This window comes from Rattus rattus, chromosome X (genome assembly GCF_011064425.1).
Source record: "Rattus rattus isolate New Zealand chromosome X, Rrattus_CSIRO_v1, whole genome shotgun sequence".
Taxonomy (NCBI): Eukaryota; Metazoa; Chordata; class Mammalia; order Rodentia; family Muridae; genus Rattus; species Rattus rattus.
The window spans coordinates 101813459-101885547 of NC_046172.1; the positions used below are offsets into that span (position 1 = coordinate 101813459).

A 72089-nucleotide genomic window follows, 5' to 3' on the forward strand; every position below is an offset into this window, starting at 1 on the left:
CCCTAGGTTTTCCTCTTATTTAGGATTCCTCCCGTGGCCTCATTAGTCCTTCATCTCTTTAAAGTTTCCTTCCACTTGCTTTTCTTTACCCCTCTTCTTTTCCCAGATAGCCCCCCACTAGTCCACTACCTACTCTGCCTCACCGGGCTTCCCTTCTCCCGCCCCCCAGCCTATCTGCCACCTCCTGGGTTCAAACCTCAATCAGGCTCGAAGGTGTCTCAAGGCCCTTCCCGTCCTCCCTATCCACCTCTTTTACCCCCCGTGTTCCCTCCCCCAACCCCCCCACCTCAAGTCCGGCGAACCCGGGGGCTTCAGGATCTGGGAGCTATGAAAAGTGTCTGCCCAGGCACTTCCGGTAAGAGCGATGTGGCGCGAAGCTCACCGCGGGACCCTTAAGGAACGGGTGGCTGATGGTGAGGGAGCCCGGTGGGGAGGGTGCCGGCAGGGAAGGGGTGCGGGAACGGGAGCCCTAGCAAGCAGCCCTGAGCGAGCGTTCGAGCGTTCCGAGTACTTCAAGACGCCCCACGGTGAGTCGGCGCCCCCGCCTCCCAGGCCGCTCGGGTCCTCCTCTCCACCCCCCACTCCGCGAGGGTGACGCCGCCTCTCCACCGGCGCCGCGTGACCGGAAGTGGCGCCATCTTTAGCCTCTTGTGCTATTGACAATAACAAGCTTTGGCTCGCTCCCCCTCCCCCTCCAGCCCTGCAGCTCCCCTCCCTGAGAGAGAGGGAGAAAAGGAGGAGGAGCTGCAAGCTTCACTGGCTCCTCTCCCTGTGGGCTCCAGCAGAAAGTGGGGAAGAGAGGACGGAAAGCAGGGGAGGGGGGACGGCAGGGCTGTTTACCTGTCTGCCTCCTTCGCCCCCTCGCCCGGTTCTGTTCACTGCCGGTGTCAGCCTATCCGCCTTCTCAAGCCCTCCCATTTCCCCGGTGTGCTCACTTTCCTTCTCGTCCTCTGTGTTTCTCCTTTTTCTTCCCTTCCCCCTCCAGCATTGCCACCTCTCCTACAAGCACGCAGGTACATAAACGTAGGCTTTTGATGCTCCTCTGCCTGTTGACCCCGCTATTTTCATGTTTCCAACAGGTTTTTCTTCCCCCAATCCCTCTGCTGCTTCTGCTGCTGCTCAGGAGGTCAGATCTGCCACTGATGGTAATACCAGCACCACTCCGCCCACCTCTGCCAAGAAGAGAAAGTTAAACAGCAGCAGCAGCAGCAGTAGCAGCAGTAACAGTAGTAACGAGAGAGAAGACTTTGATTCCACCTCTTCCTCCTCCACCCCTCCACAACCCAGAGATTCGGCGTCCCCTTCAACCTCATCCTTCTGCCTCGGGGTTCCAGTGGCCACTTCCAGCCACGTACCTATACAGAAGAAGCTGCGTTTTGAAGACACCCTGGAGTTTGTAGGGTTTGAGACGAAAATGGCTGAGGAATCTTCCTCCTCATCTTCCTCATCTTCACCAACTGCTGCAACCTCACAGCAGCAACAGCAGCAACTTAAAAATAAGAGTATATTAATTTCTTCGGTGGCTTCAGTGCACCATGCAAACGGCCTGGCTAAATCTTCTACCACGGTCTCTAGCTTTGCTAACAGCAAGCCTGGCTCAGCTAAGAAGTTAGTGATCAAGAACTTTAAAGGTAACCAAGGCCAAATCCATAATCACCTACTAAGATTTTGACACTTGAGCAGTCACGTGTATGCTATTTATGTTAATATATTGAACAGTATAGAGGTCGCCTAATATTTTATGTGTAATCAATGAGTGGAAGGGAGGTCCTATTTTTGGTGGAAGGTTCTTTTATTTCCTGAGGTGTTTGTGTCCTTGCTGTGAAGCATACTCTTTGAGTGTTTCCATGCAATGTTTTTGATGTCTGTCTCGACCCATCATTCTATCTGATCTGTTCCTTACCACATTGACAGCGTGGTTGATAGAGATTTTACTGGTGAGAAACTTGTCTTCTAAGGAGGTCCGTTTCAGGTGCATAGTGAGACTTGGCACTACTGAGATTTTTATAGGCCACATACTCCAGTCGCTAAAATTCCAGGTAGCAAGGGTGACATTTCCTTCTATGTTTAAATGAGATTTATGGTTAAGTTCTTAGTGTAGAGTACTGTATTTGTGAAACTAGCTGTTTGGTGAAACGTCTTTTGGGTTTCTTCAATTCCCAAAGGTAAGGTCTGAAAATGAAAACTGTGTATATACACAGGAGTAGTGACTATCACCAGTCTAAAGATAGAAGCAGGTAACTCCATCTCTCCTCACTAAAATGGGCTCTTAAGTATTGACCTACAGATACTAGAAAATTTGTGCATACTGTTGTGTTTGAGATTTCTGATTGTGAGTTTGATCTATGCATCAGTGAAAATAGAAACCTAACATTTAAAATGTATTTTAAGTTCTTATCTGTTGAATGTGTTTGTTTTTTCTGATTAATTTTTTCCACCCGCAGCTTGTGCAGGTAATTAGATGCTAGAATTTTATTTAAGATGGGGAAGTAAATGAATGAACTTAAGGCAGGCTTACCATATAAGTGCCTTGTTAGCTAAGTATTAGCATGAGGAGAATTGGTTACTCTGTGCTTGCAATTGAAATGCTGGCGTGAAAAAGAGCTATGTGTTACTAGGCTCAAGCAGGGGTTTATAGTATTGTTTATTTTTAACCGTTTTTTTTATATGACCCTCTTTCCATCCTCATGCTCTCAAGAGTGTTGTATTCTTTCTGATTTATTAGTAGAGCTTTCTAATTGAAGATGAACTGTATTTACAGATTCGTTCATTCAATGTTTCATTTAAAGATAACCAATGTAATAGGGAAGGGTTTTTCAAGGAATGAGCTGTGATCCTAATTTCATTTGCAAATTGATTTCAGAGACTTTATTTTTCTTTCTCCTGAAGGCATTAAGGCCTTTAAAATCTTTAATTTGTTTAACTTATCGCTAATCAATGAAGTTTGAAGTCTAGATTAAGATTTTTTTTCCATTCTGAAAATACTGCATAGGGTCTGGAGTCATTTAGGTGTTCATTTTTGTTTTGTCTTGTTTTAAATTTTATTCTGTTCCTTTAAAACTAAGAAGGTTCTCTGTTTCTGTGATTACTCCATACATTAGGGAGTCAAACAGACCTGAATTTGACTCCCAGCTTTGCCATTGACTAGTTACGGTGACCTTGGGCAAGCTTACCAAATGAGTTCCAGGCTCAGTTTCTTCAATTGTAAAGTAGGGGTGCTAATATTTCCTGTGGGTATTTTATCGTTGAGACAATTTCTATGAAATTTTTAAAATACTTTTCACATAGTGCATACTCAGTATTTTAAATCTTCCTCACAGTATTTTATTACTTAATGTTTTTCTAATATTTTTACATATTGTTTAGATAAGCCCAAATTACCAGAAAACTATACAGATGAGACATGGCAAAAGCTAAAAGAAGCAGTGGAAGCCATTCAGAATAGTACTTCAATTAAGTACAATTTAGAAGAACTCTACCAGGTATGTATTAATTGTAAAACCCATTTACTAACACAAATCGAGGATGGAGTGCATTTCTATTTCCCTTCTTTACGTTTATTTGTATGTGTCTGTCTGTGTGCCTGCATGCATGCACACACTTGTACATGTCTGTGAGTGCAAGTGCCCTTGGAGGCCATAGGTTCCCTCAAGAGCTGAAGTTCTGGGCAATTGTGAGCTGTCTGACATGGGTACTGGGAATCAAATTTGGGTCATGAAAGACTTCTCTTAACTGCTGATCCATTTCTCCACCCCCTGTATTTTAACTTTCAGAAAATATTCTTTTTTTAAAAGATTTGTTTATTCATTTAATGTATGAGCACACTGTCGCTGTCTTCAGACACACCAGAAGAGGGCATCACATCCCATTACAGATGGTTGTGACCACCACGTGGTTGCTGGGAGTTGAACTGAGGACCTTTGGAAGAAATCCGTGCTCTTAACTGCTAAGCGATCTATCTCTGCAACCCCTGAAATACATTCTTTAGCAGACTTTTTGGTCACTTACTAGTTAAATAGTGCCTTCTATTTATGAGCATAGCACATAATGGTATTACTTGAACTGGGGATACATAACTGGACATTTCTGTTAAGGCCTTATTAATATTTTGGTATAGTAGAGGTAGACCTAGACCAGAATGCTATATCATAAATCCTAGAACTTTTTTCTGTGGGATGTCATTTCTGTTGTGTCAATTCTTGTTACCCACCTATATGAAAGGCTTCAAGACATGCAGCTCATTACATTCTTACATCCCTTTTTTCTGCCTTATTTTTGTAAAAATTACATTTATTTGTTCTGTGTGTATATGTGTGGGCAAGCCATGTGTGGAGGTCAGAGGACAACTCATGGGAGCAGTTCTTTTCCTTCCACCTTATAGGTCCCAGGTTGAACATGTTATTAGGCTGATGGTAAGTGCCTTTACATGTGATCCATCTCACCATCTCCTTCCTTAAATAACTTGGTGTTAAAAATTGCACGTGTGGTTTATAGAGAGAGAGAGAGAGAGAGAGAGAGAGAGAGAGAGCGAGAGCGAGAGCGCGTGTGAGAGAACGTGTGAGAGAGCTGCGTGTGAGATAAAGAGCATCGCGTGGAGATAGAGAGTGTAGGCGAAGGGAGATAGAGAGCGGCGGCGCGAGCTCGAAAGCACATGTGAGCAAGCTTAATGCATGTGAGAGAGAACGTCAGCGCGCTGGCGAAGTTACTATGGCAGGGAGCACATGTAATGGCTTAAGCATTTTTTTCCTGATGAGTCATCTTGTTGGCCCTTGCCTCATTCCTTTTTGTTTCCTTTTTCCTCTCGAGATATGGTTTCATGGCTGTCCTGGAACTTACTATGTAGACCAGGCTGGCTTCGAAGTAACAGTGTAACTGTGTAACTGTGTGTGCCACCAAAGTGCTGATATTAAAGATGTGCTCCACTGCCCTGCACCTGACACATTTTTTTTTTAAATTTAAAGTTTCAGTACAAAGGAAGCTTTTTTTAAAAAAGATTTATTTTACGTGTGTAGGTACGCAGTTGCTCTCTTCAGATGCAACAGAAGATCCAATTATAGATGATATAAGCCACCATGTAGTTGCTGGGGATTGAACTCAGGACCTTTGAAAGAGCAGTCAGTGCTCTTAATCGCTGAGTCATCTCTCCAGCCTACTCATTTTTAATAGTAGGTTTTTCACTTTTTTTCTTGAGCTTCTGTCTCCTGGTCTACAAGATACACCTTACTCCAGAAGTAAGCAGTAGCTCTGGGCCAACTCCTTAGTCTGAGGTTCATGTTTGTTTTTCCTGATTGAAAAAAGTGTTCTGTTGAAATGTTAAGGATAATGCCAAGAGCAGTTACTTGTTTAGACTTATTGTTAACAAGAGTTTCCTCACTGTGGTTTAACAGAGCTGATTCAAGAAGTTGTTTTCGTTACAGAATTAGCCATTTGGCATTTAAAAATCCTTCTCATTAGAAATCATGTTGGTTCGATATATCAGCATTTGTAGTTTTTGTGTTTTTAGTTGTATAGTGAATACGGTATGTTTATGACCAAACTCTGGAATCGGAGTTAGAGGACACATTTGGGATTTACTTTTGTCTACTGCTGCTATTCTAATTTTTGGCAAACAATAAACACTCTCAGCTTTAGTTTCCTGTAAAACAGGCAAACTAGTATCTGTATTTCTTCCTTGCTAGGTTGCTAATAAAGAATGGAATAAGATGTTTGTAAAAACAAAACAAACACCTCAGCGAAGCACTACAATACATAAATTAAGCTGATTTTAGCATTAGTCACATTTTTTTTACAAACCATAGTATAGCTCTTTTTATCTGTAATACATGAAATGAGATCACTTGTTTCTGTTGCTGTGAAAATGACATGAGTCAGAGTAGGCAGCTCACAACAGTATTCAGGTGGTGATGCATTATAAATGTCAGCTGGGAGTAGTACTGAGCTGTTAGTTCTGGCTCAGCCCACCTCATTTTGCTCTTTGGGCACAGTATAGGCGTGCTTCTTGAATTGTAAAATAAATAACAAAAGTAGAAAGAAGAAATTGGAGTAAAAAGAGGCTTAAAAGAGTCCACGAGGTCTGCATGCTGTGTATGATAGATAACCTATAAAGCAAATCCATTTTCTAGTACGTTTAACCACTGTTGAAACTCTTTTTTTTTTTTTTTTTTTTTTTTTTTTTTTGGAGCGGGGGACCCAACCCCGGGCCTTTCGCTTCCTAGGCAGGCGCCCTCCCCCGGGCTTAAACCCCCAACCCCGAAACCTTTTAAAAAATTTTTTTTTTTATCTCCCCTCCTAAATAGGAGGGTGATTCTCAGAATTTAAATAACCCACCCAAAATTATTGGTTGAACAGGGAAGGTCAAACTAAGATGTTTGATTCTTACTTAAGTAGATTTTCCATTGCTATTCTGCTTCACTAATAACACCACAGCACCTTAAATACCCATTGTACAGCAGTGTTCAAAGCAGCTAAATTGTCTTTAGGAAAAAAAATCTATGGGAACAGCTGCTCCATGTTTCCATTTGCATGTTTAGTCTTTATTTGGGTGTGCTGGTGCACAGCCTGTGTAATTGCAGTATTTGTGTATTTCAAATTCATAGCATACTGATTGTAAATTATTAAGGAGCCCTATTTACCTTAAGAGTTTTTGATTAGAAGATATCTTCCTTGATCTGTTGATTGTGTTACTGCCTTTCATGTTTAAAGAACATATATCTATCAAAAAGATAAAGCCAAAAGTGCCTATGTTTTTTATAGTACCTTAGAGCTTTTGTTACATTAAATTTGTAAGCACATTTTAAAGTTGTTTTATGTTTTTTAATTTGTTTTTTAAATATTTCTTGATCTAAAAAAGATTATTTTGAGATAAGTTTAATTTCTAAAAAAGAACACACTGTTGCCATTGTGTTTTCAGTAAGCACATATTGTTTTTATTTATTAATTTGATTTTTTTTGAGACAGGGTTCCTGTATATAGCCCTGGCTGTCTTGGAATTCACTATTATAATTAATTAGAGTAGGTTGTCCTCAAATTCACAGACATTTGTCTGTTTTTGCCTTCCCAGTGCTGGTATTAAAGGTATGTATGTACCACCACACTCAGCTGTCTTTTCATTTTTTAAGTTTAGTTTTATTTTATTTCTGAGATAGGGTCTCATTTTATATATCTAGTTGTCCTCGAACTCATGTTGACCGGAATGGCGTCACTAAGCTCTACCTGCCTCTGCCTTCCAAGTACTGGGATTAACATGTGCCTATCCTATTATCTTTTTAAAACAGTACTTTAAATGACAATTATTCCTGAGTTTTAAATTTTCCCTTCTTAAGAACCTTGAAATCTTTTAGAATGAGGCTGTGCATCTCTCAGTACATAGATGATCAATTGTAAAATGCAATTACTTAAGCAGTCTGGTTTATATCAGAACAGTTAAAATTCTTAGCAGTTTTGATACCCAGCTATTAGTGTCTCAAAATTTAACTGTTGTCACCTGTTTGTGTTTTTGTTGTTTTAAGCTTTGTTTTAATTATAATTTATATAAATTATATTAAATTTATATTTATATAATATATAATTATATTTATAAAATAATTTATTTGGGTATTTGTCTGCATATAAATCTGTATACTACATGTGTACAACGTTCTTAGACTCCAGAAGCAGGCATTAGATTCCCTTGGAACTGCAATTACAGATAGTAGTTAACTGTTTCGAGTGCTTCAAATGGAACCTGGGTCCTCTGCAAGAACAAGAAGTACATCTCTCCAGCCCTGTTTTGATTTTTGAAATTTGATTTTTTTTTTAGATATTCAGGCTGACATAGAACTTTATTTAAGTCTTATTTCAATGTAGGACTACAGGCATGACCCCCACACCTGACTTACCCAACTTATTCTGTTGCATATTTCCTTTTCGTTGAATGAATCATTAGTCACTTTGAATGTAAAGCTCAGCTTCGTTTTTGGTTTTTTATTATTCTCATTAGTATTCTATATATTTCTCTCTGGGTCTTTGGTAGACTTGGATACTTTTCCTAACTTCCTTCTCCTAAAGGCTGTAGTAGGGAGCTTTATCTTTGACTATAAACATACTTAGCTTACACTATAGTTTTCTGATCATGGTTTCCATTCTTGTATGCAGGGTATAATTCATTATTGACATACATACACTGTAAAAGTCAAAGTGTTAAAAAATAGCTTAGGACTGTGTGATCACTGCCATTAAGCAAAATCAAGGAGACAGGATATACATATAAAAAGCAAGAGTATTGATTTACTGAGGTGTGGTGTGTGGTGGGAGCATTAGGCAAATCTGTGACAGTGAAAGGAGTTACCTTATTTGGAAGAAGCGGTACCCAGTTTAATAGTAATAGAAAATGTGTATCTTGTGGGAAAAGATAATAGATGTGTCAAGAACTGTTTTATGAGATAAAGGAGAACTCAGAAGAAAGTAGGATAAATAGGATGTATTGAAGAATAAGAAATAGGGAAAGTAAAAAATGAAGTGTGTATTATGTCATTGACAACGTAAGCAGGAAATGAGAAATGCTTGAGAAAATGAGTCAGCCATTCAAAAAACAAGATACAGTAAAAAGGGCCATAAAGGGAGGAGGACACCCCATCTAGGATCAGTATGAATAGAGGAGCACATGAAATAAACAAGTTCACTCTTAGACATTTGTTACCTAACCCCAGGTTACATGGATTGTAACTGAATCTGTCTTTTTCCTATTTGTTCATAGCTGTTAAAGCTGATGCGTTTATTCTCTCCTGTTGAGGATTGATGGTTTTCCTCCAGTGGAATAAGGAAGTTCCTTTTTAAGCTTTATTTAAAAAAAAATGTGATCACTGAACTTGCATTCTAGCATTGTGACTTCTAGCTACATGTTTACAAAATTCCACTCAGACCAACAGAGTTTGGACTTCCCCAGTCCTTTTTAATGGAATGGGGTTTTTGTCTTCCATTGTGTCATGAGAGGAATCTTGGTGTTACACTTAAGCCATTACCAATTGTGGTTAACATTAGAGTGACCACACCTGTTGTTTTAAACTTGACTTTTTTGTTAAAAGGTTTATTTATTTCTTATATATAAGTACACTGTAGCTGTCTTCAGACACACCAGAAGAGGGCATCTGATCTCATTCCAGATGGTTTTGAGTCACCATATGGTGGCTGGGGATTGAACTCAGGACCTCTGGAAGAGCACTGAGTACTCTTAACCACTGAGCCATCTCTCCAGCCCCTTGAAAGACTTTTGATACACATAATAAACACAAAATCTGGGCTGGAGAGATGGCTCAGCAGTTAAGAGCACTGACTGCTCTTCCAGAGGTCCTGAGTTCAAATCCCAGCAACCACATGGTGGCTCACAACCATCTATAATGAGATCTGGGGTCATCTTCTGGCTTGCAGGCACACATGCAGACAGAAAGCTGTATGATGTATACATAATAAATAAATAAATATAAACACAAAATCTGAACTTGTTAAGATTTGAGGATAAATTCAAGTATTCTTTTTTTTTTTTTTTTTTTTTTCCGGAGCTGGGGACCGAACCCAGGGCCTTGCGGTTGCTAGGCAAGCACTCTACCTCTGAGCCAAATCCCCAACCCCAAATTCAAGTATTCTAATGAAGTAAAAATATATTCATTCTGTTGTTAAGAGTATGAATTCTGGGGATTCAAGCTGGTTAGGCAAATATTCTACCACTAAGCCCAATTTGCAGTCCCTATTTTCAATTATTTATAAACTGAAAATTGGAGAAAATGTCATAGTGTTTGATTATATCACACTGGTTTAAACACTGCTAGCAATAATTTCCACTTTATTGTATTCAGGAATATCCAAGGAACTATTAGTTTTACTTGAGTTATAGTAGTCATTTCTGGTCCATCTCATACATACAAAACAGGCAAAATTATTTTTAAATTTAATGCATTCTGCTTATGAAAATTATTTGTAACAAGAATGCTTTTGTATGTAGTACAAAACTTCACATGATTCTCTTCAGCCTTTACTTTTAGTATAGCCCTCATAAACATACAAATGTGGACTTATCTTGGTTTTCACCCACATTGGTCAATTTTCTTCATTTAATCCTCGTGTGTGTCTGTGATAAAGTTTTCTAGGCTAGCACAAAACTCCTAATACTCCCGCTTCGGCATTCTGGGTTGATTCCATTCTTTTGCTTTTTAAAATTGACAAATACTTTATTTTCAATGAGCTGATACAATGTATAAAAATCATGACTTCATGTGATAATTGAGACCCCTACCCCAACTCTCTCCTGTCCTACAAAATTACCTGTTTTATCTTACAGGCTGTAGAAAATCTTTGTTCTTACAAGATTTCTGCCAATTTGTATAAGCAGCTGAGGCAGATCTGTGAAGATCACATCAAAGCACAGATTCATCAGTTCAGAGAATATCCTTTTTAAAACAAAATGTCACATTTATTTATGTATGTATTTTATGTATGTTCTACTTAACATGTATACCTGTATGACAGAAGAGGGCATCAGAGAGAAGAGGGTAGTAGACTCTATTGTACATGGAAGCAGCCATGTGGTTGTTAGAAATGTAAGGACCTCTGGAAGAACAGCCAGTACTCTTAACTGCTGAGCCATCTTTCGAGCCCCTCAAAACACAGTATCTTAAGTTTTTTCATTACTCATTACCTCTCACTGCTTGGCTCAGTTTGAAATGGAATGCCTGTGCTGAAAGATTTATTTTGTCCTGTTATCTCTGAAGGAAAGAGCAAAGTTTTAAAAACATTTCAGTGTCAATTATAGTTAAGATCTATACTTACAGTTTTTATTTAAGTAAAAATTTCCTGTCATTAGCCTCTGTCCTGGCAGATTTCTATTTGAGGGAAATCATAAATAAAAAACATACTCAGTTAGGTTTAAGACTGGTTTTAAAGATATGTTAAGGGGGATCAAATTTGTTTCTGCAGTTTAAAAATTAGAATTGTGTTTTATAATTTGTATTAGTTTATGGGGTAGTCTATATTTTAAGACAAATACGTTTTATATTACACATATTACTTATATGATACATTTTAAAATATCCTTAACATCTGTCTCATGGATTCATTGGATAGTGTTCTTTTTCTAAAAAAGATTGATAGATGCTGGCAAAATCATTGTAGGCAAATGGTAAGTTGGAAACAGCACTGCTTATTTCATTGCAAAAACATTCAGGTGCTAGAATGTTTGGATATCTTTGTTGGAGGTATTGGGATACAGCTGGTGGGAAAGTCTGGTGTTTATTCTTTATATTAATGCAAATAGAAATCTTGAAACCCACTTCCCACCTCCTAAACACCATGGGTACAAGTTTAAGAGAGTTTTACCCCCTAGCACTGCTGCTAAGAAAGACTAAAGTGTACCTTAGATTCCCTCTCTTTTTTTTTCTGAGACAAGATCTCATTGTGTAGTACAGACTGGCCCGAAATTCAAGATCTTTCTGTCTTAGGCTCTTGAGTTGCTGGGATTATAGGCATACGTCCCATGCCTACCTCCAGTTTTTCTTTTTAGTTATTTAAGTAGCAAAGATGTCAGAGGACCATCTTTTTTTTTTTTGGTTCTTTTTTTTTCGGAGCTGGGGACCGAACCCAGGGCCTTGCGTTTCCTAGGCAAGCGCTCTACCACTGAGCTAAATCCCCAACCCCAGTCAGAGGACCATCTTAATTCTGTGTCCTCTAGAAACCACAAGAAGGATTAATAGATTAGTTTAAAAATAAATATATGGGACATATTCTCAGCTAGATATATTTGTTTGCAAGTTGGATCCTATTAGCCTATTTAATATAAAATTTTCCAAATTCTCATTAAGAGCTAATATTGTAGTTTCAAATTTACAAAAATTGCTTGATTTTTTTTTTCTTTTTATTTGACAGATAATGATCAGGAGCATTTTTTTGTTTCTGGATAGAACTTATGTTCTTCAGAATTCAATGCTGCCCTCTATTTGGTAAGGATGCCAGAAGATTATTATGAAAAATTTTGTTATATATCATAGTCTTAATTATTCTAAGAGAAAAAGCTGTACTCAGAATATTCTCCTAAAAATTCACGTTTGGATTCTAGCATTTTGAGGGTTTTTGTTTTGTCTATGCTAATACAGCAGACAGCTAACTTTCTCTCGTAGTATTTCTTAATGTTAGGTATGAAGATTAAAGTTTAATCTAGAATTTCTGTGCCTGAATATTATTGCTGCTGATCATTAATGTTTTGCTCTTTTATTTTTCTTGTGACTGTATACTCAAAAGTGTTGTTTATGAAAATAAGATAGCATAATGTATTGATCCTTCAGGAGATGCTTAGCATATACCTACAGTAATGATTGAAATGTACTGATTTTACGATTTTGAAGCCATTTATGAATGACCAAATAAGCTAGTCAATACCGGTATAGTGGAAAGTATTTTTGTCTTTGAACTAATTTTATTTCTGATTTCACTAAGATCATCACCAGAGAAAATAGGACACTAAAACCTAGTTATGGAGGAAGCCAGGAATTCAGCTTCAGTTCTCATTTAAGACAAAATGGGTTTCCTATATGCTTTAATCTAAAAATGTTATTCAAAATTAAATGTGGATTTTATCCTCTTTATAATTACTGCTTTAAATTCTGAGACCCCAGTAAGCATATGATAAGTAAACTCAGCCTGTTCATATGGTATTGCCAGTTCTGGTGATTTTTTGTTTTGTTTTAATTTTAGGACATGGGATTAGAGTTATTTAGGCGATATTATAAGTGATCAAAAGTCCAGACAAAAAAACTGATGCATCCTTCTCTTGATTGAGAGAGAGCGGAATGGTGAAGCAATTGATAGAAGTTTACTTCGAAGCCTTTTAAATATGCTGTCTGATTTGCAAGTAAGTTGCACTTAACACTCACTGTGCTACCTACAAATCAGATTACTGTTCGAAGTTTGATGTCTGGAATTCAGAGTGTTGTTCAAATAGAGTTCTGATGGAAGTCATTCAGTAAATTGTTAGTGAATAAGCAAATACTTTTGGTTTTTCTTCCCTCTTCCTAGATTTACCAAGACTCTTTTGAACAACGATTTTTGCAAGAAACTAATCGGCTTTATGCGGCCGAAGGTCAGAAGTTAATGCAAGAAAGAGAGGTATTTTAAAATGATCGATGAACCCAACGGCTCTTACAATTGACATTACATTGTAGAACACAAAACTTCCCTTTGTATTTATATTCCCAACATTGGAATGCTCTTTTCTCACTTAGGTGCTCCTTTTTCTTCTCTCTCCTTAAAGGCCAGAATTCTGGATCATAAACTCTACCTCTAATTTTACATATGATTCTACCCTGTCACATTTGATGGGGCTCTTCCCTGGATCTTTTGGACATGACATTTTCTGAATGATTTAAGGGGCGGAAAACAATAATATAAAAAACTATTTTTGTAGGTTCCTGAGTATCTTCATCATGTTAATAAACGCCTAGAAGAAGAAGCAGACAGACTTATTACTTACTTAGATCAGACCACCCAGTAAGTATGCTCAGCCTGATAGTCTTAAAACTGTTGATAAGTACTTTAGGCATCTTAAACTTGTAGCAATTTTCAGGTATGATTTAGTCTTTAACAGTTGTTTTCATAATGTGAAATTCAAGTTGTTCTCTTTCCTGGCTAATTAGATTTAATCAAGGATTTGATTATTGGTTTGGTGTGTGTTTAGTGTGTAATTTTAAAATGGTATTAGAGGTTGATGGGATCTTTAAAACTTGGTGTTTTTGAGTCAGAGTTTCACTAAAACCCAACTTGCCTTGGCACTCGTCGTCCTCCATGCCAGCCTCCCAAGTTCTGGGATTATAGGCATGCATCACCATGCCCGGCTTTTAAAATCCTTAGACTGATTAAAATTCTGGGAGTGGATGTTCAGAGAGAAACTGCTTCTGTATTTCTAAATCTCAGCAACCAAATGGTTCAGTTAAGCAGCATAGACTACTGTTGTTTTACCTTCTTAGTAAAAAGCAAAGAAAGTTGGAAAAAAATGCTAGGCTCAGCAAGACCATGGAGATATTACTTTGAGCAAATTCTGAAATACATTATTTTTCTTCCTTTAAGCATAACGTAAAATATTTTGACACAGGGCGTAGAAAAGGCAAAATTAATGTAAAATGACATTTTTGCTTGGTTTTTTCTAGAAGCTTTAAATTTTCAAGGTCAAATCTCAGTAAGTCTGTTTTCCTCCTTTTAGGAAGTCACTGATTGCTTCTGTTGAAAAACAACTTCTAGGTGAACACTTAACAGCAATTCTTCAGAAAGGTAACTTGTAATTTTAAATAGGAGGTTAGTGGGGCTGGAGAAGTTAAGGGTACTTGTTGCTTTTGCAGAGGACTTATTTAATTCCCAGCACCCACATGGCAACTCACAACCATTAGGAATTGCAGTTTCAGGGGATGTAATTCTCTTCTTCCTTCCTCTGTGTACCAAGCATGCACACAATGTCCATACATGCAGGAAATACACTCAACATTGTTGTTGTTTTATTCTTAGCATGTAGAGCCAAGAACTTCTAAACATTAATGATGTTACAGGATACTCTGAATTTTATTCACATAAATTCTAGTAGTAGTTCAGACCAATAGTAATTTCAAATTAACATTTTATTGACATGCACGGCAATTTTACTTACTTTTTGATTCTCATATTTTAATACCAAAATATTTCTAACCAGGTTTAAATAGCCTCCTTGATGAAAACCGAATTCAAGATCTGTCTCTCCTGTATCAGCTCTTCAGTAGAGTTCGGGGCGGAGTTCAGGTTCTCCTACAGCACTGGATTGAGTATATCAAGGTATTAATAGTTTGCTTGTTGACTTTTCCCTTGAGTGTTCTGTAATCTACGTACCAAGAATATCAGAAATCATTTCTTGTTAGATGGGAATTTTTTTTTAAATAAAAAAATTGAAACAGTGGGGGTTGGGGATTTAGCTCAGTGGTAGAGCGCTTGTAAGGCCCTGGGTTCGGTCCCCAGCTCCGAAAAAAAAAGAAAAAAAAATCGAAACAATGGCCTGAGAATAGCAACTGGGTGACAAATCAGGAAATATGGGAAACTAAAGGATTGTTTGAGTTCTGAAGGCATTTGTAAGTAAATATTATCTGTTTAGATTTTCCATTTCCTTCAGAGACAGCTGTACCTTTTGTGACTGTTAAGCACATGTGCCAACCTTAAATATGACTTGGTGAATATTTTCACTGTAGAAAAAAATCAGTTACCATAAAATTACACCATCTCCATTTTCAGGCTTTTGGAAGTACCATTGTTATTAATCCTGAAAAAGATAAAACTATGGTTCAAGAGTTATTGGACTTTAAAGATAAAGTTGACCATATAATTGATACCTGCTTTCTGAAAAATGAAAAATTTATCAATGCCATGAAAGAAGCATTTGAAACCTTCATTAATAAAAGACCAAATAAGCCAGCTGAACTCATAGGTATGTTTCACATTCCTTTGTGGTTGTGTAATATTCTTTTATTGAAAAACTCATATTGATAATCATATTGTACCCATTCCTGGTTTGTTTGATGTCGCTTAGCCTGTCAAGCTGAACAGCATCTCATAGTCTTCATGTCAAACAGGATATAAACTCTATGTGAGGTAGAACGTAGAACCCTGTTTACTTTTACTGAGTAAGCATGATTCTGTGCTTTGCAAGCCTATAGTGATTGAGACATGGGACAGAGTACTATTGTCTAAAGGTCTCCAGTTACAGCTACAGGAAAAGGGTAGCATGAAATTCCAATGCAAATGAATAAAGTCTAGGATGAAAACAAATCTAATGATACAGGCTTACTGAGTATACAGGTGTGTTGCAGTGTTCTCAAGCAAGGTTCCTACACATGCACTCCTTGATGTTAGGAGTATATGTGCCCTACAAAACGAGGTCCTCTGAAAGGATGGAGTTTGGTTTGTTTTCTAATTTTATTTAAATTTAAACATTTTATAAATTGTGCCTTCTGCTCTGTTGTTTCTGGTTTATTCAAATAACAAAAGTAATGTTTAAGAATACTGACCCTCGGGGTTGGGGATTTAGCTCAGTGGTTAGAGCGCTTGCCTAGGAAGCGCAAGGCCCTGGGTTCGGTCCCCAGCTCCGAAAAAAAAAAAAAAAAAAAAAAAAAAGAATACTGACCCTCTGTGTAAAATAGAAACTTTAGAGAGTACCTGTGTTTTCTGGTGACTTTGTTTGACTCCACAAAGGGCGACTTGGAGCCTCCACCACGAGCTGGCTCTCACTCATTTTAAATTTTGCTTTTCTTTTCCTTTTTTTAAACTGTGAAAGTGAGGGCTTGAACCCAGGAACTCTACCACAGTGCTCTATATGTAGCCCTTCCGTATTATACTAGAAAGTATATTCAGTCTGGAGTCCGATTTAATGTATTTAGGTTGTGGTATTTATTAGCCCTGTGACATTGACAAGTTAACTTGATCTTCCTTTTGTTGTAGGCCATAAAATGCATGTACATATAGCAGAAATACTGAAAGAGAGTATTTTATAGTCTGTTTGGGTTTATGTAGTGGTCAGCACCTTTCAGACACCCATGGTTTGCTAAACTACAATTTTCTTATTTTAGCTAAGTATGTGGATTCAAAACTTCGTGCAGGCAACAAAGAAGCTACAGATGAAGAGCTTGAGAAAATGTTGGATAAAATAATGATTATATTTAGATTTATCTATGGTAAGTGTTGATTACTGCTTTCATGTTTTTCTTTTAAAACAAAGCACTCTGAGCCAGGCATAGTGATAGATACCTGCAATCCACAATTCAGGAGGCTGAAGCACTATTGCTGTGTAGGCCACATAGAATCAGACCAGCTAGGGCAACATAGCAAGGCACTCCTATAGGAACTAAAAAACTCTTATATAACCCGGAGAGACTTTGAGACCTATAGGTTATATTTTACTTATTGCATATTTTGGATCCTTAAGAAGAGTTGAGGAATGTAACTAAATTGCCTGTGTTTTGATCTTTGCACTATTAAGAACCTGGGATTTTACTGCTTGTTTTAATCTCTGAGTTTTGGTGCTAACAGTACCAATGTACTAAAGTTGTTTTTTTTTTCCAGAAAAATAGTTAATACAGTCTTAATTTTTTATAATAAAAAACTTTTGAAATACCTGGCACAGACATGGACCTCCAGTGTTCCTGAGTTTAATAAACTTGGATAAAATGTATAAAATTAAATAACTTGGCATGTTACAATAAGCTTTTTAAAGCCATTTTCTTACAGCTTTACTTGGCATATCATGAATGTTATCTTTGCTATTTAATACAGGCAAAGATGTTTTTGAGGCCTTCTATAAGAAAGATTTAGCCAAACGCCTATTAGTTGGCAAGAGTGCATCAGTGGATGCTGAAAAATCAATGCTGTCCAAACTGAAACACGGTATGTTTCTCAGTCTTCTTTTTTTAATATCAGCTTTTTCTTTTTTTAATATTTGAGGTAAATAATGGCTTAATTATATTTCCTTTCTTTGGTTGATCATTTTATACACATGATGAAAATATAAATTGACAGGATGGGGAGGATGGTTCAGAGGGTAAGAGGTCTTTGTGCACAAACATGAGGACATGAGTTTGAATCCATAACACCCTTGTAAAAAATCATATGTATAAGTCCACTGGCTAGGGGTAGGGTAGAAGTAGAGAACAGGAGGATCTTTGGGGATTCCTGGACACCAGACTAGCTCTGGGTTCAAGATAGACCCTATTTCAAAGGAATAAGGTATACTGTGGCAGAAGAGTACAGCCAATGACCTCTGACTTGCACATGCATATTGTCCATACCTGCACACACTTACCCCAACACACACACACACACACACACACACACACACACACACACGCACACACACACACACACACACAAAAGTGAGGTATGAGAGTCCTAGCCTCTTGCTGATAGCTACAATTATTGGATTGTTTTAAAGATAAAGAATTATTCCTTTGTTTATTTGTATAAAATTTCCCAACTATCCTATACCTGGATTAAAGAGTTTACCTCTGAATTGCTAGGGCACGCTGAGAGTAAGACTTTTCATTCTTACAAGTGGATATAGATCATATTTTATGCCCAAGTTAAGTTTTGTATTTTTATTTTCTGATTTTAATTTTGTTTGTTGTACTACCTTGGAATGTAAATCTGTAAACCTCTTTAACAGAATGTGGAGCCGCTTTTACCAGCAAGCTTGAAGGAATGTTTAAAGACATGGAGCTTTCTAAAGATATCATGATTCAGTTCAAACAGGTAAAAGTGAGTTAAACTCTTAATTCCCTAAACTTAAGGATACTGATGTCCTTGCGGCAGTTTGTATTGAAGAAGATAAATAGAAACCCATATTTGTTTTTACAAACACTTCATGGCAACTTAAATTAACAGTTCAGTATAGAGAAAAGGTCATCAATGAATTTTAAGTATATTTGGCCTACTTCAGGATTAAGTCATAATTAACATCCAGAATAAGACAGAAGCATAAGTAAAATGTATTAGATTAAAGTTAGTATTAGAAGACTTATACTTACATGGTAAGAGCAGGGATTTTCTAATCAGTTGGAGGATTTTTATTTCAGAGCCTGTCATGGGGATAGAGATAAGGCGATCAAGGATGGGTGGTATATGCTGTCTCTGTTGACATTTGGGATGAGAATTGGATCTATAGTTTTGAAGACATAAATAGAAGGTTTTAAAATATTGTAAAAACATAAACAACCAGATGTAGTTTGTGTAACTGCAGTCTCAACTGCTTGGGATGCTGAAATAATATTTGGGCAATATAGTGAGATCCTGTCTCAAACAGCAGCAGCAATACCAACTAGGCAATAGTGATGGCAAATTAGATTTTACTCAAGGGCTCAGTAATGACTTCTTGACTACTATATTGAAGGTGGTAAATAGAACCAAAAGACTCGATGTTCAGAATTAGTAGGATCATAGATCTTACAGTAGGCACAGAATAGGATTTATTTGCCTTGCCCTTTCCCCTTCTTTTCCTTTCCTACTTCAGGTCACCACCTTCAAACAGGGAGTGAAGCATTTTGAAAAACCAGAGACTTGGGCTGGCTAGTGGGGTGAGGAATGGGAGTTGCTACAAGATGTTCCGATCCATGTAGGGTCTCTGAATGAAGGTGGGCGTTAAAGGTAGCATTGGGGGAAAAGAATGGAGAAGAGATGCTATAACAGCCCAATTGTGTGTGAGAAGTTGAGTTTTTAATACCTAGGATATTTTCGTGGGGTTTTTGAATGCCACTATCAAAATGGCCACCTGTGTATTTTTCTACTGCATTTTGTGTAGTATTCATTTCAAGTTTAAATAATTGTTTTTATTTTCAGGATGGTCAGTATATACATATATTTTTATATAAAGGAAATTTGTATTATGTATGGTATATAAACTTTCATAATCTTGGTGTATGTGTTGATCTTATAGTATATGCAGAACCAGAATGTACCTGGCAATATTGAATTAACTGTTAATATCCTGACAATGGGTTATTGGCCAACATATGTGCCTATGGAAGTCCATTTGCCACCAGAGGTAAGATAAACCATTTTAAAACTAAGTTATATGCATAGAAATTACATTTTTTTCTGCTTTTCATTTGAAAATCTGTGACTTTTGCAGGCTTATGTCAACAAATATAGCAACAAAAGTATAGCGCTAATATTTTATTATTTTACCATTTTTAACTACCTTTCTAAATTTAGTGCTGTTTTCCCCAATTATTCTGTTTCATTGCTTATGACCCCTTAGTCTTGCCAGCTGTTAAAAAATCTTGCCCATATATTCCACCTGAAGGCAGGATTGGTGGATGTAATGGATACATGAGTATCCTTCATGCCTTAAACTGTCCTACTCAGGACCAAAACCTAGAATATTGAATAAAGAAAAGTACTGGAGCGTCTATGGAAAGAATCATGGGTGCCCAGAAAGTAGATGCCTCAACAAGGGGAAGAATATAGAAGAGGAAGAGAAAAAAACTTCTTAACTTTTAGAAAAGGCTCACATTTAGTGGATGGAAAAAAGAGGAACTTTATAAAGAAATGTGGGCAGAAGCAGCAGCAGAGAAAGGAGTCAGTATGAATGTAGAACTCAAATCACCAGAGTGAAGGATGATTAAATAACAGGGAAGAAAAGATCAAAGAGTGTGAAGATCACCAAGCGATGTTGCATTGGCTAGTTAGATTTTCACCGTACATTAAAGGGATTGGTAACTACTGAATATAGTCCTAAAAACTATCAAAAGCTATTCCAGATGATGTTAAAGTATTGAGAAGGGAGGTCATTGAGGTGGCCTAGGGGTGAAGGACCTGCCACCAAGCTTAACCTCCTAGTTAACTTTCTGAACCCACATAGTGGAAAGAGGTAACTGACTCCCAAAAGTTGTCCTCTGACCTTTATTAGCCCAGAATGGCATGCATACACCACTTCATACATTCAACAAATAGTTTTTAAAAAACCGGGCTAAGGGTGGCATTGCATATGCAACATAAAGTAACAATTTATTTGCTTTAGATGGTGAAGCTTCAGGAAATCTTCAAGACATTTTACTTAGGCAAGCACAGTGGCAGGAAACTTCAATGGCAATCAACCTTGGGACACTGTGTGCTAAAAGCTGAATTTAAAGAGGTAAGTGGATATTTTTAAATCTTGAGTTCTGTCTTCATCTTTAATATGGCTTATCCCTTGGTTTGCAGGGTCAAGCTGCTGTTTTATAAGTGTATCCTTGACATCTTAGCATATTGCAACTTTGTATTTAAGATAGTTACCTTTTCAGCAGTTGACTTAGCCCTCATCTAAAATTGACCCCCTTTCTCTTTTCCCTGTGGATTCAGAGTTCATACTGTCTTATCAGAAATCGTGTGGCTAGAAGCTAGAGAACCGAGTGAGTGATATAGGTAAACAATATCCATTGGGAAAATTCTGCATCTGTTCATGAATGATCTGAATCAAGTCAGAGTATATTTGAAAGTGGAGCATAGTCACATGGGACTGTAATCCTATCACTTGGGAGATAGAGGCAGGAAGATTGAAGTTCAAGTACATATTTGTCTACAAAGGAAGTCTAGCTTGGGTTTCTAAACCCTGTCTTGAAAAATGCATTTAGGGTAGTAATTTCTTGCTGCTTATGGTGAATGTCTATAATGACACATAGGGCTGGCTTATTTTTATTACTTTGTCCTGTTTTAATAAGGACTATAGAAGACATACTAATAGGCTAACTAACCCTACACCCCGTTTTTTGTAGACTCACACCTAAATCTTGCAGTACACATCATATTGCCATGTAAAGCAGCACTTTGGAGAATGTTACTCATCTGTGCTTAACTCACTAATTAATGGTTTTCCTATAAGATATTACTTTTTGATTAATTTTCCATGTTTAAAAAAACAGGCAAAAAAACCCTCTGCTTTTTCTCCAACAGGGCAAAAAAGAACTTCAGGTCTCTCTTTTTCAAACCCTGGTGCTACTAATGTTTAATGAAGGAGAGGAGTTCAGTTTAGAGGAGATCAAGCAAGCCACTGGGATAGGTTTGTATTGTGTCTGTCCAGTATCAAGAAATTGTAGTTCTCTATTCTGTGTAGTCACTGTGATCAGAGCTCTAAACATATAAGGAAATAATCTTCCCCTCTGTACGTTTTTTAAAAAGATTCATTTATTTCTTTTGTTTGTTGCCTGTGTATATATGTATACCATACATGTGCAGGAATATGTGGGGTCAAGAAGGGGGCATTGTATCCCCTGGAACTTGAGTTAGTTGTTTGTGAGTCACCTTGTTAGGTTCTAGGAACGACCTCTGGTCCTGTGAAAGACAAGACACTACTCTTCAGTGGTGAGATGTCTCTCCAGCCCCCTCCTCTGTGCTCTTAATATTTCCAAATTAGTAAGTACCAGTATGTAGTGTTAACAAGAAGTGTGGTTGAGAGTGAAGTGAAGCGAATAATGATTGTAGAAGGAAGTAGGACTTGATTTGGGCCTTAAAATTTTGATAGTATGAGGAAAGACTTGAAAATAGGAGGGGCTAGTGTGGGTAGCAAGCATGAAATGTTTGGTTGTAGCTTTCACTGGTGAGCTGTAAAATTCAGTAGGTAAGATAGATTGACTGATATAAAAGAAATAACCTATTTGGACAACTTACTTGGCATTGATAGAACTAGCCACCTGGAATATGAGAAAATTCTAGTCTAGAAGCTATGAAGATAATTCTGACAAAGTTCTAAAAGAGGCTTGTAGTAGGATGTTTCCAACAGCAATGGAATTACTAGAGATATAGTACAATGAAGGAGAATGAAGACTTTTAAAAGGTGATTCTAGGCTTTTCATAGGATTAGGTTAGTATTACCATCATTAGCAGTGGAGCAGAGGGTGAATGGAGAATATCAACACACTCAAGTGATAGTAAAACAGCCAAGTTGAGTGTCCTTTTAGTAACTGACTTGAGAGAAGGGAAACATTGCATCAGAGGTTTTGGTAATTGTCTGCATGGATGATAAATAGATGCTTTTACAAGACAAGTAGAACAAAATTTTACTGGATAGCACGAAGAGCAGGAGTTGGTGACAGTGGGGAAACCAAAGCAGTTTATTAGAGAATGTCAGAGTTAGAATGACATTGAATGTGGTGCTCATGCTAATAAAGTACAAATAAATAACTAATCATTATTTCTTCTTCAGAGGATGGAGAATTAAGAAGAACACTGCAGTCACTAGCCTGTGGCAAAGCTAGAGTTCTGGCTAAAAATCCAAAGGGCAAAGATATTGAAGATGGTGACAAGTTTATTTGTAATGATGATTTCAAACACAAACTATTCAGGATAAAGATCAATCAAATCCAGATGAAAGAAACGGTAAATCTTTTGCTTTCTCCTACTCCTAGTATATTGGATTAAATGTGTGTTTATAGTAGAAATTTACAGATTAAAGAATTTGTATTATATGCTTGAGTGTTTTATCTGCATGTACATTTGTGTACCCATCAGGGCTGGGGCCCACATGTAAGAAGGGGACATTGGATCCATTGGAGCTGAAATTAGAAATGTTTGTGAACAGCCACATGGATGTTGGGAATCGAACTCATGTTCTCTTTAGCTGCTAAGCCATCTTTCCAGCTTCAAAATTTACAGTTTATTTTCTCAATAACATTTCATGTAACATTTTCTGTGCCTATATCTGGCCTAATACATTTCAGTATTTGATAATATGTTTGTTTGTTTTGCTTGCTTGGGTTTGCATTGCTAGGGATGAGGAATGCATGACCATTTGTGTTCTTCCATTGAGTTATTTCTTTATCCCATCAATGTGATTTTGTTTTGTTTCTCTTCCTTATTACTTTTTTTTAAAGAAAGATTTATTCTATGGGTGAACAATAGCTGTCTTCAGGCCTTTTGGAAGAGGGCATCAGATCCCATTACAGATGGTGAGCCACCATGTGGTTGCTGGGATTTGAACTCAGGACTCTGGAAGAGCAGTGGGTGCTCTTAACAGCTGAGCCCCTCTCCAGCCCCCCCTCCTTATTACTTTTAATTTCCCTATGTGTGGGGTTCCTTGTCTGTATTCAGTTCTCACTGTCCTGACCACCATCACTTGCTGGTCTCCTTTCTCCCAAATAGTTGTCTCGCTTTGCTTTAACATATCTGTCTTTTGCATGAGCATGCATGTTCACACACTGCATATATAATCTTTTAGTGCATACACACTGCATATATAATCAAACCCAGATTTTTCCTTTTTCCTTCAATACTCATGTCTACTTTAATGTCGTGTGTGTGTGTGTGTGTGTGTGTGTGTTGTGTGTGTATTTAGATCTGGATTCCACATGTCAAACAAAAATGTATTTTCCTTAAGTCTGGTTTATTTTGCTGAACAGGATCTCCATTATCATTCATTATCCTACAGATTACATCATTTTATTCTTTATGGCTATGTAAATTTCTATAGTGTTAATCATTCATCTGAATGGTTGTGTCTCTTTACTCTTTTTTTTTTTTAAATAAATGTCTCATATCTCAGTGATAGGAAATGGAAGTCAAAGTAAAATACATCCTTAGAGGCTCATGGACCAGGTAGCTTGGGGTATAGCAAAGTTTCAAGTTGATAAAGAGAGCCCCTGTCTCAAACAGAAATGAAAGGCACCTGAGCTCTAATGCTCAAGGTTTTCCTCTGATATCCCCAACTACACCCATATAACAGGCATACCCCAACTCACATTAAAAAATCAACAGAGTGCCAAATAGTTATATAATCTTGAAATACATAAATCTTCATCTCTATGATCTTTTCCTTAAAATGACTTCATGGGGGACGGAGAGATGGCTCAGCAAAATTAAGAGCAGTGCCTCCTGTTCCAGAGTACCCAGGTTCCTGGTCCCCACATGACAGTTCACAACTATCTGTAACTTCAGTTCTAGAAGATCTATTGTGCACACACACACACACACACACACACACACACACACACACACACACACACACACATCTGTATATATATCTGTATCTGTATATATGCATGCAAGCAAAAGACCAATGCACATGAACTTATAGAAGTAAGTTTTTGCATCAGTGGGTATAAACATTTTAAATTTTAGGGAAGGTCAGTAGACAACCTCCAGAGTTATTCCTTTGGAGCTATCTACCTTGTTTCTTGACATTGTTTCTTACTTGCCTAGAACTCACAAATTAGCTAGGCTGGCAGGCTGTCCATCAGGCACTAGGAATCTTTTTACATGAGTTCACAAAGATCTAACTGTAAGAAATAGGTCCTTATGTTTGCAGGGAAAGCACTTGACCAACTGAACCTACCTCCTAGTGCTCAAGGGTGGTATTTTTCTCTTCTCCTGTATTGCATTAATTTATTGGTACAGGGCAGTAGTGGCAACAGAAAGAAAACTATGTTTGTCAAGTTTTTTTCTCTCATTTTAAATAAGTCAGATTCTTTAGAACAATAACATTATGTCCCTAATATACAATTGGTGTTCCTAATTAAGTTGACTGTATTTGAAAACTTGTTTTAGGTTGAAGAACAAGCAAGCACTACAGAAAGAGTATTTCAAGATAGACAGTACCAAATTGATGCTGCGATCGTCCGAATTATGAAGATGAGAAAAACACTTAGCCACAACCTTCTTGTTTCAGAAGTCTACAATCAGCTAAAATTTCCAGTAAAAGTAGGTGTTTCTGTGTCTCCATACTGAACGTGTTATAGGTGAAAGGGAATACATTTAATTTTTAGACACTAATTTTCAAATATAATTATTCCATATTCAAAGACTTAAAGTCATTTGGAATAACACACATTCATTTCCTATATTTGTACATGTGTTTCACAAAAGAACTTTGTTTAGCAAATAACCAGTTTACAAAAGCCACTCTCTGGTAGTGGGGGTGGGGACGACAAAAAAAAAAAAACAAAACAAACAAACAAAAAAAACAAAAGCCACTCTCTGTACTTGAAAGTTTAGTGAGTAAATGTGACTGAAATTTTTGAAGTTAGTTACTATATATCTTTTGAAGCTTACTTTTCTGGAGATGTCTTGGCATTTGACAGATTTGGTTATTAGACTGAGTTATATCTTATGCTTGGTTACCTATATAAATATTTGTTAAATCTGTTACAGAGGCTTCTGGCTTTATCATAGTGGTCAAGCATTTTCTGTGTCTGTTGAAAATGTCTAGCAGTGGTTCTGGTAAACTTGAATTGGTCACGTATGGGCATGATCCAGTACAAATGTCCACTAGCAAAGGTGCTTAGACAATGTGTTGTTGTACTAGACTGTTGTTCAAACTTTAAGATATTTTTAAAGTCTATAATAAACATTTGGTAGAGGTTGCCTAGACTCTTGGATTCCTGGCAACTTCGGATTTTGATAAGTCACTTAATTTTGCTGAGCTTGTTTGGAATTGATAAATATATGTAACCTCCTAGTATTACTTTTTATTATTAATAATTTTACTCATTTACATTTTAAATGATATCCCCTTTCCAGTTTCCCCTTCACAGACCCCCACATTCATCCCTCCTAGTATTATTTTGAAACTTACTGAGATAAAAAGTATAAAACACTTGATACTGAGTTTAGTATGTACTGAGGTTTAATATATATTGAGGTAGCTGCCTCCTCATGACCACACATGCACACCTACTCATGTAATCATTTCACCTACAGCAAGATTACTTACTAATGCTAGAACATAGGAAATAACTATAACTTTGATCATAACTGAAACCAGTTATGATATTAACCTGGGGTTATTAGATGGAATTTTACTTCCTTTTTTCTGGTTTGTTTCGGTTTAGTTTTGTTTTGGGATAGGGTCTGTGTTCCAAGACCGGCTTTAAAATCAGTCCTTCATTTTTATCGATTCCACATCTGTGAATTCAGCAAACCAAAGTTAAAAACATCCTTTAAGAATGCAGTAGCTGAAGACTGAACCCCCAGTGAACGTGATTGTTGGGGGGAGGGCGGCAATAGGGGGAGGATGGGGAGGGGAACACCCATAAGGAAGGGGAGGGGGAGGGATTAGGGGGATGTTTGCCCGGAAACCGAGAAAGGGAATAACACTCAAAATGTAAATAAGAAATACTCAAGTTAATTAAAAAAAAAAAAAAAAAAAGAATGCAGTAGCTGGTTGGGAAGCAGAGGAAGGCAGATCCCTTGTGAATTGTAGGTCAACCTGGTCTGCATAGTGAGTTCAGGACAGCCAGGACTACAAAGAAAGACCCTTTCCCAAACACGCCTTTGATACAGACACACACACTCATTCACACTCTCTGCCTGCCTGCCCCCCTCCCTTCCTCCCCCCCTCTCTCTGTCACTCTGTCTTTGTCTCTCACCCTCACACATACTCTCTCCAAACACACTCCAAACAGCTGCATTAGCTATGTAGGGGCATGTACTCCTAGCTAGCAGCTAAGGCAGCAATATTGATTTTTTTTTTTCTGGAGCTAGGGGCTGAACCCAGGGCCCAAGCGCTCTACCACTGAGCTAAATCCCCAACCCCTGAGGCAGCAATATTACTTGAGCTTCTCATCTTAACAAAAAAATGCATCTGTATTGAATGTTCATTTTCTTTTCCTTGTTATCTCAGGTATCATAAATGACGTGGAGATACTTGTTTTTGTCAGGGTCATTTATTCAAGACAATAAGTGTAATTATTAATGCAAGACTATATAAAAGACTGTATTTCTAATGCTGTGTCTCTGTGGGGCGTTCCATATATGGACAGTTATTATATTCAGTTCTACCTGGAGCTTTAGGTACATTGAATTGTCAACCACCTGGCGTCAGAGCTGGAGCCGAACTCACCCTCTTCAAGAGTAGTACACACTAAGAAGCCCTGAACCTTCTCTCCAGCACTGAGACTGGACAAGGTCTAATACATCTCAGGCTGGCCTTCGTTCCCTTTGTAGCTGAGTCTGAATATAGGCATGCTCTACCATGCCCAGTTCTAAATTGTCATAATGAAAATTTAACAGAGATCCAAATCACTTACATAAATAGTTAAAATTCATAGTAAACCAGAAGCATACTGGGAGTTAATGTGATTACTTTCTCAAATATCCTGTAGTTGTGTGAATGTGTGGTATTGGGGAATAGAACCTAGGCGCCTTTCATATACTAGGCAGGTACTATACCACCTGGTAAAAGCCTTAATTGCCCCAACCCCTTGGTTTTTGGCAACTTCCTGAACTCTCACTTATTGCCATTCCTCAAGCTACTCAAGTAGCAAGGATTATGCTAGTAGGTCTAGTATTTTATATAGTTCATGTAGTAATTTCTCTTATATATTTATTTCATGTATTGTTTATTTACTTAATTTCCAGTTTGTGACAAAAGTCCTTTTTAATTTTATTTATTTATTTTATGTATATAAGAACATTGTAGCTGTCTTCAGATACATCAGACCTCATTACAGATGGTTGTGAGCCACCATGTGGTTGTCAGGAATTGAACTCAGGACCTCTGGAAGAGCAGTCAGTGCTCTTAACCACTGAGCCATCTCTCCAGCCTGACAGAGTTTTATTGTGTACCCCAAGCAGGTCTTACTCTGAATCCTCTTGGCTCTGACTCCTACTTGCTGGGATTTTAGAAGTAGGCTACAATGCTTTAGCTACATTTAATTTAAGTTTGTTTAATTTAGAGACAGGGCTTGTCATGCACTCTTGCTGTCCCGGAACTCATTATATAGACCAGACTGGCCTCAAACTCAGGGATCTCCCTGCCTCTGTACAGTCACTTTTGGCCTTTGTTCTCTTTTTTTAATGGGATGTTGGTAGATGGACTTAGGTTGATGCTTATGAGTTTTGTACTGAAAATATGCTTTCTCTTACAGCCTGCTGATCTTAAGAAGAGAATAGAATCCCTAATTGACCGGGACTACATGGAAAGAGATAAAGAAAATCCAAATCAGTACAACTATATTGCATAGAATGTTGGTTGGCCTTGGAACATTTGTTGTCATGCCGTAGCCAATGGATAAACTAACTTGTTGAATCTCATGTTATTTGACTTCTTTTATACTTCCGATGACCAAATGAAGCAGTGTGTAATGGGAATAGTTGCGTGGACATTTCTCAGTGGTTAACATACCCATTTTAAAGAGTAATACTTAACCTTTAAGAAGAATGTCATTGAACTCTATGCATGTTATTTAGTATGATGTGCAGAAAACTCTTTAAGAAAGTACCTGGGTCTTCATGATTCCTTTTTGGAACTGGGGAAGAGATCCCTATGGCCATTAAAAGGGGGAGGGTGATTCTTATACATCATCAATAAAGCAAAAGGTTTATTTGCCTAAAAGTCATTTAAAGATACTTAAACTGCATGCAAATTTTATTTACTGTACAGAATTCTGGATATATTTATCAAATAGAAAAGCCACCCTGGACTTGGTTGTTCACCCATTTTGTGGTTTCCCTTGAAAAGAAAAGTAAGTTTTCATTGTTGGCATTCTGTTACACTGAAGAGGGAAAAAAACCTTATTTGGAAACAAGTTTTTCACGTAGGGTAACAGTTCCTTCCATCATACCTTATATATTCACAGCCTAAAGGTTTCCCATTATGACTCTGGGATGTGTACAGAAGACAGCTCCAAATTCACTGTGCTAATTAACAGGAACTTACTAAAATAGGTGAAATAGAAAAATTGCTGATCTTGTACTATAAGAACATAGTAAGGGGGGAAAACTCAGTTCTTTTTATTAGAACTGAATACAGTATGAAGACCACAGGAGACCAAAATCAACAAATAAGTTGTGAACTGCAGGAGTAAAATTTGCAGCTGCTTTTCATCGTGCGTCAGTCTTTAGATGTTTGCATCATTTTGTCCTTAATTTGGGTGGGTTGTCGATTGTCAGAGGTTTCCTAGGATTTGCATTCCAGTTTTTTCTACTAAATGTTTTTTTACTGTCATGCTCCTGACTTGGAGAAACTCAACATATGATTCTCCCTTGTCTTCCTTGCACACTCCCTATTTGAAAACTTCAAGTTCTGTATTCCTTTTTTTTTAATTGCTTGAATTAAGAGTTCTCTTAGCCATTGGACACCTGCTTTTCAGCGAAGTGTCTTCAAATTGGTCACACACAGAAAATAACAAAAGTATTGTTTTTCAAATTCAAAATGTGAGTAAAAGACTTTTGTTCATCACCGGAGGGTTTTGCTTTGCTTCCTGGTTTCTCTTTCCATGAAGGAAATTGATTATGGTAGAGAAGCAGAGTGTTTTGGTGTGTTTTCTTTTAAATTAGAACTTCTTCAAGGCTTTCTCCACTAGCATATATCCTGGTCTTTACAGAGCAATAAGGGGTACCTTCAGCTTAGAAGACTTGGGGGCTCTTATGTCTACTATTGTTTTCTTGAATTCTCAAAGACCTGTGGCCAGCTATCTGTATTTTTTTAAGTTGCCTATTTCTCTCTAATGCATCAACTTGCACACCGTTTGACTATGTATAGTATTTAGAATTAACTTCCCAGTTCTTTCTGAGCAGCTATTTCGTATATTTTTTCCAGTTCCTCCCTGATTTCCTTACAGGAGCTTTTCTGACAAGGAATGTGGCTGTTATGTTTACTGGACCATCAACATCAGTGTTCTAATTCATCCCTGTTGGTCTCTGGGATATGGAGACGATTACACCACTCACTAGTTACTCTTTAAATAATTTTTAGGTAGATTATTCGTTCCTACTAGGATGCTCTTGATACCACCTTCGTTATCTTGAAAGCGGGTCCCTGTCCTGAAGTTCTTAACTCTTTGAAAACTTGATGGTGTTTCAGCTGAAAAAACTAGCCAGACTACTAAGGGATACTTTATGAAACTGAAAAGTAATGGCAAACTACATTGGGTTATTATGAATTTCAGTTGTTCTGTATCGGTTGAATTTTTGTGCTCTTTTCCCTGTGTATGTGTGGTGGTTCTATTTTTCTCCAATAAAACTTTTATTTTAAAAAATGTTTCCGGGGGAAGATATTTAAACTCCAAATATTGTGGAAAAAAATATAAAAGTAGAATACATAAAATCTTCCTAATGACTTCCTTAATTCACATTTGACAGTTCATATGTGATTATTTTTATACTTTGTTATTTTGCTGGTAGTTTTGAGAAGCTGTGGAGGTTATGGTAAAACGATAGTAAATTTTTCAGTGTTCTCAAAATAGACAATTCTACTTTAGAAAAATCAAGAGCAAGTGCAAATGTTTTTCATTCAAACTTTCAAAGTCAGCAATGTCATGTCACTATAGAAATAGTTTAGATTGAAGCTGGAAGGAAAAGAAGATGTTATATGCTTGCTGCGCTGTGGTGCTTGATGCTCTGTTAGTTCTGTTCTGAACAAAATCCTGTTAATCATGTTACTCAATGTTTTCCTAATTCAGTTCCTGAGTCTGCTGAATGATGACTCTGCCATATACTTGACATCTTTACGTGTGTGTGTGTGTGTGTGTGTGTGTGTGTGTGTGTGTGTGTGTGCGCGCGCGCGCATGTGTGTATGTATGTGTTTGTACAGGAGAGGAAATCAGTTTCTTCTACATAGCCATCAATGTCTAAGGATTGACAAGTTGATTTTCTAATATCCATAAGTCTTTTTTCTCTTTGCTACAGAGTCTTGCAGTGTAGCCTAAGGTGTCTGTAAATTTGATCTTCCTGCCTTGGGCTCGAAGTGCTGTGGACTTAAACTGTTTGACTATTTACAGTATTTAGAATTAACTTCCCAGTTCTTTCTGAGCAGCCATTTCTTATCATTTTTCTACATTACAGCTGCGTACCACCATGTCTTGTCTTACACATATTTAATTATATGATTTTTGTCTGTTTTAATGACCACTCTGTTTAATGTTGACAAAGAGTTACATATTTCATTTTTTTCATTCACATAAAATTGCCAAAACAAATAGTTTATTAAGAAGAAAGACCGAAGGATACTGGGACTTTATATAACTGTACTTTTTAAAGTGTCCTTTTATAATGCTTCAATAAGGAATTTTTTTTCTTTTTGTCAGTTGCTTACAAAAATCTTGCTGTAGATCAAGCAAAATTTGGTGGCTCATGTCACTAATCTAGGCCTGGATCTGTCAGTTCCAGGCCAGCCAGGAACTGTATAATGAGACCCTATTGAGAAACATCAATAAAACCCAAAACACCTGTTTTATATTGACATAGTGATCTCTGGTTCAAATCATATATTTGTTCAATTATTTTCTTACTGCTATTAGAATAAAGTATTCTCTTGAACAGACATAATATATACACTTTTATAGTTAATATTTACAAGTATTGTCTAGCACAGTAAAAGGCCCAAATTATTTTATAAAACATTCTTATTTGCTATAGAATGTAAGAATGAATACTGTTAGACATATTAGAACTTAGTTTTACAAGCTACAAAATCATCTTTTCACCCTCTAATTCCTGTGATAACATCTCTTTCCATTTTTAATTTTCTATTGTAAAATACACATAAAATTTACCATCCTAACCGTGTAAAAATGTCCAATTGAGACCTTTAGTGTGTTCGTAGTGCTGTGTGGTTATCATTTTGTAGTTTCAGAACATTTCCAGCACCTATTATTGAACAGTTATTTCCTGTTCCTGCTCTGCCCAGCCCCTGGAAACCACTGACCTGGATTTGCCTATCCTAGATATTTCATATCACTGGAACCATGACTTCTGTTGGATTTCTTTCTTTAGCATGATCTTTTTCAAGGTTTATTCATGTACATGTCAGGTCCTTATTTTCTTTTATAACTGTTTATAAGTGTGTGTTTACCCAAAGGAGTCCTTAAACATAATGGTTTTCACTTTTTCTGTTTCAAAATCTTTTGAGTATACACAGAATGAAACTGCTGACTTACATGGTGATTTTGTGCTAAACTTAAAAAGGAATCTTCAAACTCCATTGCTGCCAGTAGCATCTAAGAGTTCCGGTTTTTCTGCATCCTTGTCAGTGTATGGTGTTTTGTAATGTTTTGTTATGGCTATTCTAATGGGTATGAAGTAGGTTCATGACAGTTTGGGATTTTATTTCCTTAATTATTTTGTATATCATCTGCTTGTTTGCCATTTGTAGCTTTTTTCCTTGATGTCTCCACACTGGCCATTTTCACATAGGATTCCTTGTCTGAATTATAAGAGTTCTTCATATGCAGATGAAAATAAGATGCAGTCTTACCAAACGGAATAGTCTGCTAATAATTTATCCAGTTAAAAGTTGTCTTTCCTGTGTATCCTTTGCACAAAAGTATTTCATCTTTTGTCATATTTATTTGTGCATGTACATGTGCCATTGTACACATGTGGAAGTCAGAGGACACCTTGTTCTCTCCTTTCACCTTGTAGATCCCAGGGATTGAATTCAAGTAGTCAGGCTTCGCAAGTGACTTTAACCTGCTAAGCCGTCTCACCAGTGCAGAAGTATTTAAGCAGGTAGAATTAATCAACTTTTTTTTCTTTTGTTGCTTATACTTTTGGTTTTTTGAAGAAATTCTTGGCAAATCCTCATTCCTTTGGATTTTAGATTTACTTTAAGAATTTAATCTAGTTTTGTTGTCCTTTGAGCTAAATTTTCTGTGTGGTATGAGACAAGTGTTCTTTATTCTTTTGTCTAGGTATATTAAGTTGTCCCACTACTTTGTAGTGTGTACTACATTGGATTCCTTTACATAAATTTGAACAATTCTAATCTTAGTAAAATGTCACGTAAGGTATGTAATTGTTGATGTTGTGAATTTGCTTATTAGTGTTAGAGATTTCTACATAAGTGTTCATAAGAAATATTTGTAGTATTCTTTTTTAAAGCATTTCATGACATTTGGGATGTGTGTGTGGGTCCATGCCAAGGTGCATGTGTGGAACTTAGATGACAGCTCAACTTGCAGGAGTCAGTTTTCTTCTACCATGTTGGTCCGAGGGATTGAACTCTACCAGCTTTGCACCTTTGTCTGCTGAGCCGCCAAACCAGCCTGTAGTGTGTTTTCTATATTTTTATTACCAGGTAATACTAGCTTCATAATATGGCTTACTCTTTAAATATCAATAGAGTTCATTGTGAAGTTGTCTGATTCTAGACGTTTCTTTTGGTGAAGGCTTTTTGCTTAGTGATTCAATTCATTTTTTTTCTTTTTGTTTGTTTTTTTTTTTACACAGACTCTACAGAGTTAACAGGAAACTCACTCTGTAGCCTAGCCTAATCTTAAACTTGAGGCTGCCCAGCCTCAGCCTGCCTCCTGAGTGGTGAGGTTACATAAATGAGTTACTTTCTTTGCTTCAACTTCTTGTGGATCTTTATATTAAAAAGTTATGGGGTTGGGGATTTAGCTCAGTGGTAGAGCACTTGCCTAGTAAGCGCAAGGCCCATGATGTGCATGCAACATTTTGCATGTAGATAGCTTATGGAAGTCAATTTTCTCCAGCATGTAGATTCTGGAATTCAGGTTATCTTTTGATACCAAGAGCCTTTGCATTTTCTATTGTATTGATTTTTCATTTATTTTCTTATATCTTTGTCATCAGTTTAATTTGCTCTTATTTGATTTTGTGAATGTGTGTTTATATGTGTTGTTTATGTGTATGTACATGTGTATGTGATATGTGTTTTTGTGTGTGTGTGTGTGTGTGTGTGCATGTGCACATGCATGCTCACACATGGAAAAAAGAAGTTGGTGTTGGGTATTTTCTTTTATTGATCTCCATCTTGCTGTACTTGGTGCTCACCAATTTAGCAATATTGGCCAGCCAGCAAGCTTCAGAGCTCCTCCTGACTCTGACTGTATGGCCCTTGCATTATATGCATTCTCTACCACAGTGAGCTTTTTCCATTGGTTTGGGGGATTCAAACACTGCTGCTCATGCCTGGCCACTAAGCAGGTTACTGACTGGATCATCTCCCCACCTCACCCCGATTGTTTTGGTTTTTATATAAAGCTATCTTATTGATGTGAAATCTTCTTTTTTTTTCCATGTGGAAAGGTTTAATGAGAGAAGAAGAGTAGAGGAGGGGAGAAGTAAAGGTCAGCCATGAGCATGGGAGGGAAGGGGGATGGGGAGCGAGGAGAGAAGGGACAAAGGAGAAGAGGGTAAGAAAGCAGAGAAGAGAGCCTTCTTTTTTCTAGTATAGGTGGCATGTGTGTGTGGAGGTCACAGGGTGACTTGCAGGAATCAGTTCTCTCCACCAAGTGAATCCTGAGGATCTATCTTCTGTTGTCAGTCTTGGCAGGCTAACTCCTTTGTCTTCTTAGCCCTCCTGTTTGCCTTGATTCCTAAGTTCACTTTGTTGTAATGGAAGGAAATTATATTTGGTTTCATTCTTTTGTATTGTATTGTTTTGTTGTTGTTTTTATTTCATTCTTTGTAAACTTAAAACTTGTATGGCCTAACCAGTGATCTAGCCTAGAGAATGTTCTGAGGAGACTTGGGGAGAGCATACATGCTGATTCGGGTGGAGAATTCTGTTGCCTCTGGAAGGCAAGTAGATTCGAATCATTTACATTTCCTGTCTCCCTATTGATCTTCAATCCCTAGTACATTGAAGTCCTTTGAAAGCTTCATCTGCAGTTGTACACCATCTCCCCCTTCAGTTCTAGTGGTTCTTGCTTCATGTGTTCCATCCTTTTGATGGATTGAATCCGCATAATACTGTTGTTCCTTGTATCACATAATGTATAAAGTTTTGCTCACATATTTTTATCTGAAGTTGCTACAAATATCCTAGCTCTCATCGTTTTATAGTTTATATATGTCTGCACCAATCCTCTCTTTTCATTATGTCTGTGTCTATAGACAGGCTATACTTAGATCATATTTTTAAAATCCATTTCCCAGTCTCTAGTTTTTCAAGTTAGGGAATTAAATTCCTTTTTTTGTGTGTAAAAAAATTACTGATAAGAGGACTTCTGCCACATTTCCATTTTCTGTCTTTTGTTAGTTAACATCATTAGTAGTGCCGTTTGTGTATCTGTGTGTACATATGTAGACATTTAATAGATTCTGAGTAATGAAGAAATCAATACTGAATTTTTACATTATACATCCTGTTTTTAAGGTGAATGTATAGTTTAAATCTTAAAACATCTAGAGGTAGCGTGTAAAGGATATGAGAATATTGTTTATTCTTAGCAAAGTACAAATGACCATGGCCCAGGAATATGAATTCAAGTTACTCAAGGAACTTTTTCCACTGTGGAAGAGAGTGGTTATGTGACCTCTTATAGTCACTGAGCAAAAAAATATTAAGTCAGTCCGCTTAACCAATTGCACAGGTGGAGCATCCTGTAGGTGAACTACATAGATATGGTAGGGGAGGTCGCTTTTTAATAGGTTTCAGACGTCATGGGCTTTTAAACTTTAGGCTTGGTAGAAATGAGAGGTCACTATGCTTAATGACACTTTCCAAGAGTCTTGCCTAGTTACCAGGTGGTTAAGTCAGATGTGGAGGTTGGTAGTAAATGGCTATTAAAGGGGCAAAAGAGCTGGGGAGTGGCTCAGGAAAGCGTTTGCCTTGCAAACACGACCCCTAATACTCTTTCAGAAAGCTGGGTATGATGGTGTGCTCCCAGCACTGGGAAGGTAAAGTGGTAGGTACCAGGGACTTGGTGGCCAACTACCCTAACCAGAACTCCAGTCTAGTGAGAAATTGTCTCATTAATGTGTGTGGCACCTGAAGAAAGACAGCCAAGGTTGACCTGGCTTCCACATGCATGTGGGCATGTGTGCAATGCATTGTGAATTGAAGGTGATCCAAGATAATGTTAGTTCTCAATGGTTGTCTTATGCCTCTCCATGGTCCTAGTGTTGTAATTAGGCAAAATTGTCTGCAGGACTATCTTCTGGATAAATGTTTCTGTTCTCAGAGAACTTACACTCACACTCATATAAACCCAGGTAGAATGCTGACAACTCTTACGGCATTCCCATTGATAGTGTGATGTGTGAGTGTGTGCACATATGCGCAGGTGTGCTAGGTAACAGATTGATGCACAGTCACAACTGGCAAGAGATTTGAACTTGAATCCAGTTTACATGGGAAACTCAACACAGCCATTTACCAAGGCATGCCTGCCCAACTGCCAGTGTTAGAGCTTTTGGGTTAAACTAACTATCCTTCTTTAATAAGGATTACAAAAGAAAGCCATGTGAACTTGGAAAACTTTTGGGTTACTTCTATATTTTCAGAGAAAATAATTAATCTGTTTTGTTTTAAAATAAGTAGAATTCATTTACAAACTAATTTTGGAAATACCAATCAGAGGCAGAAGATATATACATACAACCCATGCAGATGTGGAGATCTGGCAGGTTTCATCTAAAACTTTTAGCCAGGTGTCAGGTGCTATATAATAGAAGCCACACTAGTTTGGGAAAAGAATAGCTGAATTTCAAATTGTTTCTGGCATACAGAAGCTCATATACTTAATGCCTTTTATCTACATTTGTGAGAAAGACAAATTACTTTCTCAGTTTTTTTTTTTAAAGCCCTTCTGGTAAGTATTATTTCTTCCCTGCAAGGAGTTTGGAATCTGAGGTCGTATGTGTTGCCAGTCATAATTTTTTTAAAGATTTATTTAATGTATGTGAGTACACTGTACCTGTCTCCAGACACACCAGAAGAGGGCATCAGATCTCATTACAGCTATTTGTGAGCCACTATGTGGTTGCTGGGAATTAAACTCAGGATCTCTGGAAGAGCAGTCAGTGCTCATAGCCACTGAACCATCTCTCCAGCCCCCAGTCATAAGTCTTATTGAAGGATGAAGACTAGAGTTTTGGGGAGTGACCAAGGAGCTCTAACAGCTGTCTGAATATCTTCAAATTCTGTCAGGTGGATAGCATGTTGTGGATAGCATGTTGTCTAGTTCTAATTTGCTTTTTTTTTTATAGCTTCAGTTAATTACTTTCCAGTGGTGCCAAAGTTCTTTGTGAGCAAAAGAGTCAAAAGTTAAAGTGACTGGGGAGTTACAACTGGGAGGAAAATGTTTTGGGACTAGGAAACCAGGGGGATGGAGAAGGGATATTCCGATGATTTGAAGACCCAAAGTTACAAAAAGAGAAGCAGGGTAAAGGAAAAGCTCTCCTGGGAATTTGAATTTGGGGAGAGTTCAAGTTTCCTGAAGGTGTCATTTGAAGTCTGACATAACTTTAAAAAAGGGTGTTGGCAGAACATATGGTCTATAGTAGTTCAAACCATGTTTGGAGGCTGGGGCTGCACAGAGCTTCCTGGTACTTCTGTAGTAAGTATGAGCTCCTGAGCTTGATCCTACTCCGGAGGGAGGTTTCAGTTGCTATATTTTATGAGAGGGGCACTCAAAGAACAAAATTGCCAAGCATTGTAGGTCATACCTGTAATGATGTGAATGAGGCAAAGATTCAGGAGTGGAAGCCAACCTGAGCTGCAAAGTGAGACCCTGTCTCAAAGCAACACCACCAACAAAAGTACTAGCAATAGTGAACTTTAAAAACTAGAGCTGCCTGTCAACTGACTCACTAGAAACCAACCAGTATTTCAGAATGCAAGAAGAATCTTCACAGAGGGTGCAAAAACTTCTCAAGGTACTTGGAAAGATAGCCAAAGGAAAGAAGCTTTTAGACTTACTGTAGTCAGTAGCTGGCTGAAAGCGGCTAGGATGCAGATTTCTGACTGGCCTTTCAGTTAGCTGTGTTTACACAAGCCTGTGTGCCCTGCCAGAAAACCAAATAAACTCAGCACACAGTGAGAAAAGAAATAGTTTCTGGGAGGGAACAGCCAATCTAATGTTCCCTCCCAAACCAGGGAATTAACTTAATTTTTTTCTTCTGCTACCCTAAACTCGGGAATAAAGCAAAATGCTTTTGCTGCCTTTAAAAAAGGTCAGGGGGTGTCTCGCTGTAGCCCTGGCTGTCCTGGAACTCTGTAGACCAGGCTAGCCTCAAACACACAAGAGATCCATCTGCCTACCCATCCCAAGTGCTGGGATTAATGATAAGTGCCACTAAACCTAGCTGCTTTTGCCTTTTTTTTTTCTTTTTTTCGGAGCTGGGGACCGAACCCAGGGCCTTGCGCTTGCTAGGCAAGCGCTCTACCACTGAGTTAAATCCCCAACCCTTGCTTTTGCCTTTTTAAAGAAGCATAGTAGGCAGAGATATACGTGGACTGTGTTTGATGTTAATTTTGACACCTGCCAGTATTTCTAGGACTCTTGACAACCTGTAGAGTAAATGGGATGTCCCAGAAATGTCATTGTCATCACCCAAAACTATAGACTTGCTGTGTACTCCTTGTAACCTGAAATGAACTCACTATGTAAACCAAGCTGGACTGCAACTTGTGATCTTCCCCTTCCCCTTTCTGTCTGGGAATTCAGGGCTTACTCTTCTTTTTTTTTTTTTTTTTTTTTCGGAGCTGGGGACCGAACCCAGGGCCTTGTGCTTGCTAGGCAAGCGCTCTACCACTGAGCTAAATCCCCAACCCCAGGGCTTACTCTTCATAGCTCATAATCGCATGGATCCCTGTGATAAACAGTTGATTCGCAAGAGTATGTGTGCCTGCTGCAGACTCAGGGAAAGACAGGGTATTTTCTCCTCCCTTTGTGTTCACTTGATTTGTTCCAAGAATACTATTTGATTAATTTCTAGAATACTCATTGATTCACATATTCCCATGTATCTCCTAGTTATCTTTAAAATAAGACTTAACTCACTTTATTTTTCTTATTAAAAAACCCCATGTGGTAGCCACAGCCGTAATCAGCGTTCTCCAACTTGAGACTGCTGTGGGTTCTCACAAGATGCTCAGTGAGCTCCTGATAAGGATCCTTACCACAGTCTTCGGAGGTGGAGGGTCAAGTAGTTATCACTTTCAGAGATGGCATCCAAGGGGGCTATTAGGGTTCCCTAGAGGAACATAACATAACATTCTTTTTACATATAGATTATATAAAGGGAATTTGTTGTAATTTATTCTATATAAAATATATAGAGGTTTATTAGAATGGCTTGCAGTCTGTGGTTCAGCTAGTCCAACAATGGCTGTGTGGGTAGACATTCTTCCTCTTCAAAGTTATTTCCACAAATTAAACTTTTTAAAACTATCTTGACCTGTTGCCAAGGCTAACCTCCTGTGGTCACACTTACCTTACAGTTTACTTTGTAACCTTAGAAGTGCTGGAATTACAGGTGCATGCCACCAAGCCTATTGGTCAGAAACTTTATATATTGTGTGCCTGTTAATATATAGAGAAAATCTTTCTCATTGTTTAATTTTAATTTTATTATTGTTGTTTAGACAGGCTGTCTGTAGCTTAGATTGGCCTTGAGCAACCTTGTCTCAATGTCTTTGACTTGCTAGGATTGTAGTTATAAACCCCCATGTTTGGTTTCATGGTGTGGGAAGGAGTGCTTTTTCTGCATGTACCACGTGCTTGCTTTGTGTCTGAAGGGACCAGCAGAGGGCCTCAAGATTGCCTGGAATCTTGAACTGGAGTTATAGGTAGTTGTTAGTCATCATGTGGTTGCTGGGAATTAAACTCAAGTCCTCTGGGAGAGCAGCCAATGCTTCCAACTGCGGAGTCATCTCTCTGCTGCCATAATATTTCTTTATCTATCTGAAATAGATAGCAGGACACTCAAGTTGTAACCAATATAAATATCAAAGTGAGTTGATTTTAGGTACCCAAGATTTTTATTGATTAATCTCTCCCATGTGTGTAATGTGTGCATGCATGTGCACATATGTGTGTATGTATCTGTGTTGGGTGTGCTTGTTCTTGTCCATTGATACATATCAGAATGTTTGTTTTTAGGCCAGGCACAATAGCATGATAGCATATACCTGTAATCCCAGCCCGTGGGAGATGGAGGGGGATCAGGAATATGAGGTCAGCCTCATCTAAATAGTATTTGAGGCCAGTCATGGCTCTGTGAATCTCTGCCTCAGAAAACCAAGAGGTTTTGTATTGTTTTGAGACAAGGTTCTTCTCTGTAGACAAGGCTGGCTTTGAACTCACTATGTGCTGCAGACTGGTCTCAAACTCAAGATAACCCTTATCTGTTAGCCTTCTAACAGCTGGCTTTGTATGTGTGTACCACCACGCCTGGCTCCCTACTTGAATTATTCTTTAATATTTTGCAGATAGTAAATTATATTAAGCACAAAGACATTCATTGCTTTGGTTGTTTTTTCTTTGCAGTTATTGCCATGTGATTACATTGTAAAAACAATTTTAACAGGTAATTTCCAGTCAGTTCTTTATGGTGGTTAGCATTATACCCAAAAAGGCAACATAGAATGTCTGGATTCTAAACAGATGACACAAAAGAGAAAGGCAAATTTACAAGCCCACACACTTTTAGGAATCTCCTGTCCTTGACTTGAGCAGTAATTTAGGCTATCTGTGGAGCTACTGTCTTTCAAGCTTCTCCCTGATTCAGCTTTAAGTAAAGGACACTATAAATCAGAAAGGCACCATATCAACATTTATTCATAGCTTTCAAAAATATTAAACTATTATAGTTACAAAGTGTTTGGAAATCTCAAGTATCTTGCTTAACCAGCATGGTTTTGTATTTGGTCACTTTAAGAGAAATGAAGCTATAAAAGGTCAAATTTTTAAAAAATGCATTTGTGTATATGCATACATACGTGAAAGCCTGTGTGTGTGTGTGTGTGTCTGTCTGTGTCTGTCTGTCTGTGTCTGTCTGTCTGTCTGTGTGCGCACGCAGATAACTGAAAGAGGTTGTTTGGTGTTTTCCTCTCTTTCTGTCCCTTTGATAGAGAGTCTTGCACTGAACCTGGGCTGTGTGTTATCTCTACTAGGGTAGAAGTCAGCAGGCTTCAGATCGTCCAGTCTCTCTTCCTTTTCCAGAGATGGGGTTCCATGGGGATGCTCAGCATGTTACCTAGGTGCTAGAATCAGAATTCAAGGTCTCATGATTGCTCAGTACATGTTCTTAATCGCCGTGCCTCTCTTAAGCACTCAGGTCATGTATTTTAGTTAAGACTGGGTAGCATGAAAGCCTCAAGCCTCTTGAATCTCATGGGATCTGTATTTATTCTTCTAACGTTATGCTGAGATAGGAATCCATAAGCAGAATATCACTTCCTTCACAGTTGAAGTAAACTAAGAGAGTTGATTTTTTGGATTAATAAATGTAATTCCTATAAGCTAAGCATGAGGATATAATTAACTCCTGAAACCCCAGCACTTAGAACATAGAGGCAGAAGCACTGGGATTTCAGTGACATGTTTGGCCTCATAGCAACTTAAGACCATTCTGGGCTACACAAGACTGCCTCAAAAATTAATTCCAACATAGCTTAATTGAGAGCAGAGGCTGGAAGGCCTGTGTTCTCCTATTACCACTTGCAGAAAAACCCATTACCATTCCAAGGCTGGAAGAAAGTATCTAAGACGGAGAAAATCCTTTAATGGGGGGCCACCTGGACTCAGAAGACTCAAAGTGGGGTAAGGAGAAGCCCTGGTCCATCAAACAGCTCCTTCCTGTTTTCCAAGGGATGCCTCCAAACAATTCTGTGAAGGTCTCTTGGCCAAGGCTAAGAACACTGGCCCCAGGCATGCGTGTAATGCATGCTCATTCATGCAGACAGAACACACTTAGACTCTTCCTAGAGGAGTGAAAACTTGCCGTCTCACAAAAGCTGTACAAGCTAGAGAAATAGCTCAGTTGGTAAAGTGCTTGTTATATAAGCACAAGAACCTAAGTCAGATCTTGTGTCCACATTTTTTTAAAAGCCAGTTGTGCTGACCTGTACTTGCCATGCTGGGGAGGTAGAGACAGGCAGATCCCTGGTGCCTGGTAGCCAGCCAGTCTAGCATATTCAGCAAGGCTCAGCCAATGAGACCCTTTCTCCAGACTCATGGTGAATGATGCCTCTAGCTTCTATCTAATACACACATACGCATACACAGTTAAAATTATATGCTAAATGTGTTTGGTAGTTTTAGTCTTTATAGTTATGAAAACATTAAAACATAAGAATGTCCTTAAAGTGGCAACGGGGCAATATTGAACAATATAGAGGAACAGCTATTGATGCATTCAACATGCGTGTATCTAAATCCATTCTGCTGAGTGAAAGAAGCTAGAAGCAAAAGGCTTTCTATGGTTCTACAATTGCATTTCCTTTTAGACTAGAATAGGCAAAACGAAGTGGAAGCCAGATCAGTGACTACATGAGTTGCAGTAGGGGAACGGCAGACCACAAGAGTGCTAAGTGGGAGTTTGAGTACTCATAGAATCATTCTTTGTCTTACTTGTGCATGTAAAATTTCACAATTGTACCCCCAAAGTAAATTTCCCCATAAAATACATTTCTAACATTTTAAGGATCTTAAAAGAATAGTAAGTCGTACAACATTCATATATGCAGAATTAAACAAAATGCAAAGGCAACGTAGTGGACTAGTTGTAACCAAGAGCCCTCATTTAAAAAAGTCAGAAAACCCACAGGTTGGGAGGTGAAATCCACAGTGCACATAACTGCCGAGAATCAACATTCAGAAATTACAAGTGTTTGGTAAGTCAAGGGGAAAGGTCTCGATAACTCATAAATTAGCAAAATCATAGTAGCCAACACAGAAGAGGAAACCAAGTAATATATGAAATCTGGTTGAAATCAGAGGAATGGAAAGGAAAACAGTAAGGCATGTCACATGCCTTGTGGTGCAAAAACAGCAAACCCCATCCGCATTAGAGCTCAGCTATAGAGCTATCCATGTGCAGCAGGATAGGAATAGACGTGGCTAGCTTCGCTATTGTCGTGTTGTAGTTAGTCTGTGATTTTAAATCAAGTACTGGGAAGCAGGAGAGATGGTCCAGTGATAAGAGCATGTCTTAGGGTTTCTATTGCTGTGGTGAAACACCATGACCAAAGCAACTTAGGGAAGGAAGGGTTCATTCAGCTTACATGTCCACATTACTGTTTATCATTAAAGGAAGTCAGGACAGGAACTCACACAGGGCAGGACCCTGGAGACAGGAGCTGATGGATGTAAAGGCAGTGAAGAAATGCTGCTTGCTGGCTTGTTCCCCATGGCTTCCTCAGCCTGCTTTCTTTCTTTTTTTTCTTTTTTTTCTTTTTTTCTTTTTTTCGGAGCTGGGAACCGAACCCAGGGCCTTGCGCTTCCTAGGCAAGCGCTCTACCACTGAGCTAAATCCCCAGCCCCTCAGCCTGCTTTCTTATAGAACCCCAAACCACCAGCCTAGACATCCCAACACCCACAAAGGGCTGGGTCCTCCTCCATCAATTTCTAATTAAGAAAATGTCCTACAGGCTTGCCTACAGCCCAGTGTTATGGAGGCATTTTCTTTAGGTTCCCTCCTCTCGGATGACTTCAGTTTGTATCAAGGTAACATAAGACTATCCAGTTCAGAGCACCTGTTCTTGCATAGGACCCAGGTTCAGTTCCCAGTAGCCACATTGCTGGCACAACCATCTGCAGCTGCTGTCCCAGAGGATCTAATGCCTTTTTCTGTCCTCTTCGGGAGCAACACATGCACGTGGTACACATACATGCAAGCAAAATCTTCATACGCAATAAAATAGTAAGTATTAAGAATGGTAATATGAGGCTGGAGAGATGGCTCAGTGGTTAAGAGCACTGACTGCTCTTCCAGAGGTCCTGAGTTCAATTCCCAGCTACCACATGGTGACTCACAACCATCTGTAATGGGATCTGATGACCTCTTCTGGCGTGTCTGAAGACAGCTACAGTGTACTTATATAATAAATCTTTAGAAAAAAAGAATGGTAATATGTTGGGAAATGGAGATGACAGGATTTCGTAAATTCCTGTATAATAGGTCAAGGGCTACATACATGATTGGAGTAATTCACTGATTTTGCTGTGTTGAGGATGTGACTCTTCAAAAAGCATCCTGCCTCTCAAACTCAAGGTGTTAACATAGCAGCCTTCAGAGACTCTCAAGACTGTATTGTCATAAACAATTGCAAAGACTTCTGGGTGGGCATGGTAGCACATGTCTTTAAACCTAGCACCAGGGAGGCAGAGGCAGGCAGAACTTGAGAACAGAGGTAGAACGTAGTTTGAGGCCAGCCTGGTCAACACAGGGAGTTTCAGGCTAGTCAATGCTACAGAGTGAGACCCTGTCTCAAGAAAAAAGAAAGACAGAAAGAAAATGTAAGAAGTAAATGTCCTAAGTTGGGTTGGGAGTATATCCCAGAGGTAGGCCACAAGATTGGGACAAGGAGACAGGAAGGAAGGGTGTGAATATTTACTTCAGCCCTGTTGCCAGGACCTGGGGGTACCGTGGGTGCCAGCCAGAGATAGTCGCTGCTCCACTCTAACTCTTTAGAGGACACAGATGAGGAAATAAGCAGTATGAAGCATGACAGGGAGCTCTGGAAGTCCACCCAACCCAGGCTTGGAGAGCAGACTCTTCCCAGAAGAATAGGATGAGTGAAAGGGGGAAAGGTTCCACTGCAGAGGTGGACAGGAACCAAGCAATGCTGAGCTTGATGAAACACAAGACTATGTCAGTGCTCCTCACATGCTCACCTGTCTCTCCTATTTAACAGTAGGAACTTAAACAGATCATCTGTGGTTTTGAAAAGCCTCAGTTCACTCATAAAATGAAGACAGTACTTAAGGATGTCAATGTTACAGGCTTGTGATAGTGGATATCAAATATCTAACATCTGTGCCTAATAAGCAACCTTCTTTTCTTTTCTTTTCTTTTCTTTTCTTTTTTTTTGAAACTGGGTGTATCTGTGTATCCCTGGCTGTCCTGGAACTCACTCCTTAGACCAGGCTGGCTTTGAACTCACAGAAATCTGTCTGTCTCTGTCTCTTGAATGCTAGAATTAGACGTACGCCACCACCACCACTGAGCAATAAATAATTATTTCTACATTATTTCTTGTTATATGAAGCTGATACTTTGACTTTTAGAGACTTCATCTCACAAATTTCTACATATCATATTTTACTCTTACACAATTAAGACTCATTTTTTTCTTTTTAATCTTTGTTGACTAAGAAACAGACGTTTTATATATTGTTATAATCGTATTTGGCCTCCCTTTATTTTTATAATTTGTTATCCGTGGCTTTTTAAACACTATCTTGTCCTCACAGAGACTTCTTCCCTCTTCCCCAATCTTGAAACATGCTAATAATCTAAATTGCTACCATTTAGGAAAGTGCGCCCTCTTGCGGTCATTTCAAGCAACTACAAAACACCATGTTTCCATTTCTGTGTTCTGCTTTTCCTTCCTTCCTTCCTTCCTTCCTTCCTTCCTTCCTTCCTTCCTTCCTTCCTTCCTTCCTTCCTTCCCTCCTCCCTCCCTCCCCTCTTCTCTCTCTCTGTCTCTCCTCCTCCTCCTCCTCCTCCTCCTCCTCTTCTTTGATTTATTTATTTTTATGTGTGTAGATGTTTTGCCTGCGTGCATGCATGCGCCTGGTGTCCATGGAGGCCAGAAGAGTGGGTCAGATTCCTAGCTAAGAACTAAGCCAGATCTCTAGTGTCTGACCTAAAGCTTTTAATTGGAAACTCTTGAGTGTCAGAGCCCAGAGAGGTTCACAATACAAAATTTCTATTATAAGATGATGTTGTTCCCAAACTTTCCAAAATGCCAACACAGTTAACGCTCCTTATATACCCACTTTAATGCATCTGTGCACAGGAGTTGTCATCATTTACACAGAGACCTTCCCAAAAGAAAAGTCACAACATTTGGAGTCCTGGGATGTAGGCCTTCATCTCCATGAGTACTGAATAGCTTTATCTTGCGATTTCCAAAGTGCAGGGGTTACATAGTTCCACAAAAGCAGTTTGTAGTGTGTTCCATTCATTTTGAAACACCATCCACATACAACAGAGGGGGGGGGAGGGAGGGAGGGAGGGAGGGAGGGAGAGAGAGAGAGAGAGAGAGAGAGAGACAGACAGACAGACAGACAGACTACATTATTGGATAATGTTTTGGAGAATGAGAGTTAAGCAAAAGCATTGCTTGTAGGACTTGTCTGAGGTCGTGCAATGCTAATGTATATTCTGAATTTACAAGACGTGACTCTAGCCTCTAACACCAGTCCGTGGCAGACCCACTTTCCAGTATTCTGTAGCACTGCAGTATTCCATTGAATACTGTTGGCCTCTGGCACAAGTAAATTTGATACATCCTCTCATTGCATTTTCAAACAACCCATTGAGAGAATTTCTTCTGTTACCCCCGAGCTGAGTCGACGAGCAACTGCATGGCTCACCGAAAGTCACAAAGCTGGGAAGTACTGGAGCGAGGCCAAACTCAGATATTGCTGGGTGGCTCTAAAGATCACTGTGTGACTGTGAAATGTGTGTGTGTGTGTGTGTGTGTGTGTGTGTGTGTGTGTGTGTGAGTTCCCCTTCTACCTTGTGGGACCTGGGGATTGGTGAAACCTAGGTCATCATGCTTGGGAACAAACGCTTCTACCCTGTCATTTATCTTTCACCAGACCTTAGTGTTTTTTTTTTAAAGATTTGTTTATTTATTATATACACTGTAGCTGTCTTCAGACACACCAGAAGAGAGCATCAGATCTCATTTCTGTGAGCCACCATGTGGTTGTTGGATTTGAACTCAGGACCTTTGGAAGAGCAGTCAGTGCTCTTAACCACTGAGCCATCTCTCCAGCCCCAGACCTTTGTTTTTGAAATATTTATTTTTGGCCCCAAGTTAGATTTTATTGTATTGTCATATAAAAACTATTTTCAAAAATGAGACCCTTGGTTTGAAAATAATTTCTATGTACATGAAAGAAAAGCATATATTTATAAGACCTATGTATATTTAAAAAAGATACACATGCACACATGCACATCCACGTGTGTGCACCCCCCCCACACACACACACAGAGCAGGAGGAGGAAACTCTCCTATATTGCCTAGGCTGGGCCTTGAACTCATAACTCTGCTTCAGTTTTTCAAATGTTATGTATAATGATTACCTGCCTATTTAAATCTCCCAGGGGAAAAGCAAATGTTGCTGGCACATATGCACATCGTGGATCAGTTCCTTAGGCCTATGTTTTATAATGTATCATTGGTACTTTTGGCCTTACTCAGTGCTGTGCCCAATGAGTGTGATCTAGGCTTTAAGAAAACTGGCCAATAGCACGTGTTGGGGAGGATGTGGAGAAAGAGGAACACTCCTCCATTGCTGGTAGGATTGCAAACTTTTACAACCACTCTAGAAATCAGTCTGGAGGTTTCTCAGGAAATTGGACATTCCACTACTGAGGACCCAGCTATACCTCTCTTGGGCATATACCCAAAAGATGCCCCAACATATAACAAAGACACATGCTCCACTATGTTCATAGCAGCCTTATTTATAATAGCCAGAAGCTGGAAAGAACCCAGATGTCCTTCAACAGAGGAATGGATACAGAAAATGTGGTACATTTACACAATGGAATACTACTCAGCTATCAAAAATGACTTTATGAAATTCATAGGCAAATGGGTGGAACTGGAAAATATCATCCTGAGTGAGGTAACCCAATCACAGAAAAACACACATGGTATGCACTCACTGATAAGTGGATATTAGCTCAAAAGCTTGAATTACCCAAGATGCAATCCACAGACCACAGGAAGCTCAAGAAGAAGGATGACCAAAACGTGGATGCTTCAGTACTTCTTAGAAGGGGGAACAAAATACTCATGGAAGGAAATACAGAGACAAAGTGTGGAGCAGAGACTGAAGGAAAGGCCATCCAGAGACTGTACTTGGGGATCCATCCTACATGCAGTCACCAAACCCAGTCACTATTGTGGATGCCAAGAGGTGCAAGCTTGATATAGCTGTCTCCTGAGAGGCTCTGCCAGACTGTGACAAATACAGAGGTGAATGCTAGCAGCAAACCATTGTACTGAAAACAGGACCCCCAATGGAGGAGTTAGATAAAGGACTGAGGTGTCTGAGTGGGTTGCAGAACCTACTGTAGGTTCTATAGGAACTGTAGTTGAGGTATTATATGAAGAACAACAATATCATCCAGCCAGACATCCCAGAGCTCCCAGAGACTAAACCACCAACCAAAGAGTACACATGGAGACACTCATGACTCCAGCCGCATATGTAGCAGAGGATGACCTTGTCCGGCATCTAATGGGAGGAGGCCTGGTCCTGTGGAAGGCTCGATGCCCCAGTGTAGGGAATGCCAGGGCAGGGGAGGCAGAGGGAGTGGGTGGGTGAGTATCCTTATGGAGGCTGGGGTGGGGGGGATGGGATAGGGGATTTCTGAGGGGAAACCAGGAAGGGGATAACATTTATAATGTAAATAAATAAAATATTTAAATAAAAATGGGGAAAAAGAAATGACAAGAAACCCGGAAGTGTTGGAAATGAGTGTCAATGGATAAGCATTTAGACAAAAAAAAAAAAAAAAAAAAAGAAAAAAAAGAAAGAAAGCACATTGGTATTAGTTTCCCTTCTACCTGACGACTTTTGGGTACCTCAACACTTGTGCACATTCTAAAAGCACAGTTCTGGGGGTCCTGGAGGTTTACTTGGTGGTACATGCCTACCTTGCATGAAGCCCAAGGTCTAATCCTTAGCACCAACAGAAAAAAAATATTAGAGCCACATTTGATGGCCTACACCTTTAATCTCAACTCTGGAGAGACAGAGGCAGGTGAATTACTGTGAGTTCGAGGCCAGCCTGGTCTACAAAGCAAGTTCTAGGACAGTCAGAGCTGTTGCACAGAGAGAAACCCTGTCTTGAAAAAGAAAAGACAAAGATTAGAATACTGTGGTTTATTATGATCCAGCAGTCCTACTGCTTTGTGTATAACACACGAAACTAAACCAGTAGGTCGATGAGGCATCTGCACTCTCGGATTCATTAAAACATATTGACAATTGACAAGACTCCACCAACTGATGAACAGATAAAGAAAATGGGGTACATCTGCATAATGGAATCTACTTCAGCAATAAAAGAATAAAATCCTGTCATTTGCAGAACATGGATGGTACTGGATTCATTATGGTGAATTAAATAAGTCAATCACAGAAAGACAAATATTGCATGCCCTCATTAATATAGAGGCCAAGAGTGGATCTTATGGAGTAGAAGGGATGTGGTTTTGCAAGCCTTGGCCAGAGTGGGAGTTTGAAGAGAAGATACTCTGATTACTCTGGTTAGAGCATTAAAGTATGCTGTGTACATATTTTGAAATTTTATATCGCACTCCATAAATAGGTACACTAATTGTTGATTACAAATATTAGAATATATATTGTAAAATAATATGGTTTGCAGATATAAGGCAATGAGGAAACAATTTCATTGTCTGCGTGTCCATATGCATGGAGAACCATGCATAAACTAAGCAAGTGCTCTACCCCTGAGGTCTTTCCTCACCCACTCAGCTCACTGAGAGTGGGTCTCACTGTGCAGCCCAGGCTGGCCTCAAACTTGGCAATCCTCCTGCTTCAGCCTCCTGTAGGATGGGATTACTGACATGTACCACCGCAGCAGACTCAATTTCAACTTGGAGCGGGGTGGTGCTGTTTTGAGAGAGGGTCTCACTCTGCAGCCCATATTGCCCCTGACTTCATGGTAATCTTCCTACCTCAGTGTCTCAAGTTCTTGGGTTACAGGCATGAGACACCATGTCTGACTCAACTTCAAAATGTCTTATCTTGTGTATATGTGTGTATGTACATGTATATATGTCCATGACAAATGCACACAAATCAGAGGACAACTTTGGGAGTTGGCTCTCACCTTCCACCTTTTTTTTTATCTCAGCAGGCAGACCAGTAGGTCTCTGAGTTTGAGGCCAGTCTGGTTTACATAGTGAGTTCTAGGACAGCCAGGGCTACATAGAGAGACTCTATCTACAAACAAAGAAACAAAAAACAAAACAAAACAAAAAAACATCACCACCAACAAAAAAAAAACAACAAAGTCCATCCATTTTGTGTAAAACTTATTTTTCTGTGTATATGTACATGTGTTCATGGGGGAGTGCACACACATGTGAGTGCATGTAGAGGCCAGAGATCCACCAAGAGTATTGTTTGACAGGATACATTATTTTTTTGAAACAGGGTCTCTCATCGAGACATGGGGCAGACTGGGTTGAGCAGTGATCTGCAGGGATCTTTCAGCTTCTCCTTTTCCAACACTGGAATTGTAGACGCACACCGCATTGGCCAGCTTCCTTTTTCAAATCGTCATCATCATCATCATCATCATCATTATCATTATATTTTTTACATTCCAGTAATTACCCTCCTTCAAGTCCACCTTCCCACGGTTCCTCATTCCATTCCTCCTCCCCTTGTCTCCAAGAGGATGTCCCTTCCTCTCCCAGACCTCCCCACTCCCTGGGGCCTCAAGTCTCTTGAGGGTTAGGTACATTTTCTCTCACTGAGGCCAGACCAGGCAGTCCTCTGCTGTATATGTGTCAGGGCCCTTGGACCAGTTACTGTATGCTGCCTGGTTGGTGGTTCAGTGTCTGAAAGATCTCAGGTTAGTTGAGACTGCTGGTCTTCCTATGGGGCTGCCCTCTTCCTCAGCTTCCTCCAGCTTTTCCGTAATTTAACCGTAGAGGTCCCCAACTTCAGTCCAATGGTTGGGTGTAAGTATCTGCATCGGACCCTTTCAGCTGCTTGTTGGGACCCTGGAAAGGCACCCATGCTAGGCTCCTGCCTGTGAGCACACCATAACATCAGTAAAAGTGTCAGGCCTTGGAGCCTGTCTGGAGCTGGATCCCACTTTGGGCCTGTCACTGGACCTCCTTTTCCTCAGGCTCTTCTCCATTTTTGTTCCTGCAGTTCTTTTAGACAGGAACAATTCTGGGTCAGAGTTTTTGACCGTGGGATGGCAACCCAGTCCCTCCACTTAAGGCCTGTCTTTTTACTGGAGGTGGACTCTACACGTTCCCTCTCCCCACTGTAGAGCACTTCATCTAAGGTCCCTCCCTTTGCGTCCTGAGAGTCTCTCACCTCCCAGATCTCTGGTACATTCTAGAGGCTCCCTCCTACCACTACTTCCGGATATCACTATTTCCATTCTTTCTGCTGGCCCTCAGGGCTTCTATCTTGTTCCCTGCTTCCAATATCTGATCATGTTCTCCTTTTGATTTATGTCAACTTCACACAAACTAGAATCATTTGGGAAGAAGACTTAATCTCTTAATTGGAAAAAAGTCGCCATCCAGATCAGCCTACAGACAATCCAGTGGTGTGCTTTCTTGATTGGTGATTGATGTGGGAGAACTCAGCTCACTGTGGCTAGTGTCACCCCTGGGCTGGTGGTTCTGGATGGCATAAGAAAGCAAGTCATGAAGAGCAGGTCGGAAAGTAGCATATCTCCAAGGCCTCTACTTCAGTTCCAGCCCAAAGTCTCTGGATTTATGTCATCAGATTGAGTTGTTCAGGGTTTTCTGTGATGGTTTTAAACACCATATATAGTCCTCTTGGATGGGAGACACCAACAGACATTTCATAAGTTACATACACGTGATCAAGTCCTGTCCAGTAAGAATGTACTTTCATTTTATTTGAGATCATAACTAGTAAAATGACTTATTGCAACTTTTAGATATTTATTATGTATACAGTGTTCTACCTGTATGTATGTCTGCAGGCCAAAAGAGGGCGCCAGAGCTTATTATGACCCACCATGTGGTCGCTGGAAATTGAACTCAAGATCTTTGGGAGAGCAAATAGTGCTCTTAACCTCTGGCCATCTCTCTAGCCAAAGGTTTTGTTTGTTTGTTTGTTTGTTTGTTTTTTTGTTTGTTTGTTTGTTTGTTTTAAAGCATCAATCCAGTTAAAATAATTAATGTGTACTTACTGTTGCAAGAACGGTCAGAAAGTTTCCTGTATATTCTGTGGCTTCTCACACATATTTCATGTACAATTTAATTGACCCACCAATTCTCAAATCTTTCATTGGTCTTACTAACCCGACAACTTCTGAAATTCACATTTAGAACTCCTAGGCAGTGCCTCTCAAACATCCTAATTCTGTGGCCCTTTGATACCTGATGCTCTGAAGACCCCAACCAGAAATTTATTTTTGTGGCTACTTCATAACTGTAATTTTGTTACCATGATTTACCCTAATGTAAATATCTGATATGCAGGATGTCTGATATGTGACTCCTGTGGAGGTCACAACCCATAGGTTAAACCCGGTAGGGCCTAGGCCAATGACTCACTGACCAATACATCAAGCACTAAGCAGCTGGATGATAACAAAAGCCTCCTCCCACCCATTCTGGAGACTTGAGGTGGTTAACTGTTTCCAGCTGCTAAGATCATAGAAGATTTCCTCTTCTCACTGATATGTCTGCTTTCTTGATGAGGAAGTTAATTATGTTCCAACCACAAACATTAGAAAAGGGAATGAAGTTTTTGAGGTTGGAGAGGTGGCTTAGAGGTTTAGAGCACTTGCTGCTCTTGCAAAGGGCCCAAGTTTGGTTCCTAGCACCTACATGGTGGCTCATCCCCATACATAACTCCACTTCCAGGGTACCTGACACCATGTTCTGACTTCCACAGATACCACTCACATATGTGGTGTACATACATACATGCAGGCAAAACACTCACGCACATAAAATAAATAAGTCAGTTTAAAAAAAAAAAAAAGAAATGAGAGGCTAGAAAGAAGAGTACTTACTGTTCTTGGAGAGGATCCAGATTTACATCGCTGGGCCATGGTCACGCACACCTTTAATCCCCAGCACTGAGGTAGCAGAGGCAGACAGATCTCTGTGAGTTAGAGGCCAGCCTGGTCTAGAGATTGAGTTCCAGGCTGGCCAGTGCTGCATGGAGAAACCTTGACTAGAAAAACCGAAAATATTTTTTTTTTATGTTGACCAGAGCTTTGCTAACTGGTCTTACGACTGGAATTTGTCATACCCCACCAGCAGCCTCCCAACTAGCTGTGACCCCAGTTTCACGCCACCATGCCTTGCAGACCAAAAGTATTTTAATGCAACTTTGGGGGTGGGGAGCAGAACTCAGAACCCAGGATTGTGCATGATTATCAACTGCTTTACCACTGAGCTATATGCCCATCCTCAATGCAACTATTAATGGTAACATTTAGTCCAAAGACAAGAGCAATGTGGGATAAAGTGCTCTATTGGATGAGATGTGGGGAATCCAGTGTAAACTGAGACTGTCCAAGACAAAGGGGTAGGTACGTGGTAATCCTGGCTATGCTTCTTTCTGGATTGTTATCCCTTCAACATAGTCTTTTCCAATTTCCTAGACTAATGTCACAATGCAATGACTAACTACTGACACAGATAATTACACAAGCTTCCTTCCAATGTTCTTCAGGCTGCTGGGGAGTTTTTGTCCCAACCTTGCTGTTCCTTGCTGTTCCTTTCTGTTCCCCATGTTATAATGTTAGTATCCCTCAATGGTCCATTTGGACCCTGCTTCTATTTTCAATTGGCACTCTCTTTTTATGAGCCTGCATCTAGTTTTATGGCTTTAAAATTAATTTTCTTGTGGTGTAGAAATGCCTCATCAGTGGAGTGAACTAGCTGCCTTGTAGAAGACCCAGGTTTGATTCCCAGCACCCATGTGGCAACTTAAAACCCACTGCAATTCCAGGTCTAGGGACTCTGTGTCCTCTGGCCTTCCAGGGCACTGGATGCACATCATGCACTTACATGCTGGCAAAATGTTCAAATACATAATAACTTTTGGGGGCCTGTTTGATTTTTGAATCAGGATTTTTGTCAATGTTCTGGGACTTGCTTTGTATGCTAACAAACATTAACTATTATTATGTCTATCATACTTTTAGGATTTATTTTTACTTATGTGTATATGTGTGCATCTTTGTGTGTGTGTGTGTGTGTGTGTGTGTGTGTGTGTGTGTGTGTGAGTGTTCATCTAATCCCTTAGATCTGGAGTTACAAGTGGTTGTAAGTTGCTTTCAGTATTCCAAAAGATCAGACAATACTGCTAAGCCATCTCCTTAGCCACTATCCTATTTTTAATGTCATAAAAATCATAACGTTGGAAATTATTTTCTTTAATTACTCCTCACTAGCCTCCTAAACTAGAATAGAAGCTCCTTGAAATTAAAGCAATCCCTGCTCTATTCATCACATTATGCCTGGTCCATAAGAGGTGTTCTATAAACATTTGTTGAATTGAAAGAAAGAATGAGAGAGAGAGAGAGAGAGAGAGAGAAAGAGAACATGAACACATTGCTCAAACTTAACAGTGTCATAAAGCATTTTTTCGTCTCTCTTTTCTTTTCTTTTTTGCCTCTCTTTTCTATTGTAGCTTACATGAGAAATTCTTGGGAGAAATGTAAAAAGTAGCCATGTTGACTGAGGGTCCAGGTACGGTACAAATGACCTAATGTAGGTGCCTACTGACAGCAAAAACTGCTGTGCCACCGAGGTTTCTCTCTTCTGTGGGATGTGTCTCTTCTTGGTTGAAGGTTTGAGGGACTCCTCAGAAGCTGACATACAATAATGTTTTAAATGAATAAAATAATTCAGATTTTAAAAGGAACTAATTTTATCAAGTATAACTATTTAAACTTTTAATGATGTTTTAAACATAACTTTACTTTTTACTTATTCGCTTTACAGTCTGCTCACTGCTCCATTCCCAGTCTCCCCCTCCTACAATCCTTCCCCCATCCCGCTTCTCCTCTGAGCAGGTGGAGGCCCCCTCTGGATATCCCACCCTCACCTCACTTCAAGTCTTTGCTAGGCTAGGCACTTCCTCTCCCACTGAGGCCAGACAAGGCAGCCCATCTAGAAGAACATATCCACACGCAGGCAGCAGTTTTGGGGTAGCCCCTACTCCAGTTGTTCAGGACCCACATGTATCTTCTTTGGTTCAGACTGAGAGCCCCAAGGGTCCAGGTTAGTTGACTCTGTTGGTTTTCCTGTATTATCATATCACCTCAGAGGCTGCAATCCATCCTCCTGTTCTTCCATAAGAGTCCCTGAGCTCCATCCACTGTGTGGCTGTGAGTATCTGCATCTGTCTGAGTCCGCTGCTGGGTGGAGCCTCTCAGAGGACAACATGCCCCTGTCTGCAAGCATAATAGTGTCAGGGATTGGTGCTTGCACATGGGATGGGTCTCAGGTTGGATGGGTTGTTAGTTGGCCATTCCCTCAGTCTCTGCTCCATCCCCCATGCCTGCATTTCTTGTAGACAGGATAAATTTGGGTTGAAGGTTTTGTGGGTGGGTTGGTGTCTCTTTTGATCCACTGGGGTTCCTGCCTGGCCACAGGAGGTAGCCTCTTCAAGTTCCATATTCCCAACGTTGGGAGTCACAGTTAAGGTTACCCCCATTGATTCTTGGGCAACTCTCCTATCCCAGGTCTCTGTCTCATCCTGGAGATGGCGCCCCCTCCCCCCTCCTGTCATGTTCAGATTTCCATTCATTTTCATGGCCATCTGGCCACCTCTCCTGTCCTTCCCCACACCTGATCATGAACCCTCTCCATTCCCATCCCCATTCCTCTCCCTTCCAGTTCCTTTCATCCATCTGTCTCATGACTATTTTATTCCCCCTTCTAAATGAGATCCAAGCATTCTTTCTTGTGCCTTTCTTCTTGTTTAGCTTCTTTGGGTCTGTGGAGTGTAGTATGAGTATTCTGTATTTGATGGCTACTATCCACTTATCAGTGAGGACATACCATGCATGTCTTGGTACGTCTGGGTTACCTCACTCAGGACGATAGTCTCAAGATCCATCCATTTGCCTGCAAAATTCATGGTGTTTTCATTGCAGCAATCGAAACCCAAACTAAGACAGGTAGCCATTTTTACAATATTAATTCTTCCGATCTTTGAGCATGGAATCGCTTTTCATTTTTAGATGCTTCACTTTCTATCTTGAATGTTTAAAGTTTTCATTGAAGAGGTATTTAATTTTCTTGATTTTTTTCCAAGGTAATTTTAAGGTAATAGTGAAAGGAACCATTTCCTTGATTTCTTCCTCAACAGTTTGATATTGCCATATAGGAATGCTACTGATTTTTGTATGGTTTTATATGTATTTTTGTGTGTTAATTTTATATTCCAACACTTTGCTGTTTTATGAGTTTTCTGGTAGAGTTGTTAGGGACTCTTTTATGTAAGCAACCATGTTCATCCACAAATAAGGACGCTTTGACTTCTTCCAAAATTTTTGGTAAGTAACCTTTAAGTACATCTTTCCCTTTTCTTTTTATGTGATTTATGCTCTTCTAATATTTTTCCTCTTTGTGTGCTCATGTGTGTGTGTGTGTGTGTGTGTGTGTGTACGCGCGCGTGCATGTGCTTGTGCCTGCATGCCTACCCGCCCTTTTGTATGCACGTGTATGTGGAGGCCTGAAATTGATGCTGAGAATGTTCTTCTACAGCTGCTTCATGGAAGCAGAGTGTGATGATTTGAATATGCCTGGCCCTACTAGGAGGTATGGCCTTGCTGGAGTAAGTGTGTCACTACTGAATGTGGGCTTTCAGACCCTCATTCTAGCTGCCTGGAAGTCAGTTTTCTCCTAGCAGCCTTCAAATGAAGATGTAGAACTCTCAGCTCCTCCTGCACCATGCCTGCCTGGATGCTGCCATGCTCCTGCCTTTATAATACTGGACTGAACCCTGAAACCTATAAGTCAGCCCCAATTAAATGTTGTCCTTTATAAGACTTGCATTGGTCACGGTGTCTGTGCACAGCAGTAAAACCCTAACTAAGACACAGAGTCAGTGAAACTCAGAGCTCCCAATAAGACTAATCTCACTGCCTAGGAATGCTGTCTGCTTTCCAAAGCTAGAATTGGAGATGGTGGCTATGACCATTACGTGATCCGAATAGCTTGAAGATCAGTGTAGCACTATGCCTTTGTTTAGTCTTCTATGTCTACACTACTGAAAGATTAGTGCATTTCTTCTGCTTATTTATTTTAGTGTTATTCATAATTTTTTCTCTATTTCTATGGTGTCTATATTAGGTTGAATGACACAATGTGCTCATTAGGTGAACTTGTAATTTGTGACAGGGTGATGAAATCTTAAAATCTAAAACTTGGAAAACCTGGATCATATCAGAAAGTTTCCCCCCTGTGGTGGCTTGAATATGCACTAATAGTGACACTATTAGGAGGTGTGGCCTTGTTGGAGTAGGTGTGGTCTTGTTGAAGAAAGTGTTTCACTGTGGGGATGGGCTTTGAGACCCTCCTCCTAGCTGCCTAGAAGCCAGTCTTCTGTTTGCTTTTGGAACAAGATGTTGAACTCTCAGCTCCTCCTGTGCGATGCCTGCCTGGATGCTGCCATGCTCCCACACTGATGATAATGGACTCAACCTCTGACCCTGTAAGCCAGCCCCAATTAAACGTTGTCCTTATAAGAGTTGCCTTGGTCTTGGTGTCTCTTCTCAGCATAAACCCTTAACTAAAACAGACACTGAGTCCTAATTTTAATTTAAAATGTTTGAGATGCCGAGCTCTATCCCAGGCCCTTATGCACTTTAGGTGGATGTCCTAATACTGAACCACTTGCCTACCCCTCCGATTTTATTTATCCCACCTATCTTTAAAGGGGTTAAAACCTACCAAGTACAGAATTGTTGTTTTTCTATTATGTTCATGTATTTTCTAAGTTTATATCTCTACATGCGGAAAAGTGACCTTTCTCTCCACTCTCCTGGCTGCTAATTGTCTCTTCCTCTGATGTCATCCAGGTGTTCTGGCTCCTGTTCCTGCTTCCGCACTGCTGGAGGACTGATCTCAATCTTAGTGTAGGGGGTGAGCTGTGTCCTGTTTAAAATCATTCCTGCGCTCCCTTAACCTTTAGGACAACTGTCAAACCTAGCCCGATCAGTCTGTCGTCACGTATGCCTTTCTCTCCCTGCAGCATTTGTCATAATCTCAGTGTGTCAAGGACGGGGAAATGCAGCCAGGACGTCCCTCTGCACTACCACCCTAGGTAGCCTGAGGCATTCACTTTAGCTTTTAGAAGCCTGACTCAGGCCAAACAGGGACTCATGATTTGCATGCTGAAAAGAATTCCGGGTCTAGCCTGTACAATAAAGCAGAGTTGGTTATTTTCTTAAAGGTCTTTTTTTTTTAAAGAATTATTTATTATACTTTAAGTATATGAGTACATTGTAGCTGTCTTCAGACACACCAGAAGAGAGCATCAGATCCCATTACAGATAGTTGTGAGCCACCATGTGGGACTTGAACTCAGGATCTCTGGGAGAGCAGTTAGTGCTCTTAACCACTGAGCCATATCTCCAGCCCCTTTCTTAAAGATTTTAATATAAGCTTGAACAGGAGGGTTAAAAAGAAAGTTACTTTGAGGATGCACCAAGCGAAGGTACATGTTTCCCAAGAGGGGGAAATGAGATGTACTGGATTGCGTCTACAAGCTTCTCCCAGAAAGAGTAAGCAATTAGTTGTCCGAGCACTGGTCGTATCCATCCTTCGGATGGCTCTTGAGTTATATCCCGGGATGTTGCTAAGAAACCCTTCACATTCATTTCATCCCTATTTGACAAGAGAGCTACCGGAGGTGGCTCCAGAGATGTATGGGTGGAATTAAATCCGATGAGGTAAACTCAGAAGCTGCTAGGGTTACAAAAAAAAAGAGTTTAGTACATATCCTTCCTTTTTAAAATTTACTTTCCACCCCATCACAGCTTCCCTCCCTCCCTCTTCCCAGTCCTACCTTTATAAATCCCTCCCTTTGACCTGCCTTTGCCTTTTCCTCACAGAAGGACCCCCTGAGTACTCACCCCACCCTGCCCTGGGACATTCTAGACCCAGCAGGACTAGGCATATCCTCCCCCACTGAGGCTCAACCAGGCGCTGCAGGTAGAGGGAAGGAGATCCAAAGGCAGGCAACAGAGTCAGAGACAGCCCCCCCCCAATTGTTAGGGAACCCACACGAAGACCAAGCTGTACAAAACATAGGAGCTTCAGTTCCTGCATCCTTGCTAGTTGGTGGCCCAGGCTCCAGGAGCCTCCATGGTCCCAGGTTGGTTGACTCTGTGGATCTTCTTTTGGTGTCCTTGACCCCCACAACTTGTTCACTTCTATCCCCCACTATGCTGTAAGACTCCCCAGGCTCTGCCCGATGTTTAGCTGTGGGTCTCTGCATCTTCCCCCATCCACTGCTGGGTAAGACCTCTCAGGAGACAGTTAGGTTAGGGCTTTTTATCCCTGCAAGCATAGCAGAGTATCATTAATAGTGTCAGGGTTAGCTTTCTCCATGGGATGGGTCCCAAGTTGAGGCAGCCAATAATTTGTTTTTCCATCAGTCCTTCTCTATTTTTATTTCTGCACATCTTGTAGGTAAGACAAATTTTGGGTTGAAGGTTTTGTGGGTGGATTGATGTCTCCTTCCCTCCTGTGAAAGTCATGTCTACTGCAGGAGCTGGCGACTTCAGCCTCTATATCGCCCTCTGGTGGGAATCTCAGCTACGGTCACCCCCCATAGACTTCCCTAATCCTCTCTAGTCCCAGGCCTCCAGCTAGTCCCAGAGATGCCCTCCCCCATGCTTTCCATCCTCACTCCCAACCCCGTCTCACCTCCATACCCGATCACCATCCCTGTTCCCCTCCTCACTCCCTCTCCTATCCTGTTCCCTCTCTCCATGCTTCTCAGATGACTAGTTTCCCTTCTAAGTGAGAGGACACATCCTCCTTGGGACCTTCTTATTATCAGTTTTTTGGGTCTGTGGATTGTAGGGTGGAAATCCTGCACTTTATGGTTAATGTCCACTTATAGGTGACTAGATGCTTTATGTGTCTTTCTGGTTCTGGATTATCTCACTCAGGATGATATTCTCATGTTCCATTCATATACCTACAAAATTCATGATGTCTTTGTTTTTAATAGCTGAATAGTATCCCGTTGTGTAGATGTACCATATTTTCCTCATCCATTCTTCAGTTGGGGGAAGTCTAGGTTTCCAGTTTCTGGCTATTACGAAAACAGTTGCTATGAACATAGCTGAGCAAATGTCTTTATGGGATGTTGGAGCATCTTTTGGGCATATGCTCAGGAGTGGTATGGCTGAGTCTTCAGGTGGAACTATTCCAAGTTCTCTGAGAAACAGTCGAATTGATTTCCAACGTAGTTGCACAAGTTTGCACTCTCACCAGCAATGGAGGAGTGTTTCCCTGCTCCACATCCTCCCCAGCATGTGCTGTCTCTTGAGTTTTCGATCTTTGCCATTCTGATGGATATAAGATGGACCCTCATAGTTGTTTTGATTTGCATTTCCCTGATGACTAATGACTTTGAACATTTAAGTGCTTCTTAGCCATGAGAGATTCCTCTGTTGAGAATTCTGTTTAGCTCTGTACCCCATTTTTTAATTGGTTTATTTGGGTTGTTGGTGTTTAACTTCTTGAGTTCCTTGTAAATTTTGGATATTAGCCTTCTGTCCACTTTTGTCTACGTGGTGAGGGTCCTTTCCCAATCTGTAGGCTGTCATTTTGTCTTATTGACAGTGTCCTTGGCCTTACAGAAGCTTTTCAGTTTCATGAGATCCCATTTATCAAATGTGATCTTAGAGCCTGAGCCATTGGTGTTCTGTTCAGGAAGTTGTCTTCTGTACCTATTCATTCAAGGGTGTTCCTCATTTTCTCTTGTATGAGATTTAGTGTATCTGGTTTTATGTTGAGGTCCTTGATCTACTTGAACTTGAGTTTTGTGCAGTGTGATAAATATGGATCTATTTTCACTCTTCTACGTGTAAACATCCTGTTAGACCAGCACCATTTGTTGAAGGTGCTTTCTTTTCTCCATTATATGGTTTTGGCTTCTTTATCAAAAATCAAGTGTCTATAGGTATGTGGGTTTATTTTTGGGTCTTCAATTTCATTCCATTGATCAATGTGTCTGTTTCTTTGCCAATACCTTTTAGTTTTTATTACTATTGCTTTGTAGTTTGGTGATTCCTGTGAAGTTCTTCTAGTGTTCAGGATTGTTTTTGCTATCCTGGGTTTTTTGTTTTTCCATATGAAGTTGATAATAGCTCTTGCAAGGTCTGTAATAATTGTGTTGGAATTTTGATGGGGATTGCATAGAATCTGTAGATTGCTTTTGGTAAGATGGTCATTTTCACTATGTAAAGCCTGAGAAATCTTTCAGTCCTCTGATATCTTCTTCAATTTCTTTCTTTAGGGACTTGAAGTTCTTGTCATACAGATCTTTCACTTATCAAGTTAGAGTTACACTAAGATATATTATTTGTGCCTTTTCTTTAGTTTTTCAAAAAGAATTATTTGTTTGTTTGTTTTTTATTATATATAAGTACACTGTCGCTGTCTTCAGACACACCAGAAGAGGGCATCAGATCCCTGTACAGATGTGTGTGAGTCACCATGTGGTTGCTGGGAACTGAACTCAGGACCTCGGGAAGAGTAATCCGTGCTTTTAACCTCTGAGACATCTTTCCAGCTCAGTTGCTCTAATTTCTTTCTTGGCCCATTTATAGTGATTTTTTTTTTAGTTAATTTTGAATCCAGCCACTTTGCTTAAGGTGTTTGTCAGCTAAAGGAATTCTCTAGTCAAATTTTTGGATTTGCTTGTATACACTATCTTATTATCTGCAAACAGGTATACTTTGACTTTTTATTTTACAATTTGTATCCCCTTGATCTCCTTTAGTTGTATTATTGCTCTAGCTAGAACTTCAAGTACTGTAAGAGGAATGGCAGGTTTCACTGACAAGGCGGTGGTCGATTCTGCATAAAGGTCAATAAACAGCTAGACAGGCCACTCAGCCACAGAGGCAACCTCTGCATGAAGGCCAAACTGAAGTTTGCCTGAGAGACTAGTGATTGGTGATGCAGACAATGACAGCCAATGGGAAACTGCCACTTGGAGGACACAGTTGCTTGAGGCCAATGGGATGCAGGTGCAGGGAATAAAGGGCACGCCCGAGAGTTAATAAAAAAACTTGCTGCTGCATTCTCACCTGCTCCAGGAGTCTGAGCTGTTGATTCCTGCTTTCTCACCCACTGCCCCCAAGGTGGATGCCAGGCAGGACGAGGACTCAGGCAACAAAGCACTATATTGAATAGATAGGGAGAGAGTGGGCAACTTTTCCTTGCTCCTCATTTTACTGGAATTGCTTTAAGTTTCTGTCCATTTAGTTTGATGGAAAAAGAAAGCAATACATCTATTGGCTTGCTGTATATCGCTTTGATTATGTTTAAGTATGTGCCCTGTATCTCTGATCTCTCTAAGCCTTTTAACATGAAGGGGTGTTGGATTTTGTCAAAGGCTTTTTCAGCATCTAGTGAGATGATCATGTGATTATTTTTCTTTGAGTTTGTTTATGTAGAGGATTACATTGATGGATTTTCCTATATTGAGCCATGCCTGCATCGCTAGGATGAAGCCTACTTGATCATGGTATTCCTGGATTTAGTTTGCAAGGACTTTATTGAGTATTTTTTTGCATCAATGTTCCTAAGAGAAATTGGTCTGAAAATTTTTCTTTGTTTGTTTAGTTTTTGTGTGGTTTAAGTATCAGGGTGACCGTGGCTTCATAGAATGAGTTTGGCAGTGTTCCTTCTGTTTCTATTTTGTGGAGTAATTTGAGTAGAGTTAGGGTTAAGTCTTCTTTGAAAGTTTGGTAGAATTCTGCATTAAAACCATCTGGCCCTGGGATTGATTGATTGATTGATTGATTGATTGATTTAGGTTGAGAGACATTTAATGACTGTTTCTACTTCCTTAGTGGTTACAGGGCTGTTTAATTAGTTTACCTGTTTACCTGATCTGGATTTAACTTTGGTAAGTGGTATCTGTCTAGAAATTGAACCATTTCATTAAGATTTTCCAATTTTGTGGAGTACAGCTTTTTGAAGTAAGACCTAATGATTCTTTGAACTTCCTCAGTGTTGGTTCTTATAGATCCCTTTCCATTTCTGATTTTGTTGATTTGGATACCGTCTGTCTCTGTCTTTTGGTTAGTTTGGTAAGGGTTTGTCTATTTTGTTGATTTTTCTCAAAGAACCACATCTTGGTTATCATAACTTTTTGTATTGTTTTCTTCGTTTTTAACTGATTGATTTCAGCCCTGGGTTTGGTTATTTCTTGTCTTCCAGTCCTTTTTGGTGTGCTTGCTTCTTTTTTTTTTCTGGAGTTTTCAGGTGTACTTGTAAATTGCTGGTATGAGAACTTTCTAATTTCTTTTTGGAAGAATTTCGTGCTATGAACTTTCCTCTTAGCACTCTTTTCATTGTGTCTCATAGTAGGGAGTTGTTCAATTTCCATGAGTGTGTATGCTTTCTGGTGTTTCTGTTGTTGTTGAAGTCCAGTTTTAATCCATGGTGGTCTGAGCAGATACAATGTGTTATTTCAATTTTCTTATATCTGTTGAGGCTTGCTTTGTGAACAACTATATAGTCAATTTTGCAGAAGGTTGCATCAGGTGCTGAGAAGAAAGTATATTCTTTCGTGTTTGGGTGAAAGATTCTATAGATATCTGCTAGGTCCATTTGATTTATAGTCTGTTAGTTTCATTATTCCTCTGTTTAGTTTTTGTCTGAATGACCTGACAATTGGTAAGAGTGGGTTGTTAAAGTCTCCCACTATTTAGGTAGAAAAAAAATCTATTTTATTAGATATTAGACTGGCTACTACAGCTTGCTTCTTGAGTCTGTTGCTTGGAAAATTTCTTTTCCAGCCTTTTACTCCGAGGTACTGTCTATCTGTATTACTGAGGTGTGCTTCTTGCATGCAGCAGAATGATGGATCCTGTTTTCACACCCATTCTGTTAGCCTGTGTCTTTTATTGGGGAATTAAGTCCATTGACATTGAGAGATATTAATGACCAGTGATTGTTGTTTCCTGTTATTCGATATTGGTGGTGTGTGTGTGAACACATGCACTTGCACTTCTCTTGTTTTTGCTAGTATGGAATTACTTATTTCCCGTGCTTTCTTGGATGTAGTTATCCTCCTTGGGTAGGAGTTTTCCTTCTAGTATTTTCTGTAGAGCTGGATTTGTGGACAGATATCATTTGAATTGGATTTGCCTTGAAGATCTTGTTTTCTCCATCTATGGTGATTGAAAGTTTTGCTGGGTACATTGGCACCTGTGGTTTAAGAGGTTGCAAGATATCTGTCCAGACCCTTCTAACTTTTAGAGTCTCGGGTGATAAGTCGGCTGTAACTCTGATAGGTCTGCCTTCGTATGTTACCTGCCCTTTTTCCCCTTGCTGGTTTTAATATTCTTGCAGTGTTCTATAGATTTTATGTTATGATTATTATGTGGTCAGAGGATTTTCTTTTCTGGTCCAGTCTAATTGGTGTTCTATAAGCTTCTTGTATGTTTATAGGCATCTCTTTCTTTAGGTTGGACACGTTTTCTTTTATAATTTTGTTGGGAATATTTCTGGGCCTCGAAGCTGGGACTCTTTACCTTTTTCATTCCTACTATTCTTAGGTTAGATCTTTTCATGGTATTCCAGATTTCCTGGAAGTTTTGTGTCAGGAATTTTTTAAAAAGATTTATTTATTTATTTATTTATTTATTTATTTATTTATTCATTTTTATATATAAACACACTGTAGCTGTCTTCAGACACAGCAGAAGAGAGCATCAGACCTCATTACAGATGGTTGGTGAGCTCACAATGTGGTGGTGGCTGGGATTTGAACTCAGGACCTCTGGAAGAGCAGTCAGTGCTCTTAACCACTGAGCCCTCTCTCCAGCCCTCCTGTCAGGAATTTTAAGAGCTAGCATTTCCTTTGACTGATGTATCAATTTCTTCTATTGTATCTTCTGCCCACGAGAGTCTCTCTTCCATCTCTTGTGCTCTGTTGGTGATGCTTGCGCTTGTTGCTCCTGTTCTCTTCCCTAGGTTTTCCATCTCCAGGATTTCCTTAGTTTGTGTTTTCTTTATTGCTTTTATTTCCACTTCCATGTCTTGTACACTTTTATTAATTTCCTTCACCTGTTTAGTTGTATTTTCCTGTATGGTTTTAAGGGATTTATTTGTTTCTTCTTTGAAGACCTCTATCTGTTTGATTGTATTTTCCTGTATTTCTTAAAGCATTTACTTATTTCCTCTTTAAGGCCTCTATCGTCTTTGTTAGACTGGATTTAAGGTTCTTGTCTTTCGGTTGTGTTAGGATATGCAAGGCTTGCTGTGGTTGGGAAGCTGTGCTTTGGCGGTTTCGTGTCGTCCTGCCTCTTGTTGATTGTGTTCTTTTCAGAGCCTGTAGCCATCTGGATGGTTTTGGTCCCTGGATGTTCTTGTTGTAGGTATTGGGGGGGGTGAACCTCCATGGTCTTGCTGTGGCAGGCCTCTGATTAGTATCCCTAGGATGTATGGTCCCGGACCTGCAGTTCTGAATGTATCAGGATCCTCCAGTCTGTATCGTTCAGAAGCCCCAGGACTGATGAAGCTGGTAGGGGAGGTGGTGGGAGACTGGAGGCCCCTCCTAGGATAGCAGGCTGCTCAGGATAGCTTGGCTTGCCCCAGAGGACTCAGCCAGCAGGGAAGATGGTTAATGGAAGGGAAGCTAATGTGTATGGTTTAGGATCCACAGGTCTGATGAAGGTTGGGGGAGAGCTGGTAGGAGAATGGAGGTTCCCCTGGGATAGCAGGCTGCTCAGCTATTTTTTTTTATTTTATATGTATTGGTGTTTTGCCTGCATGCATGTCTGTATGAAGGTGTCAGATCCCCTGGAACTGGAGTCATGGTGATAAGCTGCCTTGTGGGGGTTCTGGGACTTCAATCTGTGTCTGTTAGATGAAAAGTCAGTGCTCTTAAACGCTGAGCCATTTCTCCAGCCCCAACTATATAAATTTTTAATAAGAATGCCAGTCGCCATGGCATACACTTTCAAAACACTCAGGAAGCAGGACAGAAGGTGGATCTCTATGAGTTAGAGGACAGCCTACATAGAGTTCCAGGACAGTAGGGCTATGTAGAAAGACCTGGTCCCCCCGAAAAACCATATTTAATTAAAATATGTGATATAAGGGGCAGGCATGACGGCTCATATCTATAATTGAAGCACTCAGGATGCAGGAGCAAAGGATTATTACAAATTCAATATCAGATTGGGCAACTGTCTTAATTATTTTTCTGTTACCATGACAAAACATCATGACCAAGGTAACTTATAGACAAAAGCATTTAATGGGGCTTACACTTTTAGAGGGTGAGCCCATGAGCATCATGGGGCAGGGGAGCATGACAGGCAGGCATGGCACTGGAGCAGTAGCTAACAGCTTACATCTGATCTACAAGCATGAGGCAGACACAGTGAACTAAGAATGGTGTGAGCTTTTGGAACTTCAAAGCCCACCCCCAGTCGATATCCTCCTCCAATGAGGCCATGCTTCATAATCCTCTCCCTCTCATCTGGGGACCAAGCACGTGAAAATATGAGCCTATGGGGGGCATTCTCACTCAAACCACTACATCTACATAGCAAGTTCTAGGCCAGCCAGGGCTACATAGAGCAACCCAAAAGTGTCTCCAAAAGTGTGTGATAGAATAGGGACTGTGTTTCTCTGTTAACATATTAAATACCAAGAGCTGAAGGAGAATTTAGAAAGTAATAGACCAAGTGTTGACAATGTAGCTCAATGTTAAATTGCTTGCCACCATGCATAAGGCTCTAGGTTCAATTCCCAGCACAGAATAAAAGGTATATGAGTAAACAGGTATAAATGTGGGTAAAGTTGAAAAGTTCAGAAAGGGGGGTTGGGGATTTAGCTCAGTGGTAGAGCACTTGCCTATAAGCTCAAGGCCTGGGTTGGTCCCAGCTCGGGAAAAAAAAAAAAAAAAAAAAAGATTGGGGTTGGGGATTTAGCTCAGTGGTAGAGCACTTGCCTAGGAAGCGCAAGGCCCTGGGTTCGGTCCCCAGCTCCGAAAAAAAAAAAAAGAAAAGTTCAGAAAGGAAACAGAGAGTAATACTAGGGATGAGGAAGGAAGGCAGGTGGATAAAGGACAGATGGGACATGAGGAAAGAAAAGAGCAGGATAGGGGGACCTAGAAGGAGAAACATTGGTAGTAAGGGGTGGAAGAGATGAGGCAAAGAAGATACACATGAACATATTTTATTGGAAAATGCCATAATATATCTAATACACTATATGATGATTAAACAACTAAAACATAAGAGAGTAATAGTCCTAAAGGACTGGGCAAAACAAGCAGTGTTTCAGAAGATCCACAATAATAATAATTGTGATATAAAACCACAAAAGAGAGTGTGGCAGTAGATGCTTTTAGTCCCAGCACTAGGGAGGGTGAGGCTCGTGGATCTATGGGAAGTCAAGGACAGCCTGGTCTATATAGCAACTCCCATACAGCCACATATTGAGAACCTGATTCCAAAGCCCCATAACAAAGCTAATCATGAAAAACACAAAATGGGTTCAACTAGCGATGGTGGTTCACGTGTTTACTAAGTCTGCTGAGGCTTGTGCCAATATTCATGGTTTAAGGAGATCCCAGATTTTGGCTGGAGGTTAGTTTAGAGTAGTGGTTCTCAACCCGAACGTCTCAATTCCTTTAGGGATTGAAGGATCCTTTTATGAGGGCCACATATCAGATATCCTGCATATCGAACAGTACAATTCATTAACAGTAGCCAATTTGCAGTTATGGAGTAGCAATGAAAATAGTGTTATGGTTGGGGGTCACCAAAACATGAAGAACTGTATTGTGATGGTTGGTATGTGCTCTCTCCAGGGAGTGCCACTACTAGGAGGTGTGACCTTGTTGGAGTAGGTGTGTCAATGTGGGCATGAGCTTTTTTTTTTTTTTTAAAGATTTATTTATTCATTATATATAAGTACACCGTAGCTGTCTTCAGACACAGCAGAAGAGGGCATCAGATCTCATTACAGGTGGTTGTGAGGCACCATGTGGTGGCTGGGATTTGAACTCAAGACCCCTGGAAGAGCAGTCAGTGCTCTTAACCAGTGAGCCATGTCTCCAGCCCGGGCATGAGCTTTAATACCCTAATGCTACCTGCCTAGAAGCCAGTCTTCTGTTTGCCTTCAGATGAAGATGTAGAACTCTCAGCTCCTCTTGCACCGTGCCTGCCTGGATGCTGCCATGCTCCTGCCTTGATGATAATGGACTGAATCTCTGAACCTGTAAGCCAGCTCCAATCAAATATTCTAAGAGTTACCTTGGTCATGGTGTCTGTTCGCAGCAGTAAAACCATAACTATGACATGTATTAAAAGTTCTCAGTTATAGGAAGGTTGAGAACCACTGCTTTAGATGATTGTGCTCTGTTTTTCCTTTTGTACTGTGTGTATCCTCTGAATTCTATCTCTAGATGCTGAGAGAGACCACATTATTTTTGTTCCTCAGGGCTCTAATCTTTTTTTTTAAAGATTTATTTATTTATTTTATGTATATGCATACACCGTAGCGGTCTTCAGACACAGCAAAAGAGGCCATCAGATCTCATTACAGATGGTTGTGAGCCACCATGTGGTTGCTGGGATTTGAACTCAGGACTTCTGGAAGAGCAGTCAGTGCTCTTAACCACTGAGCCATGTCTCTAGCCCCTCAGGGTTCTCATCTAATAGTCTTTTCTTTAGTGTGTCTCTTCAGCACTTAATGTATGATGCATTCTGAGTGATTGTGACTGTCTGGTATGTTCAGGAAAACTCTCTTACATGTGTCCTTATGGCATGTGCCACTGGTTCCCTTTTTTTTTTCTTTTTTTCGGAGCTGAGGACCGAACCCAGGACCTTGCGCTTGCTAGGCAAGCTCTCTACCACTGAGCTGAATCCCCAACCCCCACAGGTTCCCTTTTAACTACTTGATATTTCTGTCATCTGAGTCTTACAGCAGTGAGCATGAAAAAGAACATTTCTTCCTCCAGTTTGCAACAGCAAGGGTGCTGCACCTAGCCCTGAGGAGTGTGATCCACGTCCTTTGCTAATCCATCCTCTGCTGGGTTCTCAAGTGGACCTTGCAAAAGAAGCACTGGTGATGCTTGGTAAGCACGCTCAAACCCAGAGATTCTGGTGAGTATATGGAAGGTGTGTGGTGGCTAACAAGAAACAAACACCTTCCAGGAATTGAGGGAGACAGTGTGTGAAGCCCTGCCTTTGTCTTCCCACTGTGAGACAAATGGCAACACTCACCAACACTTTCCTGTGGATTTGGCTCAAGCCTTGGTGAGGTGTTGTTGAAGTTCAACTTTTTTTTTTTTGCTTCATCTGGCTCCCTATTCTTTCCTTTCACAGTGATTAATCTCTAAACACACTCAATTCACACCCTAAAATCAGTGACTGCTCTTGCAAAGCCCAACTAATGACAAGCCATGCCCTTACCTTTAGGAATATCTTAGTTTCTTTCTTTTTTTCTTTTTTTTTTTTTTGGTTCTTTTTTTCGGAGCTGGGGACCGAACCCAGGGCCTTGCGCTTCCTAGGTAAGCGCTCTACCACTGAGCTAAATCCCCAGCCCCTCTTTTTTTCTTTTTAAAGATTTATTTATTTTATGTATGTGAGTACACTGTCACTCTCTTCAGACTCACCAGAAGAGGGCATCAGATCCCATTACAGATGGTTGTGAACCACCATGTGGTTGCTGGGATTTGAACTCAGGACCTCTGGAAGAGCAGCCAGTGCTCTTAACCACTGAGCCATCTCTTCAGCCCCTTACTTTCTTTTCTATTGCTGTTACAAAACACCATGGCCAAGGCAACTTATGAAAGAAAGCATCTGATTTGGGGCTCACAGTTCTAGGAGGTTTAGTCTATGACTATGATGGTGGTGAGAATGGCAGCAGGCAGGCAGGCAGGCAGGCAGGCAGGCAGGCAGGCATGGCATTAGAGCAGTAGCAGAGAGCTTACATCTGCTCCACACATAAGATACATATCTCTACCTCTACCTATCTATATCTCACTGGGAATGGCATGGATTTTTGAAACCCCAAAACCTGCTCCCATTTACACACCTCCTCCAACAAGGAGATACCTCCTAATCCTTCCAAAACAGTTCACTAATTGGGGACCAAATATTCATACATATAAGCATATGAGGCCATTCTCATCCAAACCAGCACAGTGAGCTCAACTTCAACGTTTCGAGTCCAGGATGCTACCTCTAGGCAAGCTTACTTGCTTCCCTGTAATTCAGTGCAGAGAAGTCAGGTCTCCCACAACAACCTGTACTTGGTAGTCATGCTTCACCCATGAGGTCCCAAAACAACAAAATATCTCTATTTTTGGAGTCAGGGGTCATGAAGCAGGAAAAGCTTCATGGAGTGGACTGGATTGGGGAGGAACACTCTGAAGGGGGACAGGAACTAATCCCAGCTCTGTCTTGTGTCTCAGAGTCTCTGCTAGGAAGTTTACTTCATTTCATTTAATACTCTGCTCACAACGATACTACAAGATAGATAGGTCTGCCACCAATGATAATGAAAAAATAAAATCAATACTACTTATTCCCTAGTATTAGATATCAGGTACTGTTCTGACCTATCACTATCCCTTTTATCTTGTTTGACTCTTAAATGTCCTCAAAGATGGGAAACTTTCATTCTAATGCCACTAACTAACCAGCCCCTCCTAATCCCTAACCCCATACCCATATAAACTGGAACCTTCTAGTTCTTTGGAAAGTCAGTTATGTCAAATGATGCTTTGCTGGGGCACACCGGTTGAAGGATGTCTTGCTGAAGCAAACATGTAAAAGACTGTTTCCCTGAAGCAGACTCAGGTGAAAATGTTTGAGTATAGCAAACATGTGAAAGGACGCTTAATGAAGAGTATAATATGACCCCACAGGCAGTGGGGGACGGGCATCGAGCCTTGGTTTGCTTTGCTCCACCTTACTCTTCTTCAGTAATGACATGCATGTATTGGTTTGCCTTACATAGCTTTGTTGAACTGAACTTGTGGTAATGCTGCCATTGAGGAAAACTCCCCCAAGAACTGCTCCTGAGGTTTCTACAGCAGTTTGCCACCTCCATGACCTCTCCTCAGGTCAGTTGGTGAGCCTGGCAGTTTCCTCAGGGTTGCCCAACAGCTGCCTGATGTCTGCTTGCTGAAAGGACTGGGCTGTAGCTGCTGGTTCATGCCTGGTGTCTGCCTGCCTAGAAGACTGATCTGAAGCTGCTAAGTTATATTAGGTGTCGGCTATGGGACTGAGTGGCTGCCAAAGAACATTGGGCTCACCCCCAAAGAACTATTGCTGGACAGGTCCACTTCTCTCCTATCCTAATAACTTGTCTCTTCCACTACATCTGCTGGAGGGTGGGCTAGAGGAGATGTTGAACCCTTATTAAAAGTAGCTTGCAAAAAGTTTATGCCTACACCCACACCTTATTTAGCATTAGAGTCAAAAGAATGCATCTAAAGTGGAAACAAGGGGTTGGGGATTTAGCTCAGTGGTAGAGCGCTTGCCTAGCAAGCGCAAGGCCCTGGGTTCGGTCCCCAGCTCCGAAAAAAAGAAAAAAGAAAAAAAAATAAAGTGGAAACAAAAGAAACTTATCCTAATACCACCAGTTTGTTTTCGTCGGGGAAAACGGAATCCAGGGTCCCAGGTCCTAGGGGTGCTAGGGATTTGCCAATAGCTGGACAGCTTCTATGAGAAGAAAACAGTTGTCTGAGTGCAGACAATCTCAAGGG

The 72089-nt window shown here is 39.9% G+C and overlaps 1 protein-coding gene across 1 annotated transcript; it reads left to right on the top strand.

The window, feature by feature from the left end:
* The first annotated feature begins 225 nt into the window (after positions 1-225).
* On the top strand, positions 226-30471 carry Cul4b (cullin 4B). Its single transcript, XM_032890495.1, is given in 22 exon segments — positions 226-413; positions 1080-1631; positions 3367-3482; positions 10313-10416; positions 11080-11149; positions 11893-11967; positions 12718-12740; positions 12742-12874; positions 13039-13128; positions 13427-13509; positions 14219-14286; positions 14699-14817; positions 15268-15460; positions 16599-16703; positions 17302-17412; positions 18188-18273; positions 19454-19561; positions 20540-20653; positions 21451-21556; positions 22700-22872; positions 25036-25188; positions 28356-30471. Coding segments are annotated over 22 exon segments (2727 nt in total). The 5' UTR covers positions 226-364; the 3' UTR covers positions 28452-30471.
* Positions 30472-72089: the final 41618 nt, after the last annotated feature.